The sequence below is a fragment of the Pongo abelii genome, chromosome 21 (assembly GCF_028885655.2).
Source record: "Pongo abelii isolate AG06213 chromosome 21, NHGRI_mPonAbe1-v2.0_pri, whole genome shotgun sequence".
Taxonomy (NCBI): domain Eukaryota; kingdom Metazoa; phylum Chordata; class Mammalia; order Primates; family Hominidae; genus Pongo; species Pongo abelii.
Genome location: NC_072006.2, coordinates 33064714 through 33136618, shown reverse-complemented (window position 1 = coordinate 33136618; position 71905 = coordinate 33064714). Strand labels below are relative to the sequence as shown.

Sequence of the window (71905 nt, the reverse complement as noted above, 5' to 3'; positions counted from 1 at the left end):
CCTTAGTCTCAGAAAGGTTGAGTGACTGGCCCAGTGAGGTGGTTCATACAGCTAGACTGTGTCCCTGAGACTTAAACCTGAGTTTGCTTGTTTTGCTACAACTCCTGTTTCCACAACGACACACTGGGATGCTCAAGAGGAGTGGAGCTTTGCTTTGGGACTTGGTGACAATGAGACCTGCATACATAAGGAATAGGGTGGCTGTCCCAGGCAGGTACATTTTACAAACAGGTGTAGAGTGAGGGAGCATCATGTTGGGCTCTAGGAGAAAGAATTAGACATGTATCACTGAGCAGGGGAGTTCATGTAAGAGTAGTAGAAAATGCCTGGGTGTGATGGCTTCTGCCTATAATCCCAGCACTTTGGGAGGCTGAGGCAGGCGGATCACCTGAGGTCAGGAGTTCGAGACAAGCCTGAGCAACATGGTGAAACCTTGTCTCTACTAAAAATACAAAAATTAGCCGGGCATGGTGGTGGGCACCTGTAATCCCAGCTAATCAGGAGGCTGAAGCAGGAGAATCTCTTGAACCCGGGAGGCGGAGCTTGCAGTGAGCCAAGATCACGCCACTGCACTCCAGCCTGGGCGACAGAGCGAGACTCTGTCTCAAAAAAAAAAAAGTAATATAAAATAATGGAATTAAGACTGAACATATTCTGACAGGTCTCGACTGCCAAACTAAGGAATTGGGGCTCTATTAGGCCAGTAGGAGCCACTGAAGCTCCCTTCCCAGAGGAAGGACATGGCACAATCCACAGGGCAACAGGTAGTGAGGACAACATGGTGGCTTCCAGACCTTGACTCACCAGGAATGGCTGAAGAAACTGAATGTTTGACCTAGAAAAGAGAAGACTTTTGGGAGGGAAGGAGTATTTGCCAGACTTGGGGGAGAACAGAATCTTTGTTGGACCAAGGAAAAGACAGCTTTGTTTTACGTGGTTTCTGTGAGCGTCTGGGGGAGCAGTGAAGGTCAGTGGGTGAAAGCTCTAGGGAAATAAATGTTCGGTTCAAATAAGGAAGACCTTTCTGGTCCTTTTAGTGCACCTTAACCCAAGTTTTTTTAATTCATTTATGTGTTTGTTTTTTGTAAAGATGAGGTCTTACTATGGTGCCCAGGCTAGTCTCGAATTCCTGGGCTCAAATGATGCTCTCGCCTCAGCCTCCCAAAGTGCTGGGATGACAGGGGTGAGCCCCCGCACCTGGCCAAACCTGAGTTTCGTGACAGCCCACCTACAAAACACTGGGAGGGAACAGTGACTGGTACAGACAAAATCCCTGCCCTCCTGGAGCTCATATGAAATGGGGGGAAGATAGGCCTTAAACAGAACCACCCTAGAAATTAATGTTATAGCCAGAGCTTCTCAAGTACAAGTATGGGCTGCTTTGAGAAGTGTAAAATCCGTTCAGGCGTAGTGGCTTACATCTGTAATCCCAGCACTTTGGGAGGCCAAGGCGGGTGGATCACCTGAGGTCAGGAGTTTGAGACCAGCCTGGCCAACATGGTGAAACCCCATCTCTCCTAAAAATACAAAAATTAGCCAGGCATGGTGGCAGGTGCATGTAATCCCAGCTAGTTGGGAGGCTGAGGCAGAAGAATCACTTGAACCCAGGAGGCAAAGGTTGCAGTGAGCTGAGACTGTGCCACTGCACTCCAGCCTGGTCAAGAAGAGTGAAACTCCCGTCTCAAAAAACAACAAAAAAAAATCCCCCATCCTAGGAGTTGTCAAGAGACATGTGTCATGCTAGAAAGGGCTGGATGATTTCTCAAAAGATTCTCTGTCTCTACACATGTTGTGAAATCTTCAGCAACCCTAAATCCCTTAATTAGAGGGAGAGAAAAGGCAAGTGATCAATTGGCTTCTTTTAGAAGCCCATATCTGCATGCTTCGTCTTCACTGCGGTCTGAGGCGCAGAGTGTGGCCAAGCAGGAATTTCATCCTGTGTGTAGCTGGGTCGCTCCACCTATGAATTGAAAATCATTTAGCTGAAATTGTGACACAGCTGCAAATTACAGTCTGCCTGCAGGCTGGGGCTGTGGCTATGGCCATGGCGCAATCCTCCAGTACCCAACATTAAGTAACTCAGGGCAGACTCTTATTGGGGCCCTACTGCTGGTCAGTTGCAAAGACTATAGGCAGCTTGGCTGGAGGAGCTGTGGAGGGGAGAAGGGAAGCTGGCTGTGTAACACTAGCCTGTCTACAGAGGAGCATCATACCTGCAATGTCACCATGGCTTTGAGCCTCATGACAACCCTGGAAGGTGTGTGGATCATGCTGATGAGGATACCGAGGGCCAAAGAAGTAAAAGGATTCAGCCAATGTCACACAGTGGACAAGTTCCAAAGCCGGCTTTGAATCTAGGTCTTTTGACTCCAACTCAGGGGTCTTTTTACTACATTACTCTGGGATCAAGACCAGCTACAGACCCTTCTAGAGAAGACCAGGTGGCCAGTGGTCAGACACCACTGTCCAAACCTGTGTGACCCCTTGCAAAACCTGTGGCACTCAGGGCCTTTCAGGCTAATAATATAATTTTTTTTTTTTTTTTGAGACAAGGTCTCATTCTGCCACCCAGGCTGGAGTGCAGTGGTGTGATTTTGGCTCACTGAAACCTCCACCTCCCGGATTCAAGTGATTCTCGTGCCTCAGACTCCCGAGTGGCTAGGATTATAGGCACGCACCATCATGCCTGGCTAATTTTTGTATTTTTAGTAGAGACAGGGTTTTACCATGTTCCCCAGGCTGGTCTCAAACTCCTGACCTCAAGGTCCCACCTCGACCTCCCAAAGTGCCGGGATTACAGACACGAGCCACAGCACCCGGCCAGGCTAATAATATAATATTATTAATACTAACTTCTTACACTGGACTGTGCCCAACGCTGTGCTGAACCTTTTACTCTTGCCGTCTCCTTTGATTCTCAGAGCAATTCCACTCAGTTTTACAGTTGAGGAAACAAAGGCTTCAAGAGGTGAGGAGACTTGGCAGAGCCAAGACTGTGTGTCTTCAGGTTCCCTTTTAAGGGGAACACCACCTCCCTGTCACCTCTGCAGCTTTCCTTGTCAGGTGGTTGAAAGGAATGCCCGGGGTCTGATTTTCCTTGGCTCCCAGGCCAACAGCAACAACCACAATAATAAGCAAAACCCATCCTTTCCTTTAGACCACACGCAGAAGCATGCAGAGCGCTTTCACACCCATTCATTCCATGCTGTTCATGGAGCTGTCCTCCAGCTTTCTGGCAGGATGAACTTGGCGTCATGAGGCCTCGCCCAGAGTCACAGCTAGTGCCCGTGGTAGGAGCCAAGACCACACATGAGTCTCCTCTTGGGTCCAGGCTCTTTCCATGTCCCTCTCTACCCTCTGCTCTTTTCTTAGTCATCTGCCAGAGCCAACAGTGCATCCCATTCTGCCTGGCATGGGTGCACAGCCAGCTGTCTTAGAGCCCCACAGGCCTGGGAAAGGCTGCCTCATTTAGGCGCTGACCTCCAAGGTTAAGCAAACACAGGCTCTGGAGCCATTTACATATGGGTATGAATCTCGTGGTTGGAGACTCAGGTTAACCCCTCTGTCCCCCATAAGATAGAAATAATAATAGCCCCTTTGCATAGGGTTGCTATGAAGATGAGAAAAGATAATATATGTAAAGTGTTTAGCCAGTGCCTGCCCATAGTAAACACTAAATCAATTAGTTATTATTAGTAAGCACTTAATCGGTAGTTATGATTCCCATCTTTACAGTGATATTGATTCACTTATTCAAGAATGTGCATGTTCCAGCCACATGTCAAGCCCTGTGCTAGATTCTGAGAAGATTTGAATGATATGCAACCTGTACCTTCAAGGAGCTCAGTCTGGAGATGGGGACATATATAAACAGATAGTTCCAATGCAGTGGATACATACGGTAATAGAGATCCTAAGATGTACAAAAGGCTGCAGGGTCCTAAAGGACAGAGAAAGGACACTGATTTGTCTTTTTCAATTTTCCAAGCCACTTGTCTATTCGGTCTTCTCTTTCTCGAGATCAAACATTCTCACTTCTCCCTAAAAACCCAACCTTGTCATCATGGTGCTCAATCTTCCTTCCACACTGCGATGCTGGGGGAAGCCTTGGGACACTTCTGTTCTCTCGTGAATCCTTGAAGCATCACTTTAAAAAATATGTACTCACTCCTTTGTCCATCATAAACCTTGATATTTGTAAATATCAATAATAGGAACTTTGAAAAAACATATGCCCTTAGAAACAATCAAGCAAACAAAAACATGTAGAATGTCAGAGCTTCTCCCCACTCCACACCCTTCCTTTAAACTGATGTCAAGGTGGGCCCAGTGAGGGTCAGTGACGGACCCTGCAGTCTGAGAAAGACATGGCAGAAGCATAAGGTTAGAGGCTGTTCCTGCTGCCTCATTAAAAACAACAATTTTCCCCCAAATCTGGACTGAAACTGACATTCGATGCCAGGTGTGATCTCAGTGTAACCCGCCCTGGTACACATGCATACACTTCCCATGTGCACCATCTCATGTGATCGTGTCCACAGCTTTGTGAGTTGACAGGGGTGGGAGTGATTATCCCCAACCACAAGCAAGGCTTCCAGGCTTCAAGGGTTGGAGACCGTGCAGGGCTCGGCCAGCATCAGAACCAACAGCTTCTAATTCCAAATCAAATGGTTTATGCCACACTACAACCCTAAACAAATGAACTGTGATGTGTCTCACTTTCCTGTGCAAGTGGAAGATGCTAATATATGTGTATCATGAGAAAGGACCTCACAATTCTCTGCTTCTGGGTTCTGCTAGACGTTTCTTTGATTCAGAGAGAACTTCCCAGGATCAGCAAGAAAAGCATGTCATCATTTCCTAAACCCTACAATCCAGGAAATAGTCCATCATTTTATAAAATTATAAAAGCGAACTATTTGAGTTTCTTTATTATCTGCCCCCTTCTCCCCAAGCTGGTCTTGTACAAACATGATGCACATCCATTGGGTGACAAGTCTGTCGTAAGTGAAACGTTTACAGGCACTACAGGAATGACCTGGTGCCTCGCCCACCTCATTAGAATTCTAATTGGGGTGTGTAGGAGAGGCTTCTATAAATGGTAAGGCAATCCTTGGCAGCCTGTCTGTCAGCACTGTCCGTGCCATTCCCAGAGAAGCCTGAGAAGAGGCAGAGGAAGGCGAAACATGGCTGGTGAGTGCACAGCATCTTCTCCGTCAGGTCCTTGCCAGAAGCCTGTGCTTCCCCTGGGCCAGCCTGCGAAGCGAGTGTCCGGCCAGGACAGCTGCCTGCCTTGGGGGCTCTGAAGGCCAGACTTCGTATTTTAGGGTGCTTGCCAGAGGCAGCTCTTTCTCAATGGTGGTTGGGTCCCTCTAGCATATTCTTGGGGTAGAACATCATTGGAATGTAGCTCTGAATAATGGGCAGGGTGTTCAGTGCAGCTGGAGATCGCATCTCCTTAGGCAGAGGACAAGCTTTGCCTTGTTTGTGTTTGTGTTTCTTTTACACATCCGTCGCCACCCGTAAAGCCAAAGCAGACAGGATTCGAGTCTCATGTTTCTCAGTGTAGCTGTATCCAGCTGTCAGCAGTGTCAGCAAAGAAGCACATCTCAGAACTACCAGGGAGTGAGAGTGGTAACATGTAAGTTGATTTGAAAGAAACCATTGTTTCTTTCAAATCAACTTACTTAAGAGCATTAGGAATGCTCCTAAGTAAACTACACATCAGAAGCATCAGACAGGCTCTGTGTAAGTGACTTGATGAGCTGAAGCCTCCCCGTAGCAGGAGCAGGTGTGCCACAAGATGTCCTGGTCCACAGGAGAGCACCAGGGAACAGGGGTTACAAAGAACAACAGGAAGTGCAGGTTCCCCCGCTCTGTGCTTACCGTCAAGGATTTGGGCCTTCGTTAATCAGCACCCCTGCTAAGCAGCATGCTAATTATTATCTGTCTTGTGTGCTCAACCTAGTAGGTTGACAGGGATGCCAAATCCAAACAAGATATGAGTCAAACCTGTAAAGTATTGTGAATGGCGGTTAGGGCTGCTGGAAGATTGGCCAAAGAAATCACTGAGCCAGATGCAACAGGCAAATGCTGGCTACTTCAGAAGCCACAAAAACTGGGACAGGTGATTGCACATTAGGCCCCCTCCCCTGTCTCCCATTCCTTGCTGTAATGTACAGCATGGCTGGGATGCTAAGAAGAGGAGCTCTGGACCCTACACACTGTAGCAAGAGGGGAGGTCAGATGTCATCTAGCCCATCTCCCTCCCTCCAGGAGGTGGCTGAGGCCCAGGAAGGGGTGGAACCTTACACACAGTGAATCCATCACAGAGCCAGCTAGGTCTCAGCAGTGCCGTTTCCACCATGTCCTGCTGCCAGAGCTGAGCTCCTACATAAGTGCACATAACATCTGGAACATAAAAAAGCAATTCTGAGCCTGGCTTCTTATTTGAGCTTTGTAACCAACTGCTTGTGTGTTCTCTGCCACCCCTGAGCCTCAAGTTTTCAAGATGAAAGTTTTGAAATGAATGCGTTTTGAGGTTCCTTCCAGTACCGACTTTTCTTTCTCCACAAAAAGAAACCAGGGCCAGCGAGTGAACAGGCACGTGCCCAGTCCCCAGGAATGTGCACTCCCATCCCTGTGCAGGACCTCTCGTGGACTCCCAGGAATGGCCTGCCCGCTGTGAGCCATGATGAAATGTCTCTGTTAACAACCAGAGATGTTCTAAGGTCACAACAGAATGAGGCTGGTTGGGAGAAAATCAATTTTGAAAAGGTGATGGAGAGACAGGTGAATACATTCACCTTAAATTTGTCCCACTTGCAGTTCCTAGCTCAGCTCCGAGTCACTCAGCCAGGAAGTTCCCAATCAGTGTTTCAATGAATTTATTCACTGAACACCTAAGGGAGAAGAGCTGTGCCAGGTGCAGTGGGAAATATGGAGGTGAATGAGATGTGGTTTCTGTCCTCGGTAGCTTTTAGTCTGATATTTTTTGGTAACACCAGTTTTTTAGGTAAGTAGCATGCAAGGCAGACTGTTATTAAGCTGCATGACAAATACAAAACAAGTGCTACGGGGACCAACAAGAGAAGGAGATTAATCTTGTCTGGAATTTGGGATAGGGAAGACTCTGAAAAATGAATGGCACTTGGTCACGGACAATGAGTTGGACTTGGTCTGGAGAGGTTTGGCAGGGCAGAGGGAACAGGAAAATCAATGTTAGTGTGAGCAGGTGTGACCCAGGGGACTATCAGGATCACATGTGTGCTGCTTTGACAGGGCTCTGTGTCCAGCTCCTAATTTAAGGTTCTTGTTGCAATCAGAAGGGGTTCCATTATTCCACCCCTTGGTAGAGAAGGCAGCCTGGGCTGTGGCTGGAAATGAAGGTAGTGGAGGAAGGCCTGGCAGTGATTTGCATCAAGTGGCCTGGCATCCCCAGAGTGGATGGGAGAGCAGCTTGTGAGCACCGACGAGGGCCCCAGTGTGGAGGGGAGGCAAGGTTCCCCATCCCCAAAGCCACTTGGAAGCCCTGGGTTAATGGCAGAGTCCTCAGGGTACATATCTGAACCACAGGCTTCTGCCTGCAAAAGACCAGAACCTCTGTTTTGGGGACTAATGGCTCTGTCCCTCTGGGGCAGTGAGCTTTCTTGCCAACTACTTTTCCGGGCAGAGCACTGGCCTTGGCTTCAGGGACTTCCCATCTCAAGGCCTCATTTCTTCCACCCCCAAAGGACCTGTAAAATTCCCAGTGTCTGGATCTGCCACGAAACCGTTCTCGTTGGATCTGGGACACCAGTTGCCTTTCCTCCCATGGAAGCGGTCAGGAATTGCTCTTGGGTTCCGGCCTCCTTCTCTTCTGTAAATCTTCTAGGTGCTTCCTGGGCCCTCCTCACATTTTTGTGTCCGGAACTGGGACCAAGGCAATATCTATTCTCTCTCTCTGAAAAGGAGATTGCCCCTCTGGGCTCAGAGTCTTGTGACTCCAGCTGCTCAGTGTTGGAAATGAGGACCAGCTGCCTCCTCTCTGCCCAGCTCCATGGCCTTCTTCCACTTGGGACAGTGGCTACTCCCTGTTCCTTAGAGACAGCCCATGAGCAGCTTCATTCCACCGGGAATGATGGCTGCCCATATTTCAGCGTTTGTGCCTGTAGGATTCCTTACAGGATAGCTGATGGGTTAAGGGTGCAGGTTCAGAGGTGCTCTCTGGATCAAGTCTCCACTCTGCCCCTTACGAGATGAATAGTCTTGGGCAGGTCACTTAACTTGTGTGTCTCAGTTTCCTCATCTCCAAAATGGGGTTATTGCAGTATCCACCTCATGGGTGCTTATGATTACCTGGAAATTTTTTCATGAGCCTGTTTTCTCCTTGTCTTGGGGGGATTTAAGAAAAACCCTATGAGATGAATTACATTTTCTAATCAGGGGCGATTCCCAGGGGACCCTCTCCATTAAGTGCCTCTTAGCACAAGTCCTCCCCACTCCCCCTTCATCCATTCCCAAGTCCAAAGTCCTCATGCCTGAGCACTCCCCTTGTTCACCTCAAGTAACTTCATGCTGGCTCCGCCCCGCAGGGCTGTCTCTGCAGATGGAGCAATCATTCTCCTCCCCAGGGCCCACATGCCGGGCTGGGGTGTGTGCTGAAGTTAGGAAATCTCACTTAGCAGTGGAGGGCACAAGGCCCTAAGATCTTGGTAGGAGCTGAGAGATGGAGTCAGAGGAAGTCAGCCTTCCCCTCCCTCAGCCTGATTTCCTTATTTGTAAAAAGAGGACAGCGACTCCTCCCCTGCCTCCTTCCTATAGCTGCCGGGTGGCTCTGGTCAGGTAATTCATGTGAAGGAGCTTTTATAAGTGTAGATGATAAATAGGCCTAAGGTAGTGAGGTCTCAGTCCTTGCTGCACATTAGAATCACCAGAAGAGCTTTAAAGAAAATGCTGGCTGGGTGCAATGGCTCACGCCTGTAATCCCAGCACAATGGGAGGTCAAGGCGGGTAGATTATCTGAGGTCAGGAGTTCGAGACCAGCCTGGCCAATATGTCAAAATCTCATCTACTAAAAATACAAAAATTAGTGAGACATGCAGGCAAGAGGTTACAGTGAGGCAAGAGAACTGCTTGAACCCAGGAGGCAGAGGTTGCAGTGAGCTGAGATCACACCACTACACTTCAGCTTGGGCAACAGAGAGAGACTCCGTTTAAAAAAAAAAAAAAAAAGAAAGGAAGAAAGAAAGGAAAGAAGGGAGGGAAGGAAGGAAGGAAGGAAGGAAAAGAAAGAGAAAGAGAAAGAGAAAGAAATAGAAAGAAAGAGAATAAAAGAGAAAGAAAGAAAGAAAGAAAAGGGAAGGGAAGAGAAGAGAAGAAAAAGAAAATGCCAGTGTCATCCCTAAGCAAAGATTCTAATTGAATTTGCCTGGGATGGGTCTCAGACCAATAGAACATTCTCCAGGTGATTCTTCTGGGCAGCTGGGGTTGAGAGCCTCCGGTCTCAGAGATTCTAAACTCTCTTAGGAAGAGAAGTCCTTCTGTCCTCTCCTTTTGCCCTGACCATAGGGTGTCTAGGCAGGGAGTAGGCTGTGGATGGCCCCTCCAGGACCTGTGTCTAAGTCATTGCTGCCTTGGTTGGCTACAGGGCAGCAGCTTGGGGTCATATCTGGTCAGGCAAAATTGACTTTCAGTCTGGGCTTGAGTCCAGCCTCTGCCTGAGCGTGTGATATTGAGTAAGTGACTTCACCTGACTGGACTTCCAAAGCCCTCATCTGTGAAATGGAGACAGCAACATCATTTTAATAGTCAGTATTTCGTGACTATTAAAAGACATAATGCAGGTGAAATGCTTAGCTCAGTGTCTGACACATAAGAGGTCCTCAATAGCAGCCTGTTAAAAGCTCAAAGCCTCTTCTACTCTTGGGTTGTTTTTGCCATTATATATGGGATCCCAACAATATTAGTTTCCCCCAATCTCTGGGGGACCCGGTGCTAGTGATGGGTATATGTTGAATCCCAACAATAACCCTAAGAGGGAAGATGTTCCAGGTCTCACTGTCCCTCTTCTACAGGTGAGAAAAGTACAATTCAGAGACATTGCTCAGGGCCTCTCACAGGTTCAGGCACCAATCCAGGGCTCATTTCTCTTCATCCTCAGCAGCCCCTTACTCTGCCTGAATGCCAAGAAATTGTGCCACCTGTGCTGCACAGAGCTTCAAAATGTCATGATATGTGGGGGAAGTTAAAAGGAAATGGCACAGGCTAGAAAGAGAGAAAGGAGAGAGAGATGGGTGCTGAGCAGGAAAGCACCTGTGTCCTTGGAGCCAGAGGAGGGGCCGGCCAGGAGCTAAAGATGTTCCCAGTGTCTAGGGGTGGGAAGTGGGATGACTCACAGCCTGTCGGTGACCAGGATCTGACACCCGGCTTCTGGGCTAAAATCTGCTTCAACTCTGTGACCTCTGTAGATGGCTTCCCCTTTCAGGGCCTCAGCTTTCTGACCTGCCATGTGGGCATACTAGATTACATCACTGTTTTTCCAGCTGCCAGCTGCCATCCATTAGCAGGTTGTGAAATCAGTTTAGTGGACTGTGACCAGCCATTAAGAAAAAAAAAAGCAGAAGAGAAAATATCAGCGTATATTGATACACAGTAAGCATTAGCCGTGAGAAACCTTGTGTCAGTTCCAAATCCATGTATGTAAAGACTATTAAATAGATTTATTGATTTGGCCTCTCTCTCAATAGAGCTTAAAAACCACTCAGCTAGATACTTTTTAGCATTTTTTTTTTTTTTTTGAGACAGAGTCTCCCTCTGTGGCCCAGGCAGGAGTGCAGTGGTAAGATCTCAGCTCACTGCAACCTCCACCTCCCCGGTTCAAGCCATTCTCCTGCCTCAGCCTACCAAGTAGCTGGAACTACAGGCATGTGTCACCACATCCGGCTAATTTTTGTATTTTTAGTAGAGACAGGTTTTTGCCATGTTGGCCAGGCTGGTCTTGAACTCCTGACCTCAGGCGATCTTCCTGCCTCGGCCTCCCAAAGTGTTGGGATTACAGGTGTGAGCCACCATGCCCAGCCACTTTTTAGCATTTCCGTCAGCCCTCATTAACTCTAGACTTCTGTAAAATAAAAATGCATCTATGTCTAGAGAAAAGATGTGGGAAGTAGAGTCTGGGTGGGGGCTAGGGATAGTCCCAGCCACTAGAGTAGCATCACTCCATGTTGGGCCCCCTGTCAGCCCCTCTGTGGTGTGGTCCTCCCTGGAACAGGAGATGGGAGCCCCATCACACACCCGGCGACCAAGTCATTCTCACCCGTCTGCTGCAGGTGATTCAGTTACAGAGCCAGGCTGACAAGGATTGAGACGGCTGACTAGCAACCTCCCTTTCACAGTCTGGAGTCTTTCTCTGTGCTTTTCATGGGACCCCTGCCAAAGAGTCACCACCGAATAAATGGGCAGGGGTTACATTAACATATTTATGATTATGTTTGGCTGTGATTGACAGTGAACCCCCCAAAAAAACAATAGCTTAGATAAATAAGACAGAAGCGTATTTCTTCCTTACACGAGAGGCCTGGATGCAGGCAGTTCTGGGCAGGCCAGGTGGTGGCACCATCCTCAGGCCCCAGCTCTGTCCAGTCTCCTCTCCACCCATCGCTAGGGTACGTATGGCCCTGCATGGTCTAAGATGGCCGCTAGAGGCTTGTCCATGTTACACCCACACTCCAGACAGCAGAATGGAAGAAGACGAAGAAAACAGGCAAAGGGCATTTGCCAACTGTTTACATAAAGAGATTTCCTGAAAAAAAAAAAAATTTAAAACGGGTATTCAAACAAATATTACCATGTGCACGTTCATAGCAGCACTACTCACAGTAGCTAAAATGTAGGGACAACCCAGATGTCCATCAGCTGATGAATGCATTGACAAAACATGGAATATTCATATAATAGACTCTCATTCAGCCATAAGAAAAGAATGAGCTACTGATGCATCCTCCAACATGACCGAGCCTTGAAAACATTACGCTAAGTAAAATAAGTCAGACCCAAATCACATATTGTGTGATTCCATTTGTTAATTTGTGAAATGCCCAGAATAGGGCTGAGCGAGGTGGCTCATGACTGTAATCCCAGCACTTTGGGAGGCCGGGGTGGGCGGATCATTTGAGGTCGGGAGTTCGACAACAGGATGGCCAACATGGTGAAACCCTGTCTCTATTAAAAATACAAAAAAAATTAGCTGGGCATGGTGGCGCATGCCTGTAATCCCAGCTACTCAGGAGGCTGAGGCAGGAGAATCACTTGAACCCGGAAGGCGGAGGTTGCAGTGAGCCAAGATCGTACCACTGCACTCCAGCCTGGGCGACAGAGGGAGACGCTGTCTCAAAAAAAAAAAAAAAAAAGAGAAGAAAAAAAAGAAAAAGAAGTGCCCAGAATAGGCAAATCCATAGAGACAGAAAGAGTTGGGGTTGGCAGGGGCTGGGGATAGGAGGAAATGGGGAGTTCCTGCTAATGGAGTGGGGGATTCTTTGGGGAGTGATGAAAAAGCTCTGCCACTAGATAGTGGAGATAATTGCATATAGTGAATGTACTAAATCTCCCTGAATTGTACATTTTAAAATGGTTTAAATGGCAATTTTTATGTTGTGAATTTTACCTTAATTTTTTAAAAGAGAGAGTTCCTGGAAATTAATACCTATAACTTCTGCCGATAAGCTTTTGGCCTAAATTTACCTCATGGCCACCGAGCCAGAGTGGAGCCTGGGAAAGTAGTGCCTGTACATATGGGGGATTTCATTACCAGGAAAGAAGGAGCGAGTGAACATCGGGATAGATATTTATCTGGCAGTCCACCACATTAGAATTGCTGCTGGCACTGATGTTCTCAGGAAAAAAAATCAGAGAAATTGCCCCAGGCCTGACACTGGAGTTAAGCATTAACTCAGGGAGGTGGCACGGAATCAGAGTTTAGAGATGTTACACTGTGGGCAAACCACCTCTCCGGCCTCCATGTGCTCACATCTGGAATGTGGGTTAGGAGTATGTGATTGTTCTCTAAGGTTTTTCCCACTGATGTCTTTTAAGTGTGTACGTTGATGAGTCAGTTATAAGAATCATGTGACTCCTGTCTCTTCTTCTCCTCCCTTCACCCAGACTGGTGCAGAAGACAGCCCTGAGGCTCGTAAATATACATAAAGCTGTAAACTTGAGAACCTTAGACAGCTGAGTACCTTCCCCTCCTTTCCTTTCCTACACATTCTGACAGGGTAGGCTGTGATGAGTGACATGTCAAGGGCATTGGGGTTGGGGAGACAGGATCATTGGATCCTTGATTTGGGGGCTGGCAGAGCAATCCTAGGGTTAAGGGACAGGACGATGACTGAGGGAGGCAGCCGGTGAAGGGTTCAGAACCACACCGGAAGCTTGATGAGCACGCTCTCAGCTGGCAGCCCCTACTCAGGGATGCAGGGCAGGCTGTCCCCTTTGTCCAGCTCCCCTGAAGACAGCTCTTTTGGAAGAGATGTTTTCCTTCCAGGAGCTCGCTCTCTCCCCTCTATCAGAATCCAAGTGCTAGCAGGTGGACGATGCAGCATGAGGGCCGCACACCCCTTAGGGCACCTTCTGGACTCAAAATCCTGCATGAGACCCTCTTCCAGAAGGAGGTTTCGGGACCACAGTGACAGGGTAGAGTCAGTAAGGCCTGGTGAAAAGGAAACACCATTTTTTCTTCCAGACTACTCTTAATACTTCCTAACCGCCAAATGTGTGGGGTTTGTTCTCATACCAAGCGATTCGCAGTGGACACCCACCGGGTGTCCTACACTTCAACTCAATTCTCACACTGCTTGAAGTTAGCACACAGCCCACAGGGAGTGCACACACCCCTCAGTCCCACAAGACTGCCCCCACTTCAGATGCCAGTGCTTCAGAAGTTGTCACCTGTGCTTCTGACCGACCAGATTTAAATCGGGAGTTCCCACCAGCCCCTTCTCAGATTTGAAGATTTGCTAGAACACCTCACAGAACTCAGGAAAACAGATGACCGGCTTATGATAAAAGGATACAACTCAGAAGCAGCCAGATGGAAAAGATGCCTGGGACAAGGTGTGGGGAGGGGCACAGAGCCCCCATGCCCCCCTCCCAGCACTTCCATGAGTTCAGCCTGGAAGCTCCTCAGGCCCCATCCTTTGGGGTTGGGGTTTTTATGAAGACTTCATTTATAGGCATGATTCATTAAGTCATCAGTCACTGGTGATGAAATCAACCTCCAGTCCCTCTCCCCTCTGTGGAAATGGGTAGTGGGCATGAGGCTGAAAGTCCCAAGTCTCTAATCACTGGTTCGTTCCTCTGGCAACCAGCTCCCATCCTGAGGCTATCCAGGAGCTGCCAGTACCAGTCATCTCATTAGCATACAAAAAGTCACTCACCATTTTGGAGGTTCCAAGGGTTTCAGGAACTTTGTGCTAAGAAAAAGCAGAGATCAAACACATATTTCTCATTATGCCACACCTGGGTTCAGAATCCTGGCTCTGCCAATTTCCAGGTATGTGACCTAAGTTAAACTACCTGGTCTCTCTGAGCCTTGGTTCCCCATTGTAAGATTTCATTGACCACATACATAACGTGTTCTGTGGACTGCTCATAGCAGTTGGCGTAAAGAAGGCTGATGACAAAAGTGAGCCCCACTTTTCCTCCTCCTCCAGCTCTGAGCAGTCTCGCACATCCCACAGCCACCCTAACAGGGAGCAAGGCTTGTTGGTGCTGCCGGGGCTCACACTTGGTGTCAGAAAAGGCAGAGATGATGAGTGTGAGTGCGAGCTCTGGAGCCTGCAGTCCTCCACTATGGAGTGGGGTGACAGTGACCAAGGTACCTGGTTTCTCTACACCTTGGCTTCCTTGTCTGTAAAACATGACGTCTACAAGTGCCTGCCTCATGGAGTTAATGAGCTAATGCACATAAACACTTTGAAAGATGGCTGGCACACAAATGCCCAGTAAACTTCAGCTAATAGTATGATCACCACCACCACAGTCACCCCAGGTCTGACCTAGTGGGGCGTGCAAAGTACCCCTCATATTCTTTCTGCAGGTTTCTCTGTTGGGAGGCACCCTGGAGCTCAGTTTTTTCTTTTTCGTCCTCTCTAGGGACAAGACATTGGTCTCTAGGATGAATGGGAGGGGCCTCTACTATTGACACAGCCGCAGCAAACAATGCATGAGCTTTGGTGGAGCAAAGAAGGGTGTGGGCCTGTTGGGAGAGGCAGGTGCCAGCAAGAGATGCTGAGTACCCCGCCCCTCTTTCCTTACCACTGTGCTGGACAAACAGCCATCTGGAGACAGACTTTCTACTTTCAAAGAACTAATGGTCTAGAGTGAGCTTTATCTGGAAAAGGACATGCATCCTTTGGGATTTGGGGGTGGGGTGAAAAATCTCTAGGAAGGCGCAAGTGGTCTGAAACCACATGTTCCATAGAGTTCCTGTTTCTTAAAAATATATATTTCCAGAGGTTCTTATTTGAGAGCTCTTCTTTTTTCTTTTTCTTTTCTTTTTTTTTTTTTTTAATTTTGAGATGGAGTCTCGCTCTGTTACCCAGGCTGGAGTGCAGTGGCATGATCTCAACTCGCTACAAGCTCTGCTTCTCAGGTTCAAGTGATTCTCTTGCCTCAACCTCCTGAGTAGCTGGGATTACAGGCGTGCACCACCACGCTAGGCTAATTTTTTAATTTTTAGTAGAGACAGGGTTTTGCCATATTGTCCAGGCTGGTCTTGAACTCCTGACCTCAAATGATCCACCCACCTCAGCTTCCCAAAATGCTGGGATTACAGGTGTGAGCCACTGCACCCAGCCAGCCCTTCTTTTTTCTAAAGTGAGTAAAGCTCTACCAAATCTCAACTGGCTGGAATGCACAGAAAGTAGTGAGCAAGGTTGGCAGGAGGAGAGGGGAGAAAGTTGGGGGCCGTTTCCCTAGAGAGATCTGGCATCTATCAGCTGTACACAGCCATCTAGGACTCAGTGTTTGCCAGTGTCTGAGTTCTGGGCTGTCTCTGTTGGTTATTCAGGTACAGGAATGCTCATTTTCCCCCTGCTCCCTCTGTCCTTTCTGTCCTACCTTATTTCTTCCCTTCATTCAACAGATCCTTGTTGATTGCACAAATGTCTCAGTTTCCCTGAATTTGTGCAAAAACCTATTAATTTATTCTTTCAATGAATATTTGTTAAATGAATGAGTGAGTGGATGTTTGAATGAATGAATTTTAGCACCCTGAGCTGGGAGTAAGCTCACCTCTTGAGTCCCCTCTCTCCAATGGCAGGTTGGCTCACCATCCCAGGGAGCCTGCATTTTACTGGAGAGGGTACCTATGGTGACCCTCTGCCCCATCTCCAGTGCTCTTGAGTGGAAGCCCCTCCCCAGTCCTGCCCTGGCCCCCACTCACTCCTATCTCACCTTTCTCTCTTCTCCACGCAGGGCCCCTGCTCCAGACAAATAACATCACTCCTTCTCTTGTGCTTTTGGGCCTCTCCTTCTCACTGTCTAGAATGCAGGCAGCTCTATGGGCACCTGACAAAATTCTCTGTCCTTTCAAGGACCAGCATCTTCAGTGTAGCTTTTCCTGATCCCTACAACTGAAAGTGATTTTTTTTTTCTGACTGCATCTCTCATACACCTTTCCCGGATTTACCACATTCCATCATTCATGATCCCTTATGCTTGTCTTATCCACTGCTGAAGCTCTTGGAGAGTTATAACTACACTTCATACATGTGTACACTCCCAACATTGTGCCTCACACAATGTCCTATAAACAATAGTTGCTCTAATATTTTTATTGAATGAATACTTCATATTCACTTTTCCTTGTAGACTAAATTTTGAGCTGTTGTCATGATGGTCATCTCATGACATTAGTCTTTTCTTTCTTTGTACATTTATTCCTTCATCCATTTATTTATCTAATTATCCTAATACAGTCAAGCAGTGTGTTAGGCATCAGAATATAAAGATGAAGAGGGGGCCGGGTGCAGTGGCTCATGCCTGTAATCCCAGCATTTTGGGATGCCAAGGCGTGCAGATCACTTGAGCCCAGGAGTTTGAGACAAGCTTGGGCAACATGACAAAACCCTGTCTCTACAAAAAATACAGAAGTTAGCTGGGAGTGGTGGCTCAGGCCTGTAGTCCCAGCTACTAGGGAGGCTGAGGTGGGAGAATCCCTTGAGCCCAGGAGCCAGAGGTTGCAGTGAGCCGAGATCACACCACTGCACTCCAGCCTGGGGTAACAGAGCCAGACCCTGCCTCAAAAATAAAATAGAATAAAAGATTAAGAAGGGATGTTCTGATGCAGAGAGATGGACACATATAGAAAAGAGCTGTGTCTGGCACTAGAATTCGCCCTCACACTCTCATCAGAGCTGTGGCCTTTTTGTAAAGACAGAGACCAGTTTGGTTTGCAGAAGAATGGGTGATGTAACCTCTTAAACATAACTCGTAGGAAGGTTTCCCAAAAAGTTTATATCAGCGAACACCTGGTACATCATGGCATCTCTCATAAACCCTTCTCAGTTTAGCTCCATCATCTTCACAACCATGTGAGAATAAATCAGGAGGGTGGATTTTGAGATGTTTGTCCTCGGGTCTTATCCAGGTCATTCATGGCTTTTGACTTGCTCCTAAACAGCTCTTGCCAGTGAGCATTTGCAAGTCCCCTCTGGGCCGAGGATTCCCCAATCACTAGGCCTAGAAACACTGCTCAGAGTCTCCGCCAGCCTCCCTAGCATCAGAGGCCCAGGCCAACACAGAGGCGTTGCAAATACAGAGAAGGTAAAGGATGCAAAAGTAAACATTTGCTGGATACTGGAGAGGCGAAACATGCTTGGTGTCTGGGGACACACAAGAGGACAACAAAGAAGCCAAACCATGGTGATGGGTGTGAGAGAGGTATCGTCCCTTCAGTTCTTTTTTTTTTTTTTTTAATTTTGAGACAGAGTTTTACTGTTGATGCCCAGGCTGTAGTGCAATGGCGTGACTCTGGCTCACTGCAACCTCCGCCTCCCAGATTCAAGTGATTCTCCTGCCTCAGCCTCTTGAGTAGCTGGGATTACAGGTGTGAACCACCTTGCCCAGCTAATTATTTGTATTTTTAGTAGAGACGGGGTTTCACCATGTTGGCCAGTCTGGTCTCAAACTCCCGACTTCAGGTGATCTGCCTGCCTCAGCCACACAAAGTGCTGGGATTACAGGCATGAGCCACCATGCCCAGCACCTCCCTTCAGTTCTACTGGAGCCCCCATCCACAAAGCAATGAGAAATGCTGAAAGCAGACAGAACGTAGGTGCTCTGGTGACATACTTCTCCTCGTTGACTGGATGGAGCTCCACTGAACATTTGGCCTGTTCCTTAAGGGCCGAGTGACAGCTCAGCAGATGGAGGGGGGAAAGACACTCTCAGCTGTGGGAACAGGATGCACAGAGGTTCAGCTGTCTGAAAGGGCAGAGTATTTTCTATGATCTTGCATCCTGTGAGCTGGCATAACTGAGTCTGGAAAGATTGAATGGGAATAGGTTGTGATGTTCTTGCTATGCAAGATCAAGTTCTTTGGATTTTAATGTGATTCTTTCTAGGAATTTGGCTCTGCCCTTGACGTGCCTAACCCCAAAGCTGCTCTTCAGTAACTTACACCCTTCCCCCACACCACCATCCCTTGCCTCCTAGGACTTCAGGTTCTCCTTTCTGCCTCACAGCTCTAGGAGTCCAGAGTGTCAAATGGCAGACGGCCTTCAACCGACAAGCGCATCACACAGACAAGTTCTCCAGCCAGGAGCTCATCTTGCGGAGAGGCCAAAACTTCCAGATCTTAATGATCATGAACAAAGGCCTTGACTCTAATGAAAGACTGGAGTTCATTGTCTCCACAGGTACCTGCTCATTCCCCTCCTTGCCCGAACACACACATACTTAAGTAGCCCTTGTGCATTCAAGGACTGATGGGGACCACACTGGGGCCACTGGCATTGGGCTCTAGCCTTGCTCTGTCATTGATTCAGTGTGGCCTTGGGCAAGTTGCTGTCCATCTCTGAGCCTGAGAGTCACCATCCTCAAATCAAAAGGGATCTGGCCTGTATGTTCGTTCCAGTTACTTCCAGTGGTAGAATATGGTGCTTCATTGGCTCATGTCCCCCAGAGGGGGGTTGTATTGGAACCTGGTCTCTCCACAGTCTGACCAGTGCTTGTTGGTTTTTCTCAACCTCTATCTTCTTTGACAGGGCCTTACCCCTCAGAGTCGGCCATGACAAAGGCTGTGTTTCCACTCTCCAATGGCAGTAGCGGTGGCTGGAGTGCGGTGCTTCAGGCCAGCAATGGCAATACTCTGACTATCAGCATCTCCAGTCCTGCCAGCGCACCCGTAGGACGGTACACAATGGCCCTCCAGATCTTCTCCCAGGGTGGCGTCTCCTCTGTGAAACTTGGGACGTTCATACTGCTTTTTAACCCCTGGCTGAACGGTAGGTGTCTAACCACCCACACTCTCAGCCCTGGCCTAAGCTAGAAAAGAAAAAGGGGACAGGGGAAATGATCTTCACAGGCTCAAGTTTGATTAGAGAAAGTCCATGGGCTGTGGAAAGGGCGCAGAAGCTAGAAATGAGGAGCTCTGACACTTAAGCAGCTGTCTGAGTCTGGGCAGTCCCTCTATCTCTCCAAGCCCCAATATCCTCACATTAAATGGATATCCTGCGTTTCTTCTGGGAATATTGTCGAGATCACATTGAGCTTTTACAAACTGCATAGCATGGTTCATTTTAAGGGACAATACCGCAGTATAATTCCACAGCATGGAGACAGCTTTCTGCCAGAAAGAGCAGGTGTCTTATCCCTGGGGTCTCATTTTCAGACCCTCAGGTCATCCTAGCTTCTCTTTCCAGCTCATAGTTCCCACAATTGGAGTTGGAAGAATTACAGCCCAAGGGTCAGGGGAGGGCTAAAAGTGGGGCTTGCTCCAACCCCCAGGCCGGTTCAGGAGTGGGAGGAGAGGAGGAACGATCCCTACAGTCCTCCAAGGATTCTAGTCCCTGGTGTCTGCTTTTTGTATCAAATAGTGGATAGCGTCTTTATGGGTAACCACGCTGAGAGAGAAGAGTATGTTCAGGAAGATGCCGGCATCATCTATGTGGGAAGCACAAACCGAATTGGCATGATTGGCTGGAACTTTGGACAGGTAAAAGGGTCATAAGGAAGCTAAGGGTAATGTACCTGTTACCCAAGAAGCTCAGCAGCTTGCCTCACAGATCAATGGGAAGTCCCACATCTGTCCATCTGCCTGCCCTTCTATTTGTTCATGCATTCAGAAGACTTTCACTGGCCACCTATTATGTGTCAGACCCTGGGATCCACACTAAGGATACAGGAGATGAATAAGACAGATCCATCTTTGAGGGGGTCGCAATCTAGTGGGCAAGACAGAACACACACACAACTCAATTGATGCAATGAAGTAGTATTGGTGCCAGGATGCACAAATAAATATAAGGCCCCCTAGAGACACTGGGGACAGTAATGTAGCTTCTGTTTTTCATTCCATGTAACTGTGTGATGAAACTTCCTTAGTGTGCCCACTCAGCCTTTCCAAGCCACACCCTCTTGGTCCTTTATTACAGCAATCCCCATTTGAGTCTACAGAGTTCTCAGATTTGGTCAGTTTAGAAAAGTTTCAAGGATGCCCTCCACCTTTTATTTTATCCACCAGACAAAGGCATTAGAATAAAGCACCTCGAGCGGGGTGCCTTGGATATCAGAAAGATGTGTGCTTGGACCATCTACAGACCCTGTCTAAGTCAACTGGAGCAAGCTGGCTATCTCCTTTATTGGGAGGAAAAAAAAAGAGAAGGATAGGACATAGAGTGCACCTAGGAGTGGAACAGCGGCTATTTTTTTTTTTTTTTTTTTTTTTTTGATGGCATGGTTAGGGAGGGCCTCACTTAGAAAGGAGGCTTTGATCAGGAACCTGAAGGAGATGAGGGCACCAGACAAAGATCTTGGGAAAGAGCATCAGGCAGAAGGAAAAGCAAATGCAAAGCCCTAAGGCAAGAGGAGCTCGGCCTTCTCAGTTTGAGAAGCAATGACTTCAATTAAGTCTTATTTTGTGAAAATCGCTTCAAATACATATACTTTAGCAAGAGATTTTATTTTTATAACTAGTTCTCCAGGAGTCTCAATAACATGCTCAAGATTGTAGGCAGGCCAGGTGCAGTGGCTCACGCCTGTAATCCCAGCACATTGGGAGGCTGAGGCGGGTGGATCACCTGAAGTCAGGAATTCAAGACCAGCCTGGCCTATATGGCAAAACCCTGCCTCTACTAAAAATACAAAAATTAGCTGGGTGTGGCACGGGACTGTAATCCCAGCTACTCAGGAGGCTGAGGCAGGAGAATCACTTGAACCCAGGAGGTGGAGGTCACAATGAGCCGAGATCATACCACTGCACTCCAGCCTGGGTGACAGAGCAAGACTCCGTCTCAAAAAAAAAAAAAAAAAAAAAAAAAAATGGATGGGAGGCAGAGCTAGAAGGAAACTCTGAGATGAGTTTGGCCTAATTATACAGATGGAGAAATCGAGGCCAGACAGGCTAAACAGCTTGCTCCTGAGGTTTGTGGCAGCCGGGCGTTGGCTAGACCAGGCCACCTCCCATGCATTCACTTTAAGAGAGTTTGCACAAGGTCTTATTCTTTTTTCTTTTTAATAATTTTTTCTTTATTATCCTTTTCTCTCTTTTTTTTTTTGTTTCAAAAGCTGCCTTTGAGGAAATACACAGGGTCTTATGTGTAGTGAGTGCTCTGGATGAGTTTGCGGGGTTGAGGGCTGGGCGTGGTGGCTGTCCTCAGTAGCTCTCAGTTCCAGAGGCCACAGAGTCAAAGGATCTGATAGTTCCTGTGGTTCTTACCAGTGTAGTTCCCTTCTTTCACCAACTCTCCTTCTCATTGCTTTCATTGTAATGTATGGTCTCATTCTGAACAGTTTGAAGAAGACATTCTGAGCATCTGCCTCTCAATCTTGGATAGGAGTCTGAATTTCCGCCGTGACGCTGCTACTGATGTGGCCCGCAGAAATGACCCGAAATACGTTGGCCGGGTGCTGAGTGCCATGGTGAGTAACAGGAAAACGATCACAACTAGTTGTCATCATATATTGAACACCACCTATGGGCTAGGCACGCACACTCTTTATATCTGTCATCTCATTAAAGCCTCACCAATTACAGCTGGTGGTTAGAACCATCCACATTTTACCAACTTGGAGCACAAGGCCCCTCTAAGGTACAGGGCTTGCCTGAGGCACACAGTGAGTATGTGGTAGAGGCAGAGCCAGACCCAGGTCCAGCTGGCTTCAAAGCCCTTTCCACCACATCATGAAGCCTTTCTCAGAGGAAAAGGGAACTTGCTCTTTGAGTGCCTGCCAAGGATGGGGGAGAATGCAAAGCTAGGGCTCTGCTCCATCATTGGGCCCCCTGGGAAAGGAAGCGAGACCCCTATTGAGCTGGAGGTGGTGACCTCCTGTGCCTAACTCATCTTTTCCACATCCCAGAGCATAGCCCAGAGTGTCAGATGGTAGGCTGCCTCATTCATGATCTAGATGGGGAAACAAGATTGGAGAACTGAAGTGACTTGCTCAAGGCACACGGCGTGCAAGTCAGACCAGAACAAGGCCTCCATGGAAAAGGCCTGTGCCCCTACAACACACACAAACACACACACACTCACACAATCACACACACTCTCTCTCTCTGTCACACACACACACACACACACAAGCTAGATCCCCTAGGAGACATCTATGGCTCTGCACTCATTGTGTAGAGAATGTCTCCATCCAGTCTGGGTGTGGTGGCTCACGCCTCTCATTCCAGTGCTTTGGGAGATGGAGGTGGGAAGATGGCTTGAGCCCAGGAGTTTGCCAGTAGCCTGGGTAACATAGTGAGGCCTCATCATCTCTACAGAAATTTTTAAAAAATTATCCAGGCATAGGCAGACACGGTGGCTCACACCTGTAATCCCAGCACTTTGATGGGTGGATGACTTGAGCCCAGGAGTTCAAGACTAGCCTGGACAACATGGCAAAACCCTGCCTCTACAAAAAAAAAAAAAAAAAAAAATAGCAGGGCATGGTAGCATGTGCCTGTAGTCCCAGCTACTTGGGAGGCTGAGGTGGAAGGATCACTTGAGCCCAGGAGGTGGAGATTGTGGTGAGCCAAGATCATGCCACTGCGCTCCAGCCTGGGTGACAGAGTAAGACCCTATCTCAAACAAACAAAAATTAGCCAAGCATGGTGGCACATACCTGTAGTCCCAGCTACTCAGGAGGCTGAGGCAGGGGGATTACTTGAACCCAGGAGCTTGAGGTTACAGTCAGCTATGATGGCACCACTGCACTCAGGCCTGGGTTATAGAGCAAGACCCTGTTTCCAAAAATATTCATCCAAAATATCTAAACCTAGATCAACCTGCTCAAAAGTTGTAAGTTAAAAAGCAAAAAGTCGTGATCAGGCACAGTGGTTCACACTTGTAATCCCAGGACTTTGGGAGGCTGAGGCAGAGAATCACTTGAGCCCAGGAGTTTGAGACAAGCCTGGGCAACATAGTGAGACCTCATCTACACACACACACACACACACACACACACACACACACAGGAGCCAGGCATCGTGACACATGCCTGTAGTCCCAGCTACTTGGGAGGCTGAGCTGGGAGAATTGCATGAGTCCATTAGTTGCAGGCTGCAGTGAGCTGTGATTGCACCACTGCACTCCAGCCTGGGTGACACAGCAAGAGCCTGTCTCCAAAAAAAAAAAAAGGCGAAAAGTCACAGTGAATTCTTTACTTTAACCGTCTTAAACTAAGTAATTACCCAGAAATCCTGTGACCTTTATTTATTTATTTCTATGGTTCATGGTTTAGGCATTTCTTGATCTCTTGACTTTTGAGTTGGATATGTCCATGCTGATGAGCTAGTTACTTGGTTAAAAATGTGAACAACTTCTCAGCTGCATGATAAATATCCGGGGTGCATCTGAGAGGGCTTTTGGAAAGAGCTGAGTCTTAGACTGAGCCTGGCAGGAAAGGAGTAAGTTGGGCCCAGGGAACTTAGAGGCTCTAAAGAGATGAATGAGGACCAGAGTAGCCGAGGGAGGGTATGGAGAGGAAGTGAGCCTGGAGCAGAGTCTTGAAATCAAATGGCCTGGAAGAGGTGGGATTAAAGCCCTGGTGACTTAGAAAGCTGAGCCTCTTTGGCCTAGGAGAGAGTGGGTGAGGCCAATGGCTCCTGCAGCCGCTGACTCACTTGCACCCCAGGGCCAAACCACTTTATCGTGGAGCCAATTTCCTCAGCTGCACCTCCCAGATGCTCCGTTCAGACCTCCCAGCTGGGCTGGGCCATGAACTAATTATGGCCTGTGCAGAGCTTTGAAATGCTCAGCTTTCAGCCAGAGATGACCGTGCTGATAGCCACTTTGGAGGCTGGAGCACCAGTGACTCAGGAGATGGGGAAGGGCTGCTCAACCTTCCATCTCTAAGGAGGCCCTGTCTTGCCTGACTCTGCCATGACAGCCCAGGCCCTCCTGGAAGGGGTGCAGAACTCACCACTGCACTGAGGGGCTGGCAAGGCTGGGCATGGCCTGTCCTGGGCAAGGATCCCTCTGTGTCCAGACTGTCCATTCTCATAGGCCTTGCCACTTACAGGCACTCCAAGGAGAAGGGGTAGGACACACAGGCTGGAGGAGCCCTCGGAGGTCCTGGTCCAGCCTCTCAGTGCACAGTTCAGATAAACGATAGCCAAAGTTTCATAAACTCTGACCCTTGACGACAAAAGACACCTCAGAGCGCCTTTGTCCTAACTTTCCCTTGAAAATTCCCTTCCCTATTGGAAGGTGAAGAACTAAGGCCTAGAAAGGTGAACAGACCTTTGTGCAATCATCAAGTTGGCAAGTGGCAAGGTGGGGCTTGTAACCTCGGTGTCTCCTTCTCTCTTTTAACTTTTATTATGGAAAAGTTCAGACCTATATAAAAGTAGAGAGAAAAGCATAATGAACTCCTGTGTATGCATCACAAGCTTCAGCAATTACCTCTTCAAGGCTGGTGTCATTTCATCTGTGACCCTCTCTTTCACAGATGATTTGATGAATCTTAGACATTACACATTTGTCATCATTTCACCTGTAAATATTTCCAAGTGTGTCCCTAAAAGACAATGGAACTCAGGTCTCGATTTCTAGTCCAGTAATCTTTCCAGGCTGCCTCTTGGTTGTGTCACTTAGATTAGAACCTCACCTTAAATTTAATAAATGAATGAGTAAACTAACAAATGAACAAATAGCTGAATGAATGAAAGAAAAGAAATACTCTATCTTTATTCTTTCCAAGAAGAAGTTAGTTGCTAAAGTTCTAAAGTGATCTTTTTGGCCGGGTGCGGTGGTTCACACCTGTAATCCCAGCACTTTGGGAGCTGATGTGGGCGGATCACTTGAGGTCAGCCTAAGCAACGTGGTGAAACCCCGTCTCTATTAAAAATACAAAAACTAGCCGGACATGGTGGCACGCATAACACCAGTTACTCAGGAGGCTGAGCCAGGAGAATTGCTTGAATCCGGGAGGCGAAGCTTGCAGTGAGCCAAGATCACGCCACTGCACTCCAGCCTGGGCGACAGAAAGAGACTCTGTATCAGAAAATAATAATAATAATAAATAATAAATAAATAAATAAATAAAATAAAAATAAAAATAAATAAATAAAGTGATCTTTTTGTAAGACCATACACCAAAAAAGAGTTTCAAACCATGGACTCCCAGGCGGACTGTGATAGCAGTGATAGCCTGTGGATTCTTACCTGCCAGAGGTCGTCTACAAGCTGGAGTTGTGCCCTGCCTTGCCACAGACAAGCTATGCCGTCTGTTTCCCATGTCAGGCTGCTGCACAGGAATGACATATGGATCAAGGACAATCAAACAGGGCCTGTTTGGGAAAGCATCTCTAAACTCTTAAACCACTCCATACCCCTAAGGGTTAAGTGTTACAATGATCATCCCCAAGTCACTTAGAAAGACAAAGAAAAGTTCAATCATGGCCCTTGGCTTCCTTCCTCATCTCCCCACCTTGTCCTCTGAATTCTGCATGTCAGTCTTCCTAGGAAAGGCATTAGTGCTGACTCATTTTGGGGGGGTGGTTTCTGCCCAGATCAATAGCAATGATGACAATGGTGTGCTTGCTGGGAATTGGAGCGGCACTTACACGGGTGGCCGGGACCCAAGGAACTGGAACGGCAGCGTGGAGATCCTCAAAAATTGGAAAAAATCTGGCTTCAGCCCAGTCCGATATGGCCAGTGCTGGGTCTTTGCTGGGACCCTCAACACAGGTACCTTGGGTGTGGTGTGCCTTGGCTGGGTCAGTGGGTGGCAGTGGGCTATGCCAAGGTACCATCTCCACTACCTGAGTCCTCACGCCCACCCTGACTTGCAGCACTGCGGTCTTTGGGGATTCCTTCCCGGGTGATCACCAACTTCAACTCAGCTCATGACACAGACCGAAATCTCAGTGTGGATGTGTACTACGACCCCATGGGAAACCCCCTAGACAAGGGTAGTGATAGCGTATGGTAAGTATCTCACCTTTTCCCTGAACCTCGAGCACCACATTTGAGTGGCTTCTCGCTCTCACCATCCTTCTGGGACCCAGGTCCAAACAGGAGTTGCAAGGCAAGTAACATGTCATCACAGGGTGTAGAATGGAAATGCTGGCAATGCTGATTACACACTTAGCAGCACCCAAGACACCTGTTCTTGGTGCTCTGCGGTCTGCTAGTCTGGTCTATCTTGCTGCCGTCAGGCGAAGGATCCTCAGCTGGTGTCTGTAGAGCAGCAGTTTATAAACGTCAAAGATTGTATGAGAATTAATTTGTGTAGGGAAAGATGAGAGCAGCGGAAATCTGCACTTTTTGATAAATGCCTTGGATAGTTCTGATGCCCACAGCCTGTCCTCTCCTGAGCTCATGCTCCTGAAACCCTCAGGAAGGGAGTGGAGCCCGAGGTTGGAGGGTGGGAGACAGTGTGGCACACAAGCAGAAACTCACACCGGAATTTCCACATGGCGCCACTGGGCATTGGAAAGACGCACATCCCAAATATTTCTGTGTACCTGAAGTGGCTGGCTTTTGCACGAGGGAGGAGCAAGGACGTAGTTGTTATCTGCTCTGCCTTAAATTCCCGCCTTGCAAGCAGGTATTAAAATACAGTTACTTATCAATTTTTTTTTTTTTAACCAGCCTGCCCTTCCCCTTGGGTGCTCTGCCAGGAGCAAATTGAACGTGAAACTTGGTGTTCTCGTTCACTTTCTCATCCCTCCCTTGCCCCTTTTACCCACCTAGGACCATCTTCCCACACTCCTTCCCTTGCCTTCTCCTTGGTGAGTTCTAACCGATCATGAAGGCCTGTTCAAAAAGACTTCCTGGGTCCTGGAGATCATTTTTATGATGCCCTTTTAAAAATAATTATAGAAAAAATCAAAATACATAAAGAAATAAAAACCATTTATGATCTTATTCACATATCTTCAACATTTGGTAGTTTTCCATTCATCTTTTCTCTATGAGTTATTGTTGTTTTCAGAATTGGGATGATACATTTTATAAGGCATGAGTAGAAGACAGAGCATATAATAGATACATCCCACTTTTTCCCACACCTCGAAACCAACCACTTCACCATTAGTTTTAGTCATGTGTTTTTTACTAAACATTATATCATGAGCATTCTCCCCATATCATTAAAAAATCTTCAAAAATAAGATCATTTCAAATACATCATAAATACATCATATTCTATTACATGGAATGGAACCTATGTAAAATCAGGTTACATAAAATGGAACCTACTGTTAACCTGTTTCCCTTTTTTAACCCCAGCTGCCTGGATTCAAATCCCACTCTGCTTAATTACTCACTGTAAGACCTTCTCAAGTCACTTAACTTCCCTGAACCTCAGTTTCCAGAGTTGTTGAATGGGGAATAATAATTAATTCTGTCTTTTAGGGTGTTGTAAGGATTAAATAAGTTAATATATGCAATAACACAGGACACAACTTTCTGTGTTAACACTGTGTTAGCTATGATCATCCAACTTACATATATTTTTTAATTATAGAAGTAATGAGTAATTTACATGATAGAAAATAAAAACATTACAGAAATAAGTAACATAAAACTTAGTTTGTATGCACTGTATACATAACACATACACCAAACTGTTAATGGTGGATATCTAAGAAAATAGAATTATTGGAGACTTTCTCCAATGTTTTATGTGTAATTTTTTAACAAACAGCTTTATCATGCATCTACATATATACACATAGGTTTTTTTTCTTTTTCCTTTTTTATTTCCATAGGTTTTTGGGGAACAGGTGGTATTTGGTCACATAAGTTCTTCAGTGGCAATTTGTGAGATTTTGTTGCACCCATCTCCCGAGCGGTATACACTGAACCCAATTTGTAGTCTTTTATCCCTCACCCCCTTCCCACCTTTTCTCTCTGAGTCCCCAAAGTCCATTGCGTCATTCTTATGCCTTTGCATCCTCGTAGCTTAGCCTTGACTTACGAGTGTGAACACACGATGTTTGGTCACACTGATTTTCTTATTTCATGATATCTCTTAGACGTCTCTCCATGTAAGTTCTAGATTGATTTTGTTTGTCCTTTTTGACAGCCAGCTGTTTGATATCCCATTCCATGGTCTGCCACCATTTATCTGCCAATTCCCTTATTGATGAACTTTTGCTCCAACATTTTTGCTATTACAAACAATGCCTCGGTGGACACCTTTAGATATACATCTATGTGCACTTACGTGAGTTTTTCCATGGGAGAAATTCCTTGATGTGGACTTACTGGCTCAGTGAGTATGTAGATTTTTAAAGGTTTTTATACTCATTGCCAAATTGCTTTCCACAAAGGTCATAGCAATTTAAACTCCCACCAGTGGGGTATGACAGTGCTTGTTTTCCCACCTGGAAATGAGTGCCACAATGAGTATCACCCTATGCTTTAATCTCTGTCAATCTAATAGGTGTCATCTATGTATCTCTGTCATGTTATCTCTTTGTCATTTTAATTTTCTTTTAATAGTACTGAGGTTAAAACTATTTTCATATGTTTGGTGGTTATTTGTATTTCTTGTAAAAATTGCCTGCTCATTGCTATTTATGGGCATGTTTTACTTTTTCTATTTCTTATTTTTTCATCACTTAGTTCAAGGAAAGTATGCTTTCTCTTATCAATTTGTAAGTACATTACAATATTGATACAGCAAATCTCTATCTAGCATGTATGTTGGATATATTTTCTCTGCTTTATTGATTTTTTTCAATCATTTGTCTCACTTTGCCTTCAAATTGGATAATTTCTAGTCACCTATCTTCAAATTTATTGACTCGTTCCTCTGTCATCTCTATCCTGCTATTAAGTTTATTTATCATTTAATTTCAGATATTCATCCTTTTTCCAGTTAAAATTTTCCATTTGGTTCTTTTTTCATATTTTGTATTTCTCTGCCCAAAGTTTATCTCTTTTCATTAGTTATGAGCATATTTTCCTTTATTTCATTGAGCCTAGCTCTAGTAACTGCTTTAGTCTTTGTCTGACAATTCCAACATCTGGATTATTTTATGGTTGGTTTCTGTGGATTATCTTTTCCCTTGAGGATAAACCACATTTTCCTGGTTCTTTGTTTGTTGGGTAATTTTGGCTCATACCTCAGACATTGGATGTGTCTGAATTCTGTTATCTTGTTTTAGCTGCTTATCTTGGGTGACTCAACGTGCAAACTGTCTCCCTTGCAGTAGGCAGTGGCTCTGCTCTCAGTTCAGGGCTTTTATCTCCAGCTGAATGGCTCATGGTCTGCCTCATCCATGCATGATTGAGGGTCACCCAGAGGTTTGGGCAGCTTCCTGAGCTCTTTTCAGAATTCCCCCCTCACTCTCCAGCAACCCAGGTTGGTTCAGGCTCTGTTCCTGATTCCTCAGATCAGAAAGCTGTGGGCTGCCTGTCGAGTTCTTGCTCCATGTACTTTACCCCAACTGTGGCCTTTCCTTAGAGCAAACTCATAAAAAGTGCAGCTTCCTCTACATTCTGATTCCTCTCCAAAATCATTGTGCTTTGATCACGCTCAGGTGTCTTTTCTAGTTTTTCATTTTTTCGCCACAGTTTATCATGATATGCAAAAGGATTCATCTGTTTTGAGCTTATCCTCCATACCAGAAACAGAGCTACAGGTTTTTTGTTTGTTTGTTTACATGTAACTTCAATATTTTTACATACTCAAATATATGAGTCTCTTCCTTTATGCCTTCTGAAATGGGTGGTCTGCTTAGAACTATCTTTTCCACCTCATCAGTATAGAAATATTTTTTTCCATGTTGACTAGAACTTGGATTTATGTCGAACTTATATTTTCTTCATGTTGAACTGAAAAGTGCCAAGACCAGTGTGACTGTACTTTCCATGGGAGTGGAGAGGACAGAAGAGGGCAGAATTGGGGGACAGAATGAGTAAGACCTTGGCTACCTGGCTGTGCCTGGTGAGGGGTGAGTGGTGACTGAGGCTTACAAATTGAGACACAAGAAGAAGAACATTTGAGGACTGGCAGGTGTCATTCTTCAGTTCAGATCCCAGCCAAGAGACGGTGTGGCTCTTAGGTAAGTCAGTCACTCCTGCAGCAACCCCATTCATTTTCGGCCCACACCGAGCACAGAAGCATACCCTGCCAGGCACAGGGAGAAAGCTGTGTGGGTTTGCCCCTGGGTGGCTGGCTCCAATCTGAATTCGTTCTGCTCCTTAGAAAGGTGCATGCTGGTCAAGGCTTTGACTTTTGAGTTAGGCATACATGGGTCCACATTTTGACCCTGCCATCGTTAGATGCTTAACTTCTCTGAGCCCAAGTTTCCCTTTTTATAAAACGAGCATAAAAATAGTACCCATTTCACAGCGTATGAGGATTTCCACGAGACGATGCTCACCAGGGCTTAGCATAACAGCTGTCACAGAGCAAACTCACTCGATGCACGTTGTCATGCTGCACTGTCAGGGCAAAGATGTGCTGTCTTGCCACTCATCTGCTGTGTGGTCTTGGGCAAGCGCTGCAGTCTCTGTTTCTATCTGCAGGAATTTCCATGTCTGGAATGAAGGCTGGTTTGTGAGGTCTGACCTGGGCCCCGCATACGGTGGATGGCAGGTGTTGGATGCTACCCCGCAGGAAAGAAGCCAAGGTAACTTCTCTGGGTGTGATTCTAAGTCGTGAGCCTCACAGTTATTTACAGCCATGGGCAGCAGCATAGGGAAGTAACTCCAAAGCCCTCTCCCTCTGGAATGTATGATGGGATTAAAACAAAAATAGTTTAAAAATAGATCTCCCCTGCTAATTTTGCTTGGCTTGGGCTGCTGTTTAAATGAGTGTCTGCCCTGCACCCACAATGGCCACTGTTGCTGCACAGAGCCTTGGCACAGGCCAGGTGGGCAGAGAGAGCAGCCTTCCTCTGTCAGTAATGATTTTCCTGCACCCACTGCAGCAGCCTCTCCTTCCCAGCACAGAAAATTTGTGGTTCCCTGTTGCCCTTGGGGTTTAGTCCACATTCTCCACTGGTCACCACCCACAGCAGCTCTCTCTGCCACACCAAGCTCCCCCTTAGGCAGGCTGCCTCTGCCATCCCTCTCGCGGGCCTCTGCTTCCTCCTCTGGCCTCCCTCTGTCTCCTGCCCCATCAGGGTTTGGGTCCCAGGCTCTCCTGGAGCCTTTCCTCTTCCCTTCTCTGACCTCTAGAGCATGTCTTGTCTGTTACCCTCATTTTCAGTTGTTCTTTGAAACATTAAAAAGTGATTTATGGGGCTGGGCGTGGTGGCTCACACCTGTAATCTCAGCACTTTGGGAGGCCGAGGAGGGTGGATCACTTGAGATCAGGAGTTCAAGACCAGCCTAACCAACACGGTGAAATCCCGTCTCTATTAAAAATACAAAATTAGCCGGGCATGATAGTACATGCCTGTAATCCCAGCTACTTGGGAGGCTGAGGTGGGAGAATCGCTGGAACTCAGGAAACGGAGGTTGACGTGAGCCGAGATCACGCCGTGGCACTCCGGCCTGGGAGACAGAGCAAGACTCCGTCTAAAAAAACAAAAAACAGTGATTTATGAAGTAATATGTGCTGGTGGTTGAAAAAAATTCAAACTATTCTAAAAGGACTGACAATAAAAATTAAGTCTTACCCCCAACCCCTAGCTCCTCTACCAGAATCAGTGCATGTTACTAGATTTGGGGGCTTGGAGGTAACTGAGACGTTTGCTAGGCCACTATTTTCCAAAAGTTTCATTGCAACCCATTAGTGGTTATAAAATCTAGTTAGTGGGCTCTGTCCATCATTTTAGGAAAAGAAAATGAAATGGAATGGAACGGAAAGCAGGGAAAAGAACATAAACTATCAAGGCTCATTAGATATAGTTAGACTAGGCTGGGCGCGGTGGCTCACGCCTGTAATCCCAGCACTTTGGGAGGCCGAGGTGGGTGGATCACGAGGTCAGGAGATCGAGACCATCCTGGCTAACATGGTGAAACCCCGTCTCTACTAAAATTACAAAAAAAAAAATTAACCGGGCGTGGTGGCCGGCGCCTGTAGTCCCAGCTACTGAGAGAGGCCGAGGCAGGAGAATGGTGTGAACCCGGGAGGCGGAGCTTGCAGTGAGTCGAGATTGCACCACTGCACTCCAGACTGGGCGACAGAGCGCGACTGCATCTCAAAAAAAAAAAAAAAAAAAAAAAAAAAAAAAAAGATATAGTTAGACTAAAGACCATTGTCCTGTGAAACTTTTGTTTCTGTATCATATGTGTGCCAAGATGTCAAATGTATTTCTCTCTAGGGGTTGTGGTGAAAAAAGTTGAAAGTCACTGACATCTATCTATCTATCTATCTAAGCTTCCCATGCTGAGTGCTAAGAAGAGGGAAGAAATGGTCAGGCTTGGGAGCTCAGAGGAACAAGAGGTCCCTGCAGGCTGCCTGTTCAGGGAAGTCTTCCTGGAATAGGGAGGTGATGAGCTTCTAGGACAGAATGATTTGCAGAGGTAGAAAAGAGGCAGCCACCCTGAGCACGAGAAAGCAAGACTTTCCTCTTTAGGAAACAGACCAAGGACAGTGGGTCAGCATGGATCAGGCACCCGGAATGCGGAATTGTGTAGTCTTATGTAGAGGTTGAGTTCGACCAGCAAGAGAATCATAGCCCAGGAGGGTCTCTGCAGAATGCCAAATGAGTGGGACACACAGTCAGGGGTGAAGGAATTTGGGCAGGGCAGAGGCAGGGGTTTGCAGTGGTCCTGGAAGGCCCTGGGGAATCGGGCACTGGGCAGGCTGTGGCCTTGGCATATATCCAGCCTCTGCATCTTGGCCTCCAGGGGTGTTCCAGTGCGGCCCCGCTTCGGTCATTGGTGTTCGAGAGGGTGATGTGCAGCTGAACTTCGACATGCCCTTTATCTTCGCGGAGGTTAATGCCGACCGCATCACCTGGCTGTACGATGACACCACTGGCAAACAGAGGAAGAATTCTGTGAACAGTCACGCCATTGGCAGGTACATCAGCACCAAGGCGGTGGGCAGCAATGCTCGCATGGACGTCACGGAGAAGTACAAGTATCCAGAAGGTAGGAGGGATGCTGGCGGGGCAGTGCCGCAAGAGGTTCTATTGTGGGAGGATGGCTCTGAGGCTGGAGAGGAGAAAAGTCCTCACCCTCCCCCGCACTGGCAGCCAGTTCTGCCTGAATGATAAGATTGCTCCCTAGCACCTAACACCCACCTCCCAGGACTGTTTCCAGAGGGAACAAAACCATCATGGGCAGCTGTTGTGCCAGTGGAAGCTTGCTGCAGGGCAGCAAACCCAGTCCATCTCTAGCTGCGTCCCTGTCTCAACTACACAGCTAGGGTGACAGCACCATGAGTGAACATCATAGGGAGAGACACGGCCCCCATGAAAGGCCCCCAAGGGCTTTGGGAGAGATTTCTCCATCAGTCTGCTCCCCTAGCCTCTGAGAAACTCAGGGAGAAAACCATCTGAACAAAGAAAGGGACAAAGAAACCCAGAGACTTGGACTTGCACTGTGCACATTTGAAGGTCTCCCAAGAAGCCAGATGAGGTGTGATTACATGGTAAGAATACCCGAGCTCCTGAAATCTCAGGCATGCATACCTTGCTTGTCCCCCTAAAGTCACCTTGGAAGGCCAGTTGCTACGAGGCTGCCTTGACTCAATTACATTCACTGCCCAGAGTTTCTTTTGAAACCAGCAGCGCATCTCTTGGAGAATTCTCAATGCTGATAAAAGTTCTGCATTTGAAGACAAAGTTCATTTTTAGAAACAGCCAAAAGTAATTTAGTGCTTGCTCTTGCAGGCCACAGTCACTCCTTAATGGGGTCAACATTTCACTCTTTCTAAAACGCTTTGAAATTGTTCATTCCATTGATCTTCACAGTTGGTTCTGAGGGGTCAAGAAAAGCATCCTCATAAAGGTGCACACAGTACCCCCAAAGTAAGCCCTGAATCTCTAAGTGACTGTTGGCTATTGGTGTTGGCCGAGTTTACAAAAAAGGAAAGCTGAGCGCAGGCGATGGGATCTGACTTCAAGTCCAAGTGGGTGCCCCCCCAGGTGCTGGTATTTGTGAACATTTGGAGGCACAATTTTAGGGTTATGAGATTGGTGGCCTCAATTTGGCCTCAGTCTTCCTCTGCAGGTCATTCCCAGGACTGAGCTCAGATAGACCTTTGCTCAGTCAATAAACATATTCTGAGCCCCATACTGAGTGCCTGCTTCATGCTGGGCCTTGGGGATGCAACAGAGGACACTGTAGATGGGCTGGGGGTGTGGAGATGTAGGACAAGTATTTTCAACAATGTTATGACGTAGAAACAAGTGTAGGGGGCCAGGGAGCAAAAACTCGGGGGCGGAAGGTGACCTATAGCCCTACCAGCCATAATTGTGTGACCTCGAGCAAGTTTCCTTTGATCTCTGAGCCCTCGCTTCCTCACCCGAAGAATGAGAAGAGCAATGCCTGTCTTCAGTGGGATTTAAATGAGCTAAGGTATACAAAGTGCCAAGTGCAATGCCTGGCGTATAGTCAAGACTTGATAAATAGCAGTGGTGATCTTTATCAATTTGAACCTCTATAGCCTCACTGGAACAATGACTTCCCAAGGTGACTATTTTGCAGGCGCTGCTTACATGGCTGTACGATCCTGTGGGGTTCCTTACCTTACCCCACACCTTGATCTCTGGCTGTCTCAGCCAAACCTCCTAAACAATGGAGAACGGGCAGGTCCATTGTGGGGGCGGGGGAGGGGGTCCCTGCAGGACTCCTAACAATGCCCCAGCCCTTACGTGACAGGACAGATCACCCTGCCTGATGTTGCCCAGATCTTCTTACCTAATGATTCTAGCTTCTCTCTGAGGGCCCCAGGGAGGAAAAGCTCATAAAATAGGTTGCTAAGTATTGATGCAATAGCAACAGCAAAGGGAGAAAACAGCAGGAAGAAGCTTAGTCTTGAGTAAACCCAGCAGGTGACCTATATAGGCATCGAGGCTCCAAGCCTCATTGTGCAAACACACCTGCTTCAAGGTCTCAGGCACAGAAGGCTCAGATCCATGCACTGCCTTCAGCTCTGGGTTGGACTTACAACTGGACTAGAGGATGAGAAGGCATCAAAAGGAACCCAACCCACCAGGAACTACCAGCTTAGGTAATCTGGCTGCTTGCCTCCTTTTTAGCAGGGTGTGTGGGAGGAAACTTAGACCAGGGGTCCAGACACCAGGGAACTGGCCCCCTCTCTGCCTCTGCAGATGACTGGCCCAGTCCATCTCAGAGTGGTCTGGACAAGTTGTGTCTCTTCTTAGGGCCTTAACTTGATAGGCATGGACGAGTTGGCCTCTGAAGTCTCTGCAAATCACATGTAATTTATGGGAAGGGGCTTGCTGTATAGTAAAATGCTTACAATAAGTCATCTGGGCCAGGTGCAGTGGCTCATGCCTGTAATCCCAGCACTTTGAGAGGCCAAGGTGAGCGGATCACCTGAGGTCAGGAGTTTGAGACCAGCCTGGCCAACATGGTGAAACCCTGTCTCTACCAAAAAGGCAAAAATTAGCTGGGCTTGGTGGCGGGTGCCTGTAATCCCAGCTACTCGGGAGGCTGAAGCAGGAGAACCTCTTGAACCCAGGAGGTGGATGTTGCATTGAGTTGAGATCATGCCACTGCACTCCAGCTTGGGTGACAGAGTGAGACCCTGACACAAAAAAAAAAAAAAAGAGAGAAAAAAAAGAAAAAATGAAAAGAAAGTCATCCAGTGCCTTAAGCATTTCACAGGTTGTTGGGGAAGGTGGGAGAACGTAAGTGTGGTCTGCAGATGTCAACATGGTCATTCTTCCTTGTGTACCTTTGCCTGTGTTCCTGGAAGGTCAACACCTTCTCCTAGATCTATCTTCATGTCAAGCCTTTTGTGAACTGCTCAGTCAGCCCTGGCTCAGAGGCTTGCAGTCGGTTACTCAGCTCTGTGTGCCCTGAGAGCCATTTTCAGGTACATCCCTGTCATTCTCTGTGGGCTACTTAACGCCATCACACTCAGCAGCGCCCATAGCCTGAGTCAGAGTCAGAAAACCCATCTTTTTATCCAGCCCTTGCAGTTTTGAAAACTGAAATTTCTGGGCAATTTCAACTAGTCATAACTTGGAACCATACCGACCACGGGAAGTCCTTGTCAACTGGCACAGATCAAAATGTCACTCCTTGACTCTCAAAGCACCTTTAGAAACAAGGCAGAAGAACATGGTTTACCAAAAAAAAAATTTTTAATGAAGTCAGTTCTAAATCATCACCTTGTTTTTTGGCTTATGAATGTACTCTAACCTTTTTCAGCTCAGTTCTTATGATTTATTTTGAAATTATCTGTTTTTTAAGTCTCATAAAAGACATTTTATCAGAAAAAAATGAAATCTAACCTAATTAACACAAGCAAATGATCAACCCACATAGTAATTGTGTGAAGGTGCTGATAAAGCTTTTCTACAGATTTTGGGAAATTTAAAGCTAATTGGAAAAGCACCAGAGACCAACTGGTCTGTGAGTCTCCAGTTAAGACAGGTGAGCTGGAGACCTGAGAAAGTCAAATGCCTGCTAGGGCAGCAATGGAGCCAGCACCAGTCCTAGGCCAGGTACCTGTCCAGGCAGGGTACTGTCCTTTGTCCAGGTTGCCACCACATCCCTGGTGTGTTTCTGTCTTTTCCCACCACACAGGCTCTGACCAGGAAAGACAAGTGTTCCAAAAGGCTTTGGGGAAACTTAAACCCAATGCGTCATTTGGCGCAACGTCTTCAATGGGTTTGGAAACAGAGGAACAGGAGCCCAGCATCATCGGGAAGTTGAAGGTCGCTGGCATGCTGGCAGTAGGCAAAGAAGTCAACCTGGTCCTACTGCTCAAAAACCTGAGCAGGGATACGAAGACAGTGACAGTGAACATGACAGCCTGGACCATTATCTACAATGGCACACTTGTACATGAAGTGTGGAAGGACTCTGCCACAATGTCCCTGGACCCCGAGGAAGGTAACACATCCCGCAGTTGGAGGGGATCCATGAATTCGAGGTAGCCAATGGACTTCTGGGGCTGCAGGGTGTCTGCTGGGCTCCAGGTTAGTCAGCTAAGAATGGAGCAGCCAGCGGCCCCTGTGGTTAAGCCATGTATTGATGCTTTGGAAGTTGCTGTCTCTCTGAACAGAGTGATGCCAACCAAATGTCAGGGTGGTGCCAACCAAAATCTTTTTACACCCCAAGGGAGGAAGGAGGGAGGCTTTGGCAGTTCATAGCTATGGCACAATATCCCTTACAAGCATATACCACCTCACACAGTTTGACCTTCTAAAAAAAGGCAGATTTTCAGTATCCATCTTATAGAAGCAGAAAGTGAGGCTGGGAGAGATTTGTTGTGACTTGCTTCAGTGATAAAGTGTCATAGATAGTAGTGGCAGTGCTGGGTCTTGGTCCTAGGTTTCCTGATACTGAGTCCAGAGCCACCCCCTGTTTTCTATGTTGTATTGTTCTTACCCACCTCACCCCCACCCCCACAACAAATCGCTTTTCAAATTTGACCTCAGGAGGGTGGCAATGACCACGGGGCCCTAAACCTTGGCCCACGGCTCTCCCACAGCTGCCACGGGGTGGGTGGACCTTCTGGAATCCTAACAACAGTGACAAGTTTTCTTAGAAGTCTGAGCATTTGGGAGGAACCGTGACTCCTTGCCCTTGGGTAGCAGGGATGGGAAGGGAACAAGGTGGAGCAGATAAAGGTTGTGCTGTGGAAGGATTAGAATGCAGGTGTGCCCACATTGGTAAAATCCTTCAAGCTGTTATGAAAAGTTTGGACTTACAAGCCAGATTAACAGGGCAGGGTGGTTATTTGTTTCACATAAGGAACTAATAGAAACTGATTAATTATACTGCCCATCTTGAAAGAATTCTGTCTCTAGAGAAACTGAGAGGTGTCACACCTGTCAGAAAGCAGCATCCCCTAGCAATCTGTCTTCTGGCAGAATTTTAGCAGAAATCTTTTCAGTATCAGAAGCAATTGCCTGGCTGTTATTGACCTTAGAAACTCAAAGAAAGGGCTTTTGTTTGTTTGTTTGTTTTGTTTTGTTTTTAGACAAGGTCTTGCTCTGTCTGCCAGGCTGAAGTGATCATAGCTCACTGCAGCCTCAAACTCTGGGCTCAACCAGTCCTCCTGCCTCAGCCTCCCAAGGAGCTGTAGTCCCAAGTAACTAGGACTATAGGCATGCCATTATGCCCAGCTAACTTTTAAAGTTTTTTATAGAGATAGGGTCTCACTATGTTGCCCAGGCTGGTCTCAAGCAATTTTCCCGCCTTGGCTTCCCAAAGTGCTGGGATTATAGGCACAGGCCACCATGCCTGGCCAAAAGAGCTAATTTTGGAATTAAAAAAAAAATTCACAGGATGGAAGTGGTTAAAAAAAAAAAACAAAAAACTCCTTTTGCAGAATAGAATGGAAAACAGAGAGAAGGCAGGTGTAGTGGTCTTAGAGTCTGGTCGTCTGCCAAGTAGTTGCTAGATGACCCTGGTTAAGTCTCCCTCCCTTTCTGAACCTCGGTGGTTACTGACAGTGAGGGTTGGACCAGCTGATGCAAGGGCCTGTCCTCTCCACATTTGAGGTAGGGATGGCAAATTCCTCCAGTGCTAAAAGCAGAGGCAGCTTCCTCCTCACAGTCTTACCTACAAGAGTATGTAATACTGTGGGTGCTGGGGCACCTCCAGGCCACCCAGCATGACAGCCTGAGGGAAGGGAGCACCTAAGCCCATCAGGGTAGGGAAAAGGCCCCGCGGCCCACGGGGTCAGAAGAGAGGATTCAAAGCGTGGGGAAGGAGCCGTATGCATGGAGAGAAGCCAGGGGAGGCATTTCCATCTGAGAGAACCATGTGAGTCAAAATATGGGGGCGAAAAGGTGCCTGTTTTGTCTGCAGAACAAGAAGTGTGGAAGGTTCTTTTAAGGGACAGGTGATGCAGGGCCAGGTTGAGGGGTCTGAACTTTATCTAAGGCAGTGAGGAGCCACGGAAGATTTTTGAAGTGACATGTGACACAGAAGAAGAGTGATTTAGAAAACAAAACAAAACAAAAAACAGCTTTCCAAAGCTTTGTCTGGCTGGTGTGTGGATGATTTAGAAGCACTAGAGACCAGACCAGAGGAATGAAGGGGATGCTGTGGCAGTAGAACCCCAGGCTATTAGATGACGGAGAGGATCCTAAGCGTTTTTTTAGCCAATACTCTGGCTTCCCTTCCTACCTATTATTGTGTTACTGTCATGATTGCTACTGTTGTTGGCAATCAGGTGGCATTTGTATTCTTCCACTGCCCCTCAGAAGGACACTTGTGGCTGGGCGCAGTGCTCACGCCTGTAATCCCAACACTTTGGGAGGCCAAGGCAGGAGGATCACTTGAGTCCAGGAGTTTGAGACCAGCCCAGACAACATAGAAAGACCCCATCTCTACAAATAATTTAAAAAATAAAAAAAAAGGACACCTGCCCTCCAACATTTTTCGGGGTGGGGAGGAAGCAGCAGTATCTTTAGCCCCTGTGAGCCCATCCTCCTGGGAATCTGCCCAGCCAGAGAGAGTCCTGGGGCCTCCTTGCTCCCTGCTCTGGAGCCCACCCTGACCAGGGGACGCTTCCCACAGGACCTGGCCCAAGGAGGGCTCAGTCAAGCCCGGGGCTGCAGATCCTCCCACCAGCTTACCCTGCCGTGGCTTGGCATCTGTTCTGAGGAAGGTTCAGAAGCCATCCCCACTCCCCCTCACTCGGATCCCCTGGCTTCTCCTTCCAGAGGCAGAGCATCCCATAAAGATCTCGTACGCTCAGTATGAGAAGTACCTGAAGTCAGACAACATGATCCGGATCACAGCCGTGTGCAAGGTCCCAGATGAGTCTGAGGTGGTGGTGGAGCGGGACATCATCCTGGACAACCCCACCTTGACCCTGGAGGTAATGGGGTTCCCCATCCTGTGGGAAGGGGTTCTGCCCCCAGCCAGCCCAGCTCCCAGGAGCCCCACCATCCCTGTGAGCCACAGCTCTCCCAGATGGCAATGGAGAGTTTTTTCTTGCTGGGAGGGGCAGAGAACTGGGACCGGCTTGGGTCCAGCCTCTGCCAAATAGCCAAGAGCTCCCACTCAGGCCCGTGTTCCTGCTCCCTGTCTGGTGAGATAAACGCGTGCATTTGCCTGGCTGCTTCTCGGATTCTAGTTCAGAACCACTGGGGGCATCAGTTGAGGAGGGGCCTGGAGGGACTCTTTTCAGCTCATTCCCTTCTCACTCAGCTACTGAGCATCTGCTGTGTTCTGGGCCATGCCAGGCTTGAGAATCACAGAGAGGCACAGGTGTGGGTCTCACACTCAGCCAGCTGACATGTCAGGGTCACAGCCCAGCCCCTTGTCATGGACAGATCAGAAACAGGCCTGAGCCACAGCATCTCTCCACTGTCTAGACCCTGGAGTTACAGAATCGTGGACTCTTAGGAGCCTAGTCACATGCTCCTATACTCTCATTTCACACAAGTAAACCAAGGCCCGGAGAGAAGGGAACAGCTGGCTACTGCCAGAGTCAAGGCTAGGCCTCAGACCCTGGGACTCCCAGCCTATGCCCCTCCAAGGCGTCCTGGTACATCACCAGCCAGCAACAGCATCTTCAAAGTGGCTGAGAACAAAGACCCCTCTTTCTCTGCTCATAGGGCTTCCTTTACTTTGCAGCGTTCACCCCCAGGCTCCTTCTCAGGAGCCCAGGAAGGTGGGGCTTGCAGGTCTGTGGGAGGCCCCTCGGGCCACTCTGTCTCTTCCTCAGCCCTGGTTGGAGCACCTGTGCAGACTCCAAGCCTGTCCCTCACCCTGTAGCCCCTGTGCCTGATCCCCACAGCCCAGGGTGGAGGGTGCTGGAACCAGGGAGTATAGGTCTGAAGGGTAAAAGGCTGGACAAGGACAGGCAGACAAACGGACAAAGAACACGAGGTTTTCCCTTGGGGCCCAATCAAGAGCCTCATGGGCCAGGCCCTGCCCTCTCTCATCTGCTGTACCCACCGTCTGCCCCAGTTGTCTAGATAGAAATTGCCTTTCCCTGTACAATCACAATGCCACAGGTTTCCCAAGCCCCAGAAACCAGGAGGAGCCAGATAATCATGGCTGCCCTGGCCCACCCCTCCTTAAGCTGTAAGCTGGCTGCAGGGGTTCCTGACCTCAGAGAGGGCAGGGGGATCTAGAGTGCTGGCTCTGATGCGGGTCCTGGTTGTCCCACACAGCTGGCCTGCAATTGCACCCTTTTACTGTCCTGGTTAGTTTGGACTGTGCTTCAGGATGGGGGAGTTGGTCCCCTACCTTAGGGGCTAGAGAGCCAGTGACTGGGCAGCCAGTCTGGGGGCTGAGACTGGCAGTTGTTCAGGCCTTGGGCCATGTAACCAAATGGATCTGGCATTGTATCTAAACCCCTCCATTGATCAGTGGTGACACTGAGCAGGTCCTTTAATCTGAGTCTTAGTTGCTCCAACTCTGTCACTGGCATTAAATTACTTCGCTTGCAGAGTATCATTTCCTCAGGGAAACCTTTCCTGAGCTCCCAAATTAGGCTCCCAAACTGGTCTCAGTTATACACCCTCAGAACATTCTGTCCTTTCCTGCAAGGCATTTGTCCCAGCTGGAATATTATCTTTCTTTGTGCAATTATTTGGTTGTGAATCCCTACCCAACCGTAAACTCCACGAGGGCAGGCATTACCTCTGTTCTGAGTTCATCACTGTCTCCCTTAGCACAATGTCTTAGTGGATAGCCACTATTTGTAAAAGAGAAATAGCCCCTTCCTCGGGGCAGGACTGAAACAGAGCTCCTTGGCTCTGGACTTGCATTCTTCCCTGCACAGGAAAGTCAGTCCGGGCTTGTACCCTGCGTGTGACAGCCTCTCCTGCTTCACAAGACATTTCTGAGAAACACTCCCCATCTCTCTAGACATGGTGGACAGCAGAGTGCCCGTTCCAACTCCGGAGGCTAGAAAATGATACTGGGTGCCTGCCAGTTCAGTTATGAAAACATTCTGTACTAAAGTGATCAGTGTTTAAAAGAAGTTAGTTTTTGGCCAGGCGCAGTGGCTCACTCTTGTAATCCCAGCACTTTGGGTAGCCGAGGCGGGTGGAGCACCTGAGGTCAGGAGTTCAAGACCAGCCTGGCCAACATGGTGAAACCCCGTCTCCACTAAAAATATAAAAAATTAGCCAGGCATGGTGGCAGGCACCTGTAATCCCAGCTACTTGGGAGGCTGAGGCAGGAGAATTGCTTGAACCCGAGAGGCAGAGGTTGCAGTGAGCCGAGACTGCACTCCAGCCTGGCTGACAGAGTGAGACTCTGTCAAAAAAAAAAAAAAAAAAAATTAGTGTTTTTCCCCAGTATATTCCCCATTATATTCCCTTATCCGATGTCCTCAAACCTTCTTCCAGCATTATCTTTTATTCAACACTTTTGCTATACATCTTCCAGATTTCCATGGCAAGTCTACTTATCTTTAAGATACTACAATATCTTTAGAAAGGAAATCAGAATATATACGGACTAGAAATGTGCCATCACTGACTCTTTTTAAAAATTTAATCTTTTTAAATGACTCCTGATCTTCCTTCTTCGAGGCACGTTCTTTCCTCCACTTAAGCCTTCGGAAAATCAAGACATTCTTGTCTCTATTGAACGGATCAACGCATAGCTCACTCAGAGCAGAACATGGATTTTTAAACTGGAGAAGGTGATCTGTATGAAAAGATAATAATTTGGGTAAAACCCCATTATTTAACCTGGTACTGACTGGCAATTAGCACTGAGGACCTTAAACCACAAAACCAGGCCAAAAACAATCTGAACATTGTTTCCAAAGGGTGATGTCCTCCCAATTGATCCATCATCTGTGACAAGCAAACTCAGGTTTTTGGTGGCTTTTATCTTTTCCTCTGGGTACATTTACAGATTTGGGTCAATAGGAGAGAGTGGTAAGCGGCATTAAAAAAAGAAAAAAAAGCATGGAAATCTCAAATTAAATATCACCATGAAAAATGTGGCAACATCTGTATAGCTTTGTTATAACCTAATAGCATAAAATTATGCTGCACTCTTCAAATTATGTCATACACTTAAATGAGTTTCATGGGAGAAATGAAAATATAGACCATGATGTCTAAAATGCTTCAATTATTCACAAATTACTGGGAGGTAATGCAGACCTATTGGAAACAGCAAAGGCTTTAGATCCAGCTGGGCTCTGCTATTTCCTTGTGTGTGAATGTTCCAGGTTATTGAATCAGCCTGAACCTCAGCTCTGTCACTGTAAAATGGTTGCTCTGAGGATTAGTGACAAGAAAAACAAAACACAACAACAACAACAAAACCCAGCAACCTCCAGTCATCCTCAAAAGAAGAAGAAATCCAATAGCCATAAAATGTCAGTTTCTATGTCCAAAATGCTTTCTTCTCCATTCTTGATCTCATTTGGCCCCTTCTGGGAGGGGAGAGATGATTGCCCTTCTTTATCAGATGAGGAAGTTGAGGCGCAAAGAGATGACTTGTCTGCCCAGAATGAATTACGGCTGTTTCTTGGCAGAAACACAACAGCTTTCATCTTTTGGTCTGAATAAATAGTCCAAATTGCTTTTCTGACCCCAAACCCGGCCTTCACCTGTTCTGATCCCTGAGCAAGGACAGTGTGGTATTAGAGATCCACTCAGACTATAAATGGTGCACAGGGAACCTCTGAGCTCTAGAAGTTTAGAAGGACATTGGTAGACTGGGGTGTCAGCAGAGGAGAGTAGCCTGGGTTGAGCTGGGGGGACCCAACCTCTGGAAAAAGAGTTAAAGGAACTACAATGTGAGCCAGGGTGTGAGCAGCTGCAGGGCCTGGGGCTGCCCTTTTCAACACCTGTGGGGCCTCCCAGAGATGGAGATTCAAGCTTTACGGGAAGAAACAGGACCCATAAGCAGGAAAGCCAAGGAAAGTAATATTAAATCCAGCATGTGGCTGGGCACAGTGACTCACATCTGTAATCCCAGTGCTTTGGGAGGCCAAGGCAGGAGGATCACTTGAGGCCAGGAGTTCGAGGCCAGCCTGGGCAACATAGCAAGACCCTGTCCCTGCAAAAAATAAATTCAGCATGAAAAATGTCCTGACCCTCACGGAGCCCACAGTGGGGTTGGGCTGTCCTGGAAAGCAGGGGCTGAACTGGAGTCGGGTTGGGGAAGTCACAGTGTTGTTGGCTGCTGCAGGGGGCCCCTTCCCCCTCAAAGCTGAGGTTCTCATCCACAGCATAGGATAATGTCCTAGGACCATCCTGTGTATTGGGGGGCAGGGGGCGTCAGACACAATGTGCCTGGCACCTAGGAGGGCTAAATGGTCTCCCCTTCTTCATCCTCAGTGACATCACCCCCTTCACTCAGTCACCCTGGGCAGCCCTCAACAAGGTGCAGGCAGGGGCTGAGCAGCTGGGTCCTGACTCAGCAGCCCCTCTCCTCCGTAGGTGCTGAACGAGGCTCGTGTGCGGAAGCCTGTGAACGTGCAGATGCTCTTCTCCAATCCACTGGATGAACCGGTGAGGGACTGCGTGCTGATGGTGGAGGGAAGCGGCCTGCTGTTGGGTACCCTGAAGATCGAGTGAGTCCAGGGCCTAAGTGGCCGGTGTGGGAGGGCAGGAGGGGGCGGGAGGGGGTGGGGGGGCCCTCCAGATCCCCTGGATGGGACAGACAGAGCTCCCTCTGACCTTGGGTTCTTTACTCTTTTGGGGGTCTTGGAACTCTAGAATCTGCTTTTGCATTTGGTTTGGGGGTTCACCAAACTTGAACTCCTGAGAAGTCCAGGTCACCAGAGCTAAGAGCTGGCCTTCAGGGCTTAGAATATTTGGGAGATCATGGGACCCCCTCCCACTTCCCTTGCTGAAGTGTTCCAGGGCTGGAGAGGCCCGGTAACCCAGAGAGCCAGCTAGAGGGAGCTAAAGAAGCAGTGACCTTGCCCAGCCTGCATCAGAACAGGGCAGGAGGTCACAGAAGGCCCGTCCAGCCCAAGGTCCGTATGTCTCATATCAACACTGATCTGTGCCCTCCCCATCAGCGTGCCGACCCTACGGCCCAAGGAGCGGTCCCGGGTCCGTTTTGAGATCCTGCCCACCCGGAGTGGCACCAAGCAACTGCTGGCCGACTTCTCCTGCAACAAGTTCCCTGCAATCAAGGCCATGCTGTCCATCGACGTAGCCGAATGAAGGGCCCTGGTGGCCTCCCGTACGAACTTGGATAACACGGAGCAGGGAGAGCTCACCATGGAATGAACCCCCTGCCCATGCTGTCCGGCCAGGGAAACTCTCTCCATCTCCCAAGGCTGCCAGACATGGACCTCCAGACTCCAGCACATCCTCCTCTCCTCTCCCCCAGGTTGGGGCTGGGTCCACCCTGTCTTATGACTTGATCACTTTTGCACATTCCCTGGCCGCTTCTCCCCAGGGCTGCCTGCTCTGTGAGCCCCACAGCCCTGCTCATTCCTCATGCCCTTCAATGCTGCAGGATGGACTGGCCCCTGACCCAGTGACTCTCCAAATGGGATACAGGAGAGAAGCTGGTCTAGACTGCTTGCTGATCCCCAACCTGCACGGGGCATTCCTGTTTCTCTCTCAGGCCACCACAGAGGGCAGGGGATGGTTAGCCACCTGCCCCAGCACTCACACCCTAACTCAAAATAAATGTTAAATAAGTGCGATCACACAGCACCGACTCTACCTGACTGCTGTTGCACCTAAGGTGGTGAAGGAGAGAGGAGGCTGTGGCCGTGACCTTCTGGAGCAGGGAATAAATTTGAGGAGGCCATGTTCTCTGTGTTTCAATGTCCAAAGGGAGTGGGCTTGATCTGCAAGGCTGTAGGTGCAAAAATAGGGAAACATTTCAAGCCAGTTTAGGAAAACTTTCTAACATGATGTTCAAAAATAGATGAGGCTGCCTTGGGAGGTAGCTCCTGGTCACAGAAGGCTTCAAACATTCTCTGTGTGGTTGGGCAAACTTTTCAGGCCTCTCTGCATGCATCAGAGTGAGAGGGGACTTCACAGTTTTTGCTGGAACCCTCTGGCAGAGCTGGTTCCGGGGGTGGCCCAGCCTCTGCTCACAGGGGACTCCACGCTCCTCTTGTGGCCAGGAGCAAATGCGTGCTTCCACCAGCCACAGCGCTGTTAACTCAACCTGAACCTTCTCTGCCTTTATACACACTCTGATGGTTCCTCAGCCTTTGTCCCTTAAAATAACCTCAAGCAAATTCCATTAGCTTTCCTGTCGCTTGTGCAGACTAATCCCATTTTGACAACTCTGCCTCATTTTCTGAACTCAGGAGACCAGTAGAATCTAAATAGAAACCTCAACCTCACATCCAGCTCAAATTTTCTCCCCTGGGTGCAGCGCAGGCCTTACTCACGCCTGCAGAGGAGGCACTGTCCATCTCTCACCTTCCTTCCCTTCCTTCCCCGAACGGGGGAGTTGCTTGATCCCTCAGAGTTGGAGCAGAGAGAGAAGAAGAAAAGTGACAGTTGTCTGTTTCACTGGTGCTGATGTAATGCAGCCAATGATGGTCTCTGTGTCGCCAATGTTTAAATGCAGGCTTTCTGTACTGCTTGTTGCCTGAGCCCAGGAGTTCAAGGCTGCAGTGAGCTATGATTGTGTCACTGTACTTCAGCTTGAATGACACAGTGAGACCCCATCTCTTAAAAAAAAAAAAAGCAGTCAGTAAATTAGGGATTTGGGGTTGAATTACTCACCATCCAGCTGCCATGAACTCATTCTCATCCCATATTATCCCAGGCAATATGGATTGGGTACATCTGGGTGGATGCCCTCAAACATTTTGACTTCCAAACTCCTCTGGACCCTCAGAGCCCATATACAGGCCTGGCCTCCTTCCTATTAAGATCCAGTAACTTCTCTCCCCATCTCCTATCCCATATGGGAAGACACTGAAGAAATCTCTCCCCTGCAGCAGGGGCCCTACTCAGGATTTATTTCTGCCTCTTCCCTTGGCCTCCAGGCTGATAAGTCATGTTAAGTTGCAGCGTAACTCAGTTGGGGATGTGCCATATCTGATAAAGAAATAAAGGGACTATAGTCCAAAGGATCCGAAAAACTAGGCATCATGTGACAGCAGGATCACGGGAGAACTCTGGGAGTGGAATTGAGGGTGCTTAATCAAGGAAGCCGTAACAGGAGCCTAAACAATGAAGAATTTATTGACTTGGGGCCATTCTTTTGTGATACGAGATTTAACACCCAGGTGAGGATCCTGAGAGCTGGTGCAAACTGGCTTAGTGGCTCCAAACATCTGGAAGAAGTGATGACTTATGCTAAGTACAGTTGAAATGGCTGAATTCCTATGCTGCATGATAGAGGAAAGAATTAAAAGGCTCAGTGAAATAGGCGTGCTGGGGTTGACATATTATGAGGGGCCAGGAGACATCTTCCAAAGGATTGTGTTCCCTCAGAGGGCACAGAGGGCCCAGAGGGCCCAGAGGACCCACCCACCATTCACCAAGGCTGTCAGAAATGAGTAGTGACAGAGGCATCAACATCACTAAGAAATTCAGTGGTGGCATCCTCTACATTTAAAGCAAAAATAATAGCAACATTGTAGAAGTAAAATGTATGAAAATAATAACACAATGGCCAGGAAGAAAAAAAATACACTGATATAAATATCTTATATAATACATGAAGTAATAAAATATTAATTGAAGATAGACTGTGGCAAGTTAAAGATCTGTATTATAAACCTAAAGAAACCAGTAAAAGAAAAGAAGCCTGGCGTGGTGGCTCACACCTGTAATCTCAGCACTTTGGGAGGCCAACATGGGTAGATCACTTGATGCCAAGAGTTCAAGACCAGCCTGGCCAATATGGTGAAACCCCATTTCTATTTAAAAAAAAAAAAAAAAAATTAGCCAGGCGTGGTGGCACGTGCCTGTAGTCCCAGCTACTCGGGAGGCTGAGGCAGGGGAATCACTTGAACTCGAGAGGCAGAAGTTGCAGTGAGCCGAGATGGTGCCACTGCACTTCAGCCTGATAGATAGAGTGAGACCCTGTTTCAAAAAATAAAGAGAAGAAAAAGAAAACAGGCTGGGCATGGTGGCTCAGGCCTGTAAACCCAGCACTTCAGGAGTCTGAAGCAGGCAGATCACCTGAGGTCTGGAGTTCGAGACCAGCCTGGCCAACATGGCAAAACCCTGTCTCTACTAAAAATGCAAAAATTAGCTGGGTGTGGTGGTGCATACCTGTAATCCCGACTACTTGGGAGGCTGAGGCAGGAAAATTTCGTGAACCTGGGAGGTAGAGGCTGCAGTGAGCTAAGATCGCACCACTGCACTCCAGCCTGGACAACAGAGTGAGACTCCACCAAAAAAAAAAGAAAACAACAAGAAAACCCAGTTATCGTAATAAACCAACAAAGTAAACACAATGTAATAGTAAAGAATATTCAATTAATAGAAAAAGAAAGCAGAAAAGGAGAAAAGGGGACAAAGAATAGTTGAGACAGATTTTAAAAATAAGTAGCAATATGGTAGATTAAACTCAACCATACTAATAATCACATTAAATGTAAATGGCCCAAACACCCAATTAAAAGGCAGCTATTGTCAGATTGGATAAAAAAGCAAGACCCAACTATATACTGCTACAAAAAATCAAATTTGAATATAAAGTTGAAATTGGTTAAATGTAAAAGAATACAAATTATATACCATACAAATAGTAACCATAACAAAGCTGGAGTGGCTATACAAATATTAAACAAAATAGCCAAAGATTGTTCCTAAAGAAAAAGAATATTTTTGAATGATAAAAGAATCAATCCATCAAGAATAAAAATTATAAATAGTCTCAATGTTCTTTGAATGCAAAGAAATTAAATTAGATGACAATAACATAAATATATCTGGAAGTCTCCAAACATTTGGAAACTAAACAAAATACTTCTGAATAACCTATGGGTCAAAGAAGAAATTTTTAAAGAGAATTATAAAGTATTTTAAACTAAAAACACAGCATATAAAAATGCATAGGATGCAGCAGAGGAAAATTTATAGCACTAAAATGTCTATATTAGAAACGAAAAAAATCAATGAACTCACCTTCCACCTTAGGCAGCTAGAAAGTGAAGAAATTAAACCGGGCCGGGCATGGTGGCTCACACCTGTAATCCCAGCACTTTGGGAGGCCAAGGCCCGCGGATTACCTGAGGTCAGGAGTTCAAGACCAGCCTGACCAACGTGGAGAAACCCCATCTCTATTAAAAATACAAAATTAGCTGGGCGTGGTGGCAGGCACCTGTAATCCCAGCTACTCGGGAGGCTGAAGCAGGAGAATCTCTTGAACCCAGGAGGCGGAGGTTGCGGTGAGCAAAGATTGCGCCATTGCACTCCAGCCTGGGCAACAAGAGCAAAACTCCGTCTCAAAAAAAAAAAAAAAAAAAAAGAAAGAAATGAAGAAATTAAACCTAAAATCTAAAATAAATGGAAAAGGAAATACCAAACAGCATAAATCAATATAAAACAGAAAATAGAAAAGCAAAATAGTAATTCAATGTAACTAAAAGTGGGTTCTTTCGGAACATGAATAACATTGGTAAGACTCTAGCCAGACTGATCAGCAAAAAATAAGAAAGACACAAATTACTAATATGAGGAATAAGAGACCCTATAGCTATTTGAAGAATAATTTAGAAATATTATGGACAAACTTATGCAAAAAAGCTTGACAACTTAGCTGGGCATGGTGGTTCCTGCCTGTAATCTTGGGAGGCCAAGGCTGGAGGATCACTTGAGCTCAGGAGTTCAAGACCAGCCTGAGCAACATGGCAAGACCTTGTCTGTACCAAAAAATATAGCCAGGTATGGTGGCATACGCCTGTAGTCCCAGGTATTCAGAAGGCTGAGGTGAGAGGATGGTTTGAGCCCAGGAGGCAGAAGTTGCAGTAAGCCGAGATCGGGCCATTGCACTCTAATCTGGGTAACAGAGCCAGACCCTGTCTCAAAAAAAAAAAAAAAAAAAAAAAAAGGTTGACAACTTAGATAAAATGAACAAATTCCTTGAAAGACACAAACTATCAAAACCCATTGAGGAAGAAATAGATATCCAAAGTATCCCCATATCTATTTCAAAATTTGAGTTTGGAGTGAAGTTCTGTAGAAAACTCTCCAGCTGAGCCTAACACAAATTGCTGGCCATAGAACTGGTTGTTGTCTTGTCACCACTTTTTCATGTGGTTTGCTATGCAGCATAGGATATTATTTATTATTGTATTATATTAATTATCACCATGAAAATATTTATTCACTCTCCAGCGCTCAGTTCAAATGTTTCCTCTCCTGCAAAACCTTCCCCATCTTCCTCCCACATCGCTGCATCCAAGCACACGAGGTCTCTTTTTTTTCTCTCTATGCTTTCCCATCATTGTCTTTTTGGACCACTTTGGCACATGTCTTTTTAGACCACTTGGCTTAAAGTCATCTGGCCTACGTCTCTCCTCCCCTGTCCTAGACTATGTGCTTGTCATGGGCAAAAACCATGTCTTCTTTAGCCCTACATTCTCCACACTTAGCATAGTACCTGGTGTAGAGAAGCACCCATAAGAATTCATAAAAGAGCCAAAAAGTGAATGCAATTGGTAATGAATGAATGAATGGACTGATTGAATTTTAATATCTAATATTCATTGAGAGTGTACAATATGCTAGTCACTTTTCTAAGGTTATCATAAGTATTTATTTAATCCTTCCAACAATCCTTTGAGGAAAGTACTAATATTATCCCCATTTTACAAATGAGAAAGCAGAGATTTCGAGAGTTGCTTGGATCAAAAAATAGTAAATGACAGAGCTGGGATTCATACCCAGGTAGACTGGCTCTAGTGCCTAATCTGTATGTTATGCAGTACTACCTACACAAATTTTAAAGAGGTATCCAGTGATAAATCCCATCACAGGCTTACAAAGAGATACAGAGGAAAAATGAAGCAGAAACAAGGAAGTGTGTCTGTGCTGTGGTACCCAGCCCTAGGGAGGCATTCTTGGACGTCTCCTCCCAACCTCCTTTCCTGCAACTGCTTAGTTTATTGGCTCTCTCATTCCTATGCTGATGAGCATCCCTATTCCCAGAAGCAGCCTCTTCGCCCGTCCTACTTCTGGCCCTAAACCACTCCTCCTCCCAACTTTGATCACACTTGCCTGGGGAAGCCAGCCTCAAAGAGCTGAATTCAACATGTCCCATTACAATGAATGCTAGTACCAGGGACTCCCCCTGACATTATGTCATTTCTCCTCCCAGAAAACTTCAAAGGTGGAATTATTACACTCTGGTACCAGTGGGGAAGCTGAGGCTTAGAGCAAATTCTCTCCATTCCTTGCTCTCATACTAGTCTTCACATACCTTTGTAATCACCATACTTTATTGCAATAATTTGCTTATGTGTCAATGGTTGCCAAACTGCAGGTGGAAACACAGGTAAATATATATAAAATGATGTATTGATGTCACATTACAATACATTATATGTTCAGTGACCTTAACATGATAAGTTCAACGTGTTGTCCCTCCTCAGGGCATAATTGGTTGTGCTGTGCAAAACTGCAATGAAAGTGGAGTGTTATGCAGCAACTCCATCATTCTCACACACTGCCTTGGATGATCTGTGCCTCTGACTTTCATGGAATAAACCTACAGTTTTAGTATGCCTCAGAAGATGTAATCAAGGGGGTTCAATCTGGAACAAAATTATATAATATTACTTATATAGTCACTTTCTGGCCATTCTGTCGTAAATTTGCTTTCTCTATTAAAAAAAATTAAAAGTATATAGATGCATTAAACTATTTTTATACAAATATATTCACATTATAAAAATTCCTTAAATATGTAAGCCGGTAAGAGAGTGAAAAAATACAGTTCCTCCTTCCCCACTCCTCTTTCACTCCTCCCAGAGGATATGCCTGTTGTCAGTATGAAGTATGCCCCTTCCCATATTTCTTAACCCTTAGGAATGAGAGTAGGGCACCTTCTACTGGTAGTCGGGGGAATTACAGGTATTTGTAAAATCATCTGATGGCCAGTGCTTCAGACTGAAGGACCAGCCTTCTGTTTGTTTGTTTGTTTATTTATTTATTTTTGAGACGGAGTCTCGCTCTGTCGCCCAGGCTGGAGTGCAGTGGCGCGATACCCGCTCACTGCAAGCTCCGCCTCCCAGGTTCACGCCATTCTTCTGCCTCAGCCTCCCGAGTAGCTGGGACTACAGGTGCCCGCCACCGCGCCCCGCTAATTGACCAGCCTTCTATTTAATCATGAAATGCATGTAGGGGTAGGGAGGATAACTCTATAAAAAGATTTTGGTATCCTATGTTTGACACTGGCAACCCCCCTCATCTGATTCTGCAATATGTGACCTCCCAATGGCACTAGGCCATTAAATTATATGGCCAAGATTTCATTGAATCACAGGTGATTAATGAGCCCCTCCTGTGATCAGGTTCTGGGGATTCAGCACAGATGATTAGTGCTTTCTGAAAGTTTATCATCAAGGGGGTGGGAAGGTGGGCAGTGGGATGGAAGTGGGAGAAGGTAGGGGGAGATAGATGATAAGATGGATAATCAAATAAAAAATATAAATTCAAGTAATGATTGGTACACTGATGAATAAAAGTCAGGATGGGGTTATGTCGGGGGTGGGATGGGCAGGGCAGGCTCTCTGACAGGTGATATTTGGGTAGAAATTTGGCATAAATGATGAGGGAGAGCCATGTAAACATCTGAAGGAGCAGGTTCTGGAGCAGGGGAGCAAAGCCAGTTGGGAGTACTCCTGGTGTGTGTGCGGAAGATAAAGGAGGCAATGGTCCTGCAGTGAAAAAGTGAGGGTAAGGGTAACTGGAGGGGAACACAGATCCTGTGGAGCCCTGTAAGCTGTTACAAGGACTTGGGCTTCTATTGTGATTGAGATGGGAAGCCCAGGAAGGTTTTGAGCAAAGAAGTGACAGGATATGACTTGTGTTCTAAAGGAAACCCTCTGGCTGCTGCAGGGAGTCCATGAAGGAGGTTGTTGTAACCACCCAGGTAAGAGATGAGGGTGGTGTGGTCCAGGTTGGTAGCGATGGGTGGGTGGGAAGTGGAGAAGGCAGAGCCCACAAGATGTGATGAGGGACTGGCTGTGGGCTGTGAAGGAAGGAAGCATGCAACTGACACCAGTGCTTTTCACCTGAGCAATTCAGGGACTCCAGGTGTCATGGGGCACAGCTCTGTTGCTCTTCCTCCATGAGGTGGGCCCTAGGAGCTGTGATGTGGGAAACTCCTTCCCTCCTCTACAGGCTCACTCTGGCCCCTCTTCGGCCACTTCTCCGTGTCTGACTCCCTAATCACTGTGCTGGGATCCTGGCCTCAGACCAGAATGCCAAAGCTGCATCTTCTTTGATAAAAGCCCCTGGTGCTCAGAGCTCCACACCAGTCCTGGAAGGAAAAGCAGGTTTCAGAGGGAAAAGAAGCCCTAAGGCCCACCTGGGAGGCTGGAGCAATCAGGGAGGACTTCTCATAAGAGCTGGCCTTGAAGAATGTTATGATTTCCTCAAATTCAAGCAGGGGGAGAAACATGAGAAGGGAAGATGTGTTAATCAACCAGAGTGACATGAGGCTGAGAGGCAGATGGAAGGGACCGGGAAGAGCCTGACCTCGACTGGCTGGAATTAATCCCAATTTAGTGGGTTAGAGCAGTGCGGGGTGGGTGGGGAGGGGGGCTGTAACAGATCATATTTTCCCAAAATGGCCACAGTAGTATTTCTAATTCTATATGCTCTCCTGTCTCAATCAAAAGGTGGAGTCTAATTTCTCCCTTGGAATATGGGTTGTCCTTTGAGACTGCCTTGACTAGTAGAGTTCAGTGGCAGTGATCCTATGTGACTTCTGATCAATTATAAAGGCAATATGGCTTCTGCCTCTCTCTCTCTCGCTCTCTCTCTCTCTCTCCCCACCCGCCCCGACCTCTACCGGCACTCACCCTCGGAACCTAGCCACCATGCTATGAGGAAGTCCAGATCACATGGAAATGCCTTATGTGGGCATTCAGCCAACAAATCAGCTAATCAACCACCAATCATGTGAGTAAATCAGCCTTTAGGTAACGTCAGCGCCAGACACTGAGTTATCCTCAGCCCTTAAGTCTTCAAGCTGTGACCCAGACAGTGTGGAGAAGAGGCAAGCCATTCCCACTGTGCCCTCTCAGAAATCCTCACCCATAAGAATGATAAATGAATATTCTTCACCACTACATTTAGGGATAGTTTGTTATGCAACAACAGCAACTGGAATAAGCCCCGACACAGGTCAGCCTGGTGAAAAACTCCCTGGTATCATTAATGTCCCCCCTATTATTTCCAGGGTTATCAGTGTCTAACTAGGCATTATGCACAAGCATTAGAGCCAAATTACAGTCTATATCTAATTACTATTTTATTATTATTCCCTGTTATGCTTGGCTAGTGGGTGTTTGTTGGGGTGGCGGGCACCCTCCCGACCCAGGGCAGGGACAACCCTTGTGACCCTGCTTAAGAATAGGGTTTTCTCTTCATGATGCCTTCCTGTGGTCAACGATGGCAAAAGAACAAAACTGGAGTCTCCATGTGACTCTGCAGAAAGGAATGTGACCTGAAGCAAGGGGCTTATCTGCCCATCTGGTGACTCCCAGGTCAGCCCCATCTCAAAACAAGCCCTCTTCAACCATTCATGTATCCATTCATCTACTCAACCACAACCATTTTGAACACCTATTGTGTGTCAGGCTCTATGCTATCCACACAAGAAGACAGTGGTCCATCGCTCCATGGAGCTTCTATCCTAGTGGGGAGCCAGAAAGCAAGTAATTGAACAAAATGCTGACTGGCTGTGATAAGTGTGAGGAAGGAAAGACAGAGGTTTTGTTCTGGGAATAATAGGCAACTTTTCTCTGAGCCCCGGGGATGTTTCTATGGAATTGTGCTTCAGCTGAGACCTGAAGGATCCAAGCTTGGTAAGTCTGTCTGTAGCAATGGACATTCACTGACTGAATTAAGGAGAGGAGAAAATATTGAACAGATATCAGGAAACTCACAGACTAGCTGGAAATATTAGGGAGTCAGGCTTAGAAAACACACAGGAGCAAAGAGTGACCATGAAGCCAAGCACTACAGCCAAAATTGCACCACAAAACCCATCAGGTAAGGGCATCATTGCTTGACCTAAGAATAAGGTGGCAGGAGAATCCATTTTGGGCACCAGGGCCATCACCATTGTCCCCCAGAATGTAGTCCCCACCATGCCCTCTTCTTGACACCAGCTCCCAAGTAAAAATTCCAGGTGAGAACATCTGCTAGGCTAAGGCTGTCATGTGACCATGCCTTCGCTGCAACAAAATCTGGGAAAGTAACTATTTAGATAAGATGCTTGGATCTGCAGCAACCACCTGGTGGCAATGAAGCAACAAGCACAGAAAACAGCCAAGAGTCAAGGATAGTGAAACACAGACGTTGAAGCAACGAGGCCCTTTGGCGCCACTGCTGAGCTGCTACACCAGTCTCGACACTGTCAAATTCTGGACATTGTATGAACTAAACAAATAGAGATCTTTAGGATTTTAAGCCACCGTTGTCAAAGATTCTGTTACTTGCAGAGAAGGCATTTTTAACCATTACAAAGAAAAAGAGATCCACGCTCGAGTAGTTTTTATCTAAGGTGACTGGTAGAATGTGCTCTAATGGACGGGGATGGGCAGAGTGGTGAGGTTTCTCAAATTTCTGTGTGAATCAGGATCAACTGGGGGTGCTTATTAAAATGCAGATTCTCACAATCCATCCCCAAGCTCAGTCTGAGACTCACGAGGAATAAGCATTTTTATGGCATACAGATGTGTGTGATGCAGGAGGCCCACTGGGCAGACTTGGTGAGCAGAGGCACAGGGAGACCTGGGTCAGCTGCAATGTCTTCCTCTTCCTCTCCAAGTCCCAGCTTCTCATCTGCAAAGCTAAATGTGATCGTGGATGTCAAGGCCTTAACAGTGCCTCGGTGGGCACAGTCATAATACAAATAATATTTATTGCACCAGAAGGCCTAGGGATCCTGGCTCTGCTCCTTAACTGGCTGTGTGACTTTGGGGAAATTACTTAAACTGTCTGCACCTCAGTTTCCTCATTTGTACAACATAGATAATAATGGTGCTCACCTCATAGACTCATGATGACGAGTGAGTTAATATATGTTGAACACTTAGAATAGCACCTGGCAGATAGTAAGTGCTCAGTAAAGGTCAGATTGAATTATTACAGCCAGGGCCAGGCATTGGCTAAAGCATCATCTCTGTCAAGGTGGTTCCTTACTGCCACCCCACAGCACCAGGATTTGCGAGTACAATTCATTCTGACTGGAGGTAATTGAGGGGACTTTTGAAAGAGGTGAGATTTGGATTTCTCTTTAGTCAGAAGTGGTCTAATCAGGGCTGAGTCTGTGACATCAGGGAGATCCCTAGATTGAGGGATCTGAGGATCTGCCTAGAGCACAGCAGAGGCCCCCTTTTCTGGAGAATCACAGGGGTAGGCATGGATAGCTGTGGCTGGAATGTTAGCCTCAACATTCCTCAAGGATGCTGAGGGCTGGGGACAGCCTGCTGAAAGCTTAATTATAACCAGCAGAGGGAGCCCTAGTTACTACAGCCAGCCTCCAGAATTTTAACAACTAGTCAATGCCAGGCTCAGGAACCCAGTGATTTCAAAGTGCAACCCGGGAGGCGGAGCTTGCAGTGAGCCGAGATCGCGCCACTGCACTCCAGCCTGGGCGACGGAGCGAGACTCCGTCTCGAAAAAAAAAAAAAAAAGGAGTGAGATAAGCGCCCTCCAGAGTACATTGAGAGCAGCTGGGAAGCTTGTTATAAATGCAGATACTAATCCAACTAATCCAACATGGGAGGCGGGGACAGGGAGCTGGGGTAACATACAGATGTGTATCAGGCCTTCCAATCTCTTGGCCTCACCTGTCACTTGTGCCAGTCGCTGCTGCAGGAACTGGTGTTGTCACCTGACTGCATCTCCCTTTGCACCCGTACTTTGGACTCTTGTTCCCTGTCAGTGACTTTTCTTCTGATGCCAAGGAGCCACGTAAGCAGCCACACACTTGAAACTGGAAGTACAGAGGAGTTAATACCCTGCATGATGATCCTTTCATCAAAGAGATAGGGCTCAATGGCTACATTCTTCCACCTTTGTCACAGAGGCGCACAGCCCTGAAAAGCAGCTTATAATGACTTATCAAAGGCAATCAGTTGGGAGTTTGGGCGCACTGGCTCACACCTGTAATCTCACACTTTGGGAGGTCAAGACAGGTGGATCACTTGAGGTCAGGAGTTCGAGACCAGCCTGGCCAACATGGTGAAACCCCATCTCTACTAGAAATACAAAAAAGAAAAAAAAATAGCCAGGTGTGGTGATGCGCGCCTGTAATCCCAGATACTCAGGAGGCTGAGGCAGGAGCATCACTTGAACCTGGGAGGCAGAGGTTGCAGTGAGCTGAGATCACACCACTGCACTCCAGCCTGGGTGACATAGCGAGACTCCATCTCAAAAAAAAAAAAAAAAAAGGCAATCAGTTGCACTTAGCAGTGGCTAGCTCAATAACACCCTAGTATTGGCTCTTTCTCTAGGAAAGCCCTCCTTAATAAAGTGTCTACATCTTCACTTGAGCCTCTGCTTTCTTGGGATGCAGACTACAGCAAAATGAAACAAAACTAGCCATATGTTAAAATTTGTTGAACCTGTCTTGATGGGTACATGGGACTTTATTATCCTATTCTCTCTATTTGTGTATGTATTTGAAATTTTCCGTAACAGAAAATACATACATACATACAATGCATATTCTGGAGATGGAAATTCAGGAATAAGGACCTCTGTAAAAGCAATGAAAATGCTGACAAAAATTGTCAAAATCAATTTTATAGAACTCAAAATTAACCAAATTTACAATAATCTGAGGAGCATTCATTCAAGAAAATTGCAAAATCTCAGTAAAAACACCAAGATCTGTGACTTTGTAATTTGACCTGTTTCCCTCCCCCTTCCTCTTCTCTGTAGCCTTATAACCCAGAAGCCTCACAATCACCCACATCTTTAAAAACCAGTAACGCAGCCACCAGATGGGGCAGACCAGTTTGAAGCTCCTCATATAGTCTCATCTCCAGAACATTGTCACTATTTGATTCATCTTGCAGCTCCCTGGAAAGGTGTTGTTTTTATATGATCTGACTTAAATTTTGCCCTGGAGGAAAAGTCCTAGTCCCAAAGTGTTTTTCAAAAACAATCAGCAGCACCTGTTTAACATCACGGCTGCCTGGAGCAGTGATACCAATTTAGTCAAACAAGAGCCTAGCCAAAAACGTAAAGAAAGATGTGAGAAGTGAAATATCCACATTGAAAAGATCTGACATATTCCTGAGGATCTAGAAGGCTGTTTTGTGAGCAGGCTTGTGTGAGGCCTCAAGAAAGCCTCAATATTTCACATATATTTGGCCTTGAGGTCTTATGCCAGCAGGAAGTAAAGGCTAAAGCAGAAATTGTAGAACTGCCAAGTGAGGCAGATGTGCCCCAACACACACAGAGAGCCCCTTAGCAAAGGATACAAACACTTATTGATCAAGGAATTTAAGAGAATCTCCGGCCAATCATTAGCTGACCACTAAGCCAACTGAACAGAGACAACAATAGCAGCACAGCAAAAAAGTGTGGAAATCTGATTTCCAGGGTTGCCAGGTTCTATTATGTACAATGTCCAGTTTTCAACACAAATTATGAGACACACATGAAACAGGAAAATATGTCCATACTGAGAAATTAAGTATTAATAAAAACTGTCCCCAAAGGGAAACAGATATTGTACCTACTAGGCAAAGACTTTAAAATCAGATTTATAAATATGTTCAAAGAACTAAGAGAAAGCATGTCTAAACAATTAAAGGAAAGTATAGGAGTGATGTCTAACCAAATAGAGGGTATTAATAAAGAGATAGAAATTATAAACAAGAACCAAATGGAAATTCCAGCATTGAAAAGCACAGTGACTTTTCATAAAATAAGTAAAATGAAATTTTGACTAGAGAGGCTCAACAACAGATTTCAGATGGCAGAAGAAAGAATCCATTATCTTGAAGACAAGTTAATTGAGATTATCCAATCTAAGAAACAGAAAAAAAAGAATAAAGAAAAATGAACCTGTATGTCACCATCAAGCACACCAACATACATATAATGAGAGTCTCAGAGGAGATGAGAGAGAGAAAGAAATGGAAATAATATTTGAAGAAATAATGGATAAAATTTTTCTGAACTCCACATAGGAGAAAATCAAGGAAATTCACACTTAAACATATTATTATCAAATAGTTCAAAGGCGAAACTGAAAATTAAAAAATGAACTCATTATATATAATGGATCTTTAATAAGGTTAAAAGGTGACCTCTCATTAGAAACCATAGAGGCCAGAGATTAGTGGGATGACATATTCAAAATGTTGAAAGAGCAAGGCTGTCAACCAAGAATTAAGAGAAATTAAGATATTCCCAAATAAATAAATACAGAATTTATCACTAACCAACCTGCCCCACAAGAAATACTAAAAAGAATCTGCAGACTGAAATGAAAGGACACTAGAAAGTAACATGAATCCACATAAATAAACAAAGATTCTTGGTAAAGTTAACTGCTTAAATATAAAAGATAGTACAAGTGTTTTTTTTTTTGTAACTCTCTTTTTTCCTATTTGATTTTTTTGAAACTTACTACAAAGCAACAGTAATCATAATAGTGTGGTACTGGCATTAAAGACAGACATATGGACTCAAAGGAATAGAATAGAGAGCCCAGAAATAAATCTTCACACATATAGCCAAATGATTTTTCTCAAGGGTGCCCAAACCATTCAGTAGGGGGAAAGGACAGTCTTTTTAACAATTGGTGCTGAGAAAACTGTATATCCAAATGCAAAAGAATGAAGTTGGACCCTTACCTAATAACATATACAAAGCAAATTCAAAGTGGATCAAAGAACTAAATCTAAGAGCTAAAACTATAAAATCCTTAGACGAAAAGAGAGGGCAAATGTTTCTTGACATTGGATGTGGTAATGCCACCAAAAGCACAAGCAATAAAAGAAAACATAGACAAACTGGACTTCATCAAAATTAAAAACTTTGTAAACACTATCAATAGAGTAAAAAGGCAACCCAAAGAATGGGAGAAAATATTTGCAAATCACATTTCTGATAAAGGATTAATATACAGAATGTATGGAGAATCCTTAAAACTCAAGAACAAAAAACAATCCAAAATTTTAAAATGAGCAAAAGACTTGAAGAGAGATTTATCCAAAGAAGATATGCAAATGGCCAATAAGCACATAAAAAGATGCTCAACATGACTAATAATTAAGAAAATAACACTCATTTGGATGGCTGCTATAAAAAAAAACACAGAAAATAATTTGTGTTGGCAAAAATGGCACTTTGGACAGGACAGCCACTATGAAAAACTGTATGACAATTCCTCACAGGATCCTATATAATTTCACTCATGTAAGTTATTAAAGTAGTCAAATTCATCAAGACAAAAACTAGGATAGTGGTTGTCAGGGGCTTGGGGTAGGGGGAAATGAGGAGTTATTGTTTAATGAGTACAGAGTTTCAGTTTTGCAGAATGAAAAGAGTTCTGGAGATGGATGGTGGTGATGGTTGAACAACAATGTGAATGTGCTTAATGCCACTGAACGGTGTTCACTTAAAATTGTTAAAATGCTAAATTTTATGTGATATATATTTTGCCACAAATTTTTTAAAAAATCTATTATTTTAAAAAGGCAACAGCATGAAGCAATAATTATAAAACTATATGTGTTTATAATGTATAAAAATGTAATTTGTATGACAATAATTACACAATGGAAGGGCAAGGAAATTGAGCGTTATTGAAGCAAAATTTGTGTATGCAATTGACATTAAGTTAGTATTAATTTAAACTAGATTATTTTTAAAGTTGAGATGCTAATTTTAACCCCAGGGCAACCGCCAAGAAAATGAGTTAAGAATTATAGTGAAATAAATAACAAGGAAATTAAAATGGTACACTAGAAAATATTCAACATAAAATAAGTCAGTAACAGAGGAATAAAAGAACAAAGACTCGGGACAGAAAACAAATAGCAAAATGGCAGATGTAAATCCTATTTTATCAGTAATTACATTAAATGTAAATGGCAGCTCAGAGAGGGTCCTGTCAGGGGTACATGCAACTTAACAGAGATTTCATGTGAATAGTATGAGTGCTTGAGATTTTAATGCTGGAATTTCAGTATCTGCCAGGGAATTGGGGGCATACAGTCATATATGTCAAGCAGGGGCACACACAGTGAAGCTACTAATTAGGCTGAAATCAGACTGTAAAGAACAGTGTCTTTCAAATGATTGCAGCTGCAAAATGCTTTCTTCAAATCAAACAACTAATGAAACTTTGATGTACATACAATAGTCAGGGAAGTTCTATGATTTAGTGGGTGTTGGGGCCAGGAGCTGGGCTCACTCTACCTCCCCTTGTAGTAAACATTTGTGATGCACTATGTCTTCCTCTGTATACCACTGAAGCGTCCTATATCAAGTGCATGCCATGGCATCTCTCTGCTTTGCTTTCAGAGGAGCTTGAGAAGACTGCTCAGCCATGTGTTGTGCATTCTAGAAGTGTGGGGGTGTTAACCTCTGGAGGTGACCCACAACCAGTGGAGACTGGTATCAGCCCTATAGTTCTAGAGGGACAGTTCTAGGATGTATTCCATACAGCTTCTCAGACAGTCCCCAGTAAGATTGAGCCCCAGTTACCACAGTGATCTACTCATTCACAAACACTTGACCAACATTCCTCCCTTCCCAGTATCACTCCTAATGCTCCTTCACTTCTGCTTCTTTGACTCACCTCCCAAATCAACTATATGTACCCATGATTATCTTAGGGTTTGCTTCCAAGGAAACCCAAACTAAGACACCCCTCACCCTGCCCCCAACGTGTCTCCCAAGACACTTGAAGGTTCCTCTGTGGAATGTGTGTGGCAATCATTACCCTAAGCTCTCCTTCCCTGTGCTTCTCAAAGATCTTAACCTTTTGCTCCTCACCTCTGAAAGCCATCTGGACTCAGGGAAAAGTTGACTTCATACAATATTTTTAATTCTTTATGTATGAGAAAAATAAGATAAACAGGCCATGGTGACTGGATGTGGGAGTTGAGGGGCAGGAGGAGTAGAAGAGGACCACAGGCTTCCAGCTGGAGTTGGAAGACAGGAACTGACACCATCAAAGCAGGTTAAGGGAAGACAAAAAGACAGCTTGGGACATGTGTTTTTGGTGCTTGAGGGATATCCTGGTGGAGTTTCTCCAGTAGACATTGGTTATTGTTTTCTGGAACTCAGAAGACAAGAGACATGAAACACATCACATTACAGGTGATATTCAAAGTCATGGGCATGGATGAGATCACTCAAAATAAATGCTTAGAGCAGAGAAAGAATTTAAGAATCACTGTTTTTAACCATGGTGACTTCTGAAGGGTGGATTTTAGTGGTATTGGAATGAAGAAACTTTTATTTTCACTTTATACACTTTTGATTTGTTGTTTAATATATACATATCTGTAGGAGTTGAGAGTGAGATAAGAGTGAAAGACAAGGTGACAAAGACCCTCCCATGTTGTACCTGCTGCACCCTTCTCCTCACATCCTCTCAGCACCTGTAGGAGGGGGGCCAGCTTCCTGACACATGGCCCAACTCAGTGGGCAGGTTTGTTCTATCCTCTTGACATTAGCTATGCCAGGTCTGGCCAGCACGGTGTCCAGACATTGCATTCCATGGGGTTTGCTCAAGGTAGGCAAAAGCTTTATTTGTTCTACAGAGTCACCACCCAACAGTTGCCAAGCCCCTTTGGAACGTTTTGGAGGGCAGTTTCCCAAGATAGGCGTCAATAATTACACATATTTTTTAGCCTCTTTGAGCAAAGTCATATAGGATTATATATCTGAAATTTTGGTGTAAATTATAATGTGCTGAAAACACTAACAAGGGGGTTGTTATTATTACCCAACTGTTGTCACCAGCAATGGCTTCTTCACAAGCATAAGGCTTCATGAACTCTCAGAGAGGATGGCCTCAAGGTGATCTATGAATCCCAAACTTCTGTGAGTTGTGAACCATCCTCACAATTTTCACCTTTCTCTGAGAACTATTGATTCTGTCTTTACTTAACTTTTTAATGTTTTTATATTTTTATTGAGATATAATTAACATACAATAGAATATAAATCTTAAGTGTTTCATTTGATGAGTTTTTGTTATTTTTAACTTTTACTTTAGGTTCAGGGGTACACGAGCAGGTTTGTTACACAGACAAATTTTGTGTCATGGGGGATTGATGTTCAGATTATTCCATCCCCCAAGTAATAAGCATAGTACCCAATAGATAGTTTTTCAATCCTAACCCTCCTCCCACCCTCCACCCCCAAGTAGGCCCTGGTGTCTATTGTTCCCTTCTTTGTGTCCATGTGTACTCAAAGTTTAGCTCCCGCTTGTAAGTGAGAACATGTGGTATTTGGTTTTCTGTTCCTCTGTTAGCTAAATTAAAATAATGGCCCCCAGCTCCATCCACGTTGCTGCAAAGGACATAATCTCATTCTTTTTTATGGCTGTGTAGTATCCCATGGTGTATATGTACCACATTTTCTTTATCTGGTCTACTGTTGATGGGCATTAAGGTTGGTTGCATGTCTTTGCTATTGTGAATAGTGCTGCAATAAACATACATGTGCATGTGTCTTTGTGGTAGATTTATAGTCCTTTGGGTATACATACAAAAATGGGATTGCTGGTTCAAATGGTAATTCTATTTTAAGTTCTTTGAGAAATCACCAAACTGCTTTCCAGAATGGCTGAGCTAATTTACATTCCCACCAGCAGTATACAAGTGTCCCCTTTCTCTACAAACTCACCAGCATCAGTTATTTTTTTGACTTTTTACTAATAGCCATTCTGCCTGGTGTGAGATGGTATCTCATTGTGGTTTTGATTTGCATTTCTCCAATAATTAGTGATGTTGAGCAGTTTTTCATAGGTTTGTTGGCCCCATATATGTCCTCTTTTGAAATGTGTCTGTTTATGTCTTTTGCCCAATTTTTAATGGGGTTGTTTGTTTTTTGCTTGTTAATTTGTTTAAGTTCCTTATAGATTCTGGATATTAGACCTTTGTCAGATGCATGGTTTGCAAATATTTTCTTCCATCCTGTAGGTTTTCTGTTTACTCTGTTGATAGTTTCTTTTGCTGTGCAGAAGCTCTTTAATTTAATTAGGTCCCATTTGTCAGTTTTTGTTTTTGTTGCAATTACTTTTGTCTTATTTGTCATGAGATCTTTGCCAAGGCCCTTCCTAGATTTTCTTCTAGGGTTTTTGTAGTTTTAGGTTTTACATTTAAGTCTTTAATCCATCTTGAGTTGGTTTTTGTATATGGTGTAAGGAAGGGGTCCAGTTTCAATCTTCTGTACATGGCTAGCCTGCTATCTCCACACCATTTATTGAATAAGGAGTCCTCCCCCCGTTGCTTGTTTTTGTTGACTTTGTCGAAGATCACATGGTTGTAGGTGTGTGGCTTTATTTCTGGGTTTTCTATTCTGTTACATTGGTCTACGTGTCTGTTTTTGCACCCTTACCATGCTGTTTTTGTTACTGGTAGCCTTGTAGTATAGATTGACATTGAGTAATGTGATGCCTCTGGCTTTGTTCTTTTTGCTTGGGATGGCTTTGGCTATTCAGGCTGTTTGGGCTCCATATGAATTTTAGAATAGTTTTTCTAATTCTGTAAAAAAATATTATCAGAAGTTTGATAGAAATAGCATTGAATCTGTACATTGCTTTGAGCAGTATGGCCACTTTAACAATATTGATTCTTCCTACATTTGATGAGTTTTGATCATTGTACACACCATGTAAATACCACCCAAATCAAGATGTAGAACACTTCCATCTCCTCCCTAAAATAGAATTTTTTAAAATTTTTTTCAATTTTTTATTGCGGTAAAATATGCATAGCATAAAATTGCCTATTTTAACCATTTTTAAATGTGCAGTTTAGTGGTACTAAATACATTCATGTTGTTGTGCAACCATCACCATCATTCATCTCAAAAACTCTTTTCATCATGCAAAAATAAAATTCTATACTCATTAAACAATAACTCTCCATTCCCCTTTTCCCTGAACCCCTGGAATTTACCATTTTACTTTCTGTCTCTATAAATTTCACTATTCTAAGTACCTCATACAACTGAAATCACCCCATGGCTATTTTCTTGGTGTGACCATGGGGGTTACATTTAACATCCTAAAGTCACTGCACTCTAATTTGAATGTATACCACCTTAACTTCAATAACACACAAAAACTCTGCGTCTTTACAGTTCCATCCCCACCCATTCAGTTGTAAATGTCACAAAATTAGTCTCTCAAATCATGTATAAAACAAAAAAGGAGTTATAAACCATTGTTACGGTAATACTAGCTTTCATACTTGCCCATGTGTTTATCTTTACTGAGATTGTTATTTCTTCAAACAGCTTTGAGTTACTATATAGTGTCCTTTTATTTCACCTAGAACAGATTCAGCAGTGACACAGTCCTTCAGCTTTTGTTTATCTGGGGATGTCTTAATTTCTCCCTCACTTTCAAAGGACAGTTTTGCTGGATACAAGATTCTTAGTTGAAGTTTTTTTCTTTTAGCCCTTTTAGTATATCAGCTCACTGCCTTTGGGCCTCTAAAGTTTTTAATGAGAAATTTACTTTTAATCTTATTGAGATTCCCTTGTATGTGATGAGTTGCTTGCTTTTTGCTGCTCTTAAGATTTTCTGTTTTTGATTTTTGAGAGTTTGATTTTAATGTGTCTTGGTGTAGGTCTCTTTGAGTTCATTCTACTTGGAGTTCATTGAGCTTCTTGGATGTTTATATTCATATCTTCATCAAATTTGGGGAGTTTTCAGCAATTATTTCTTCAAATATTGTCTCTGCCCCTTTCTCTCATTCTTCTCCTTTTGGGATTCCCACAGTGCTTATGTTGGCCCACTTAATGGTGTCCGCCACAGGTTTGTTAGGTTATGTTTACTTTTCTTCAATCTTTTTTTTTTTCTGTTTCCCATATTCAGTAATTTCCATTGTCCTGTCTTCAAGTTTGCTGATTCTTTCTTCTGCCTGTTCAAATTTGCTTTTCAATCCATCAAATTTTTTTTTATTTTCTTTCTTGTACTTTTCAGTTCCAGAATTTCTGATTGTCTTTTGGTTTTTATCTCCTTTATTAATATTTCCACTTTATTTATACATTTGTTCTTTATTTTCACTACATTTTTCTTTAGTTCTTTGAATATCTTTAAGACAGTTATTCTAAAGTCTTTGTCCAGTAGATCAAGCCTTTTCCAGAAACAGTTTCTGATAATTTATTTTTTCCTTTAAATGGGCCATACTTTCATGTTTCTTTGTACATGTTGTAATTTTTTGTTGAAAACTGGACATTTGAATCTAACAATGTGGTAACTCTGGAAATCCAATTCCCCCTTACCCAGAGTTTGCAGTTTTTTTGTTTTGTTTATGGCTTTTGATTTTTTTTCTTATAGACTGTCTCTGTGCTGAAAATCAGCCTAAGGTATAAACTTAAGGTTGTATCGGGTCTTTGCTGAGCCTGCCCCTTTTGGGAGCATGTGCAGTCGTTTTTTAATTTCCTCCATAAATACAGTTGCTTTTGAATGTCTTAGTGTCTAATGTCTGGTCCCCAAAAGCACAAAAACAGAAAAATTAAGGGAAAGTCAGATGTCCCACCCCTTTAAGTACCCTGGAATTTGCTTCAGCTGGAGGGAGAAAGGCTTTCAGCAATGAGAGGAGGTGCAACAACAATGATTGCCTACCTTTTTGGCTGCACCTCTGTGATTAGAAGCAGCAATCAGCAATTAGACCACAGATTCCTGATATTTGGAGGACAGGGTCCCTTTTGCCCACTCTGGCTCTTTTAAGCTGCTCCCAGAATACGTGCAAAGTTTCCTACCATGGAGAATGGGTAGTTGCTACTGCACTAAAAGCTAAAATTTAATAAAATTAATTGCAATTTACCATCCAAAACTTCTCTTGGAATTTACAAGCCTTAGGTAGACTCCAGAGTTTCAAAATAGTTATATCAGACAGAGTCTGGCAGTCCAATTGTTGCCTAGGTGAGGAGACGGATTCCTGGTGCTTCTTATCCTTCCATGGCCCTAGAATCTTCTGTTTACTTAATTTTGCTACTTAATATATTTCTTTAAGGCAACTGCCCACTTTTTCTTAGCATCATACTAAGCAATAATATCTATCTTTTATGGGAAGCCAGACCCAGCTCTGAACTGACACCAGGCCTTATTCTCCAAGTGGACCACCTGTCATAGTCCTCATGAGTCTTTCAAAAACATGCAAAGAAAAAATGAAATAAAAATAAAGTTCACTTTTTTCTTTCTTTAGAAACAGGGCCTCACTCTGTTGCCCAGGCTGGAGTGCAGTAGCACCATCATAGCTCATTGTAACCTTGAACTCCTGGGCTCAAGCAGTCCTCTTGCCTCAGCCTCCCAAGTAGTTGGGACTACAGGCACTCACCACCACACCTGTCTAATTTAAAAAAAAAATTTTTTTAGAGACAGGGTCTCACTACGCTGCACATTGCTTGACCTCCTGGTCTCAAGTGATCTTCCCACCTCAGCCTCTCAAAGCGCTGGGATTATAGGTGTGAGCCACCATGCCTGGCCCCGAAGTTCACTTTTTCTAATCAGCTTACTAAAAGGTGAAACAAGAAAATGTTTTTCCCCCTTTTAAAGAAAGTATTTTTATTTTTACTTTTTATTAATGACTTACACACTTATCAGGCCTGCCCTTAGCAATTGCCAGGCTGGGGCAAGAGTAGAAATGGAGGCTTATGAATTTGGTATGCAAATATTTAAAAGTCATAAGTCATGTTAATAAGCTGCTAAAAAATATGCATTCTCTACTCCAGCCTTGACAAATATGTATATTCAAAATGACCTAGAAGACTCAGTGTAAATTTTGGACAGCTCCAATTTTGTTTCATAAATAATAGTGTAGAAAAAGCTCCCTACCCCTGGCCCTAGATCAGCTCTATCTTCCTCCCCACCTGTGGCTGTGTGCCACCCTTCAGAGTAGAAAATGATACCTCGGGACTCCCAGTTTAAACAACATACCATAGACTTGATCACCCCACTTGTCCCCACTGAGTACAACAATAAGCCCCAGAAATAACTCAAGAGGCAACAAAAGGAGAACTCTGAGAGGTGGTAAGAAGAAGATGAACTGGTTAGAGATCCCAGGACTGGAGGAACAACACAGCAGCCAAGCATCTTACAACTCACACCCAACGGAGGAAGGTTACCCAGCCCCAGCCCCAGTATAGCAACTGAAGGTGGCTCGGGTTTCTTTGGGAAATAAAAAAGAGAGCACTACCCCAGTTTTGTTTGTTTGTTTGTTTGTTTTTTACTGCCTTTCTCTGGTTTTGCTCTCAGGGTAATACTAGCCTCTGACTTGTCATGCATATCAATAGTTTGTTCCTCTTTGTAGCTCCATAGAGGAACACAGTATAGATGTACCATGGTTTAACAATTCATCCGCCAAAGGACTGGCTGTTTTCAGCATTGGAGTATTAAGAATAAAGTTGCTATGGACATTCATGTACAGGTTTTAGTGTGAACATAAGTTTTCATCTCTCTAGGTTAAATGCCAAAGAGGACAACTGCTGAGTTATACGGAAATTGCATGTTTAGTTTTGTAAGAAGCTGCCAAACTGTTTCCAGAGACGCTGTATTATTTTATATTCTTACAGGAAATGTATGACTGATCCTGGTTCTCTGCATCCTGGCCAACATTTGGAACAAACTATTAATACATACAACAATTGGAAGAATCCCATGGGAGTTACACTGTGTAGGAAAAAAAAGTTAACCCTAAAATGTTACATACTATATGTTTCTATTTATGTAACATTCTTGAAATGACAAAAATTATAGAAGTGAAGAACAGCGTAGTGGTTGCCAGTAGGACAGAGGGAGTGTAGGACAGAAGTTGATGAAGTTGATGTGGTTATAAAAGAACACAAGAGGCCGGGTGCGGTGGCTCACGCCTGTAATCCCAGCACTTTGGGAGGCCAAGGCGGGCGGATCGTGAGGTCAGGAGATCGAGACCATCCTGGCTAACACAGTGAAACCCTGTCTCTACTAAAAATAGAAAAAATTAGCCAGGTGGGGTGGCGAGCCCCTGTAGTCCCAGCTACTAGGGAGGCTGAGGCAGGAGAATGGTGTGAACCCAGGAGGCAGAGCTTGCAGTGAGCCGAGATCGCACCACTGCACTCCAGCCTGGGCAACAGAGTGAGACTCTGTCTCAAAAAAAAAAAAAAAAAAAAAGAATATAAGAGATCCTTTTAGTGATGGAGTTGTTTTATACATCGGCTGTGGTGGTGGATACACAAACCTACACATGTGATAATATTTGCATACAAATAAACACACACACATCAGTAGGAGTGAAAACTAGGGAAATGTGCATAAGGTTGATGGGTTGTATCAATGTTAATTCAATGTGATACTGTACTGTCGTTTTACAAGGTGTTACCATTGGGAGAAACTGGGTAAACAGTAACCTGGGATTTTTCTGTGTTATTTCTCACAACTGCATGTGAATCTACAATTACCCCAAAATTGAAAGTTTAACTTTAAAAACACACCTCAGCCAACATGTTCAAGTGCTATCTGTACCCATCACAAATAGCTGCCCTGGTCCATTTCTCAGATCTGGAGGTGCACACAGCAGTGTTCAGTCCACCAACAAGAGGACTGGCCTGGGAAAGAAACCAGTTCACCATTTAGATGCAGGTGCAGAGCTGTTTGATCAGGGTATTCAGTGGCCCCTGACATGGTCTAGACAGAAGATGGGGTCACAGGCTCCATGTGGACATGGCCTATTGGCCCCACAGGCTCCTGACCCTATAGGGAAGGATATGGTGTATGGCCCAGGCCTAAGTACAAGTCAAATATCTCTGCAAGGTTTGCATGGAAAACATCACCCATCCACTTTTTTTTCCTCCAGTTTCCCCCTCTCCAGTAGCTACTTCTTTCCCTTTCTATGGTAGGCAGAATTCTAAGATGCTCACCGTGATGGTTAATTTTATGTGGCAATTTGACTGGACCATGGAGTTCTCAGATATTTGGTCAAACATTGTTCTAGGTGTTTCTGCAAGGGTGTTTTGGGTGAGATTAACATTTAAATTGGTAGACTGAGTAAAGCAGATGGCCCTGTCTAATGTGGGTGGCCCTAATCCAATCAGGTGAAGTCCAGAATAGGACAAAAAGGGTGACTCTCCCCTGAACAAGAGAGAATTCCTCCTGCCTGCCTGACTTCGAATTGGGACATCAGTTTTTCCCTGCCTTCAGACTCAAACTGAAACATCAGCTCTTCCTGATTCTTGAGCCTGATGGCCTTCAGACTAGAACTATACTGTTGGCTGTCCTGGGTCTCCAGCTTGCTGACTCACCCTGCATATCTTAGCACCTGTCAGCCTCCATCATCACATGAGCCAATTCCTTATAAATAAATAAATAAAATCAATTGGCTCTGTTTTTCTTGAGAACCCTGACTAATATAACCACCAATGACTCTTGCCCTTATAAAATGCCCTCCCTTTTGAGTGTGGATAGAAACTGGGAGTATGATATCACTCCCGTGACTATGTCACATTATATGGCCAAAGGAAAAGTATTCTAGGTAGGCCAGATATAATCACGTGAGCCCTTTGAAAGCAAAGAGTTTTCTCTGTCTGGTTGCAGAAGAGGACATCAGAGAGACCTCCTTCAGCTGGCCTGGAAGAAAGCCTGTATGAGCCACTTGGCAAATGACTGTGGGTAGCTTCTAGGACCTGAGAGCAGTCCTTAGCTGACAGCTAGCAAAAAAACAAAGACCTCAGTCCTACAACTTCCAATTTCTCCCAACAATCTGCATGAGCTTGGAAGAGGACCCCAAGCCTCAGATGAGAAGCGGCCCTGGGTAGCAGCCTGGTTTCAGCCATGTGAGAACATCAGCAAAGAATCCAATTAAATAGCTTGGACCTTCCAAAACTGTGGAATGGTAAATGCGT

General features: G+C 45.5%; 1 protein-coding gene across 1 annotated transcript; it reads left to right on the top strand.

Annotated features, from left to right (window-relative positions):
* The first annotated feature begins 17520 nt into the window (after positions 1-17520).
* Positions 17521-46450, top strand: TGM3 (transglutaminase 3). Its single transcript, XM_054542000.2, has 13 exons — positions 17521-17573; positions 18697-18899; positions 19248-19487; positions 20079-20197; positions 21994-22122; positions 26204-26381; positions 26486-26621; positions 31179-31282; positions 33453-33698; positions 37332-37640; positions 40427-40584; positions 45131-45264; positions 45718-46450. Exons 1-13 carry the CDS (start codon positions 17521-17523, stop codon positions 45863-45865), a joined length of 2157 nt encoding a protein of 718 aa, XP_054397975.1. The 3' UTR covers positions 45866-46450.
* The last annotated feature ends 25455 nt before the right edge of the window (positions 46451-71905 follow it).

Coding starts and splice junctions, on each gene's coding strand:
- TGM3 (XM_054542000.2), top strand. CDS start 17,521: ATGGCATCTCTCATAAACCCTTCTCAGTTTAGCTCCATCATCTTCACA. Junction 17,574..18,696: donor TCCATCATCTTCACAACCAT/GTGAGAATAAAT, acceptor CTTGCCTCCTAG/GACTTCAGGTTCTCCTTTCT. Junction 45,265..45,717: donor TTGGGTACCCTGAAGATCGA/GTGAGTCCAGGG, acceptor CCTCCCCATCAG/CGTGCCGACCCTACGGCCCA.